General features: G+C 43.6%; 2 protein-coding genes and 1 long non-coding RNA gene across 3 annotated transcripts in view; 2 read left to right on the top strand and 1 right to left on the bottom strand.

Annotated features, from left to right (window-relative positions):
- The window catches only part of LOC121636058 (sterile alpha motif domain-containing protein 14-like), a 5846-nt gene extending 1070 nt beyond the window's left edge, over window positions 1–4776 (top strand). The window contains exons 2-8 of the mRNA XM_041979392.1: window positions 1897–2054; window positions 2147–2263; window positions 2375–2574; window positions 3617–3677; window positions 3783–3902; window positions 3991–4146; window positions 4289–4776. Coding sequence (XP_041835326.1) covers window positions 1897–2054; window positions 2147–2263; window positions 2375–2574; window positions 3617–3677; window positions 3783–3902; window positions 3991–4146; window positions 4289–4444 — 968 coding nt within the window. The 3' untranslated portion in view covers window positions 4445–4776. The remainder of the gene's footprint in view (window positions 1–1896; window positions 2055–2146; window positions 2264–2374; window positions 2575–3616; window positions 3678–3782; window positions 3903–3990; window positions 4147–4288) is intronic.
- Window positions 4777–17536: 12760 nt separating this feature from the next.
- On the top strand, window positions 17537–45357 carry LOC121636059 (protein NLRC3-like). The gene is made up of 11 exons (XM_041979394.1): window positions 17537–17594; window positions 26500–26599; window positions 28808–28860; window positions 30653–30937; window positions 31285–31323; window positions 32662–34441; window positions 34541–34705; window positions 43077–43247; window positions 44299–44354; window positions 45059–45109; window positions 45317–45357. The coding sequence occupies exons 3-11, from the start codon at window positions 28815–28817 to the stop codon at window positions 45355–45357; spliced, it is 2634 nt and encodes an 877-aa protein (XP_041835328.1). The 5' UTR covers window positions 17537–17594; window positions 26500–26599; window positions 28808–28814.
- A 22767-nt stretch (window positions 45358–68124) lies between these two features.
- Window positions 68125–71967, bottom strand: LOC121636062. Its single transcript, XR_006009604.1, has 3 exons — window positions 70657–71967; window positions 68594–68768; window positions 68125–68436 (listed from the first exon to the last, which is right to left on the bottom strand). It is a non-coding gene; the product is annotated as an uncharacterized LOC121636062 (long non-coding RNA).
- Between the last annotated feature and the right edge of the window lie 122 nt (window positions 71968–72089).

A 72089-nucleotide genomic window follows, 5' to 3' on the forward strand; every position in this document is an offset into this window, starting at 1 on the left:
GCAGCTCGGGTTTGCAGACTAACGAAACCTTTGCTGACGGACTGAACGAGCGAGCTGCTGTTCGTGTTAATGACAGACGGAATAAGGAAAGCTTCCATCTGTTCTCACTGACTAGGCATCTTCATCCAACCACCAGGAGGAAGGGACGGTTATGCTGCTGTAAGAGGGACCAAGCTTGCCTGAGAACCTGCCTGCTTATAGATCAGGAATCTGGTCCTGATTCTTCCCAGAAACCGTCTGGAACCTTCAACCATCTGCTTTTTTCCCCCAGACCAAGAAATGACACAAAATGTAAAAGCGATTCAATAAAACTGTAAAAAGAGTCGTCATTGCAGTAAAAACGTCATTAGTTCTCATTTTCAAGTCTCCATTGGAGCTTTTTAGAGTTAAAATCGGCTTGTTCTCAAAACAAAGGGAGTCCACCAGGTCGCTGGTCAGACCAGGACCTGGACTGGACTTCCTGGAACTGATGATTATGTCATTTTGTTCTCTAGAAAGAATTCCATGTTTTTATTTTGGATTTCTGTCAACAGCTCATCGCTTTCTCTTTCTGTTCATATCATCCATGTTTTCTTCGTCCAGAGGGAGATGCTTTCCTCCACCTCCTCCCTTTCTTCACCTGATGTGTCTCCGTCCTACCAAGTCTCCCCCGAGCCCTCCCCCACCACCTATCTATCTTTATCCATCTATCTCTCCATCTCTTGTAGTTAATGTCACTCCATCATCTCTCTGTTCTTCATCACTCTATCATCTGTTTCCTTGGATTTTGTTTTTCTATCAGTCACCTGATTTAAATGTTTTATTAAAAAACCAAACAACTGTTACAGCTGATCTCCTTCTCCTCTTCCTCCTCCCTCCTCCTGGGAAATAAACCCGACACTTCGTATGGGGGAGAACAGACAGGAAGTCTTTATATCCTACAGTTTGTTCACATCCAGTCACAGATAATGAAGATGCTGACAGAGGAGCTAACAATCATAGTTAAAACATAAATATGTTAAACTTTAAAAGATGAAAAACAATGTGGTAAAATATAAAAAAAAATATGTGATTGGTAAATATTGATTAATGATTGACTGAAGGATGGCTGCATCAGCATCATGTGGACAGGTGGGGACAGGTATACATTCTGGGGACAAGTCTACACTGTGGGGACATATTCACACTGTGGGGACAGATCTACACTGTGGGGACAGGTCTATGACGTGGGGACAGGTCTATGATGTGGGGGGAGGTCTATGCTGTGGCAACAGGTCTACACTGTGGGGAAATGTCTATACTTTGGCAACAGGTCTACACTGTGGGGACATGTCTATACTTTGGCAACAGGTCTACACTGTGGGGACATGTCTATACTTTGGCAACAGGTCTACACTGTGGGGGCATGTTTATACTGTGGAGACAGGTCCACACTTTGGGGACAGGTCTACATTGTGGGGACAGGTCTACGTTGTGGGGACAGGTCTACACTGTGGGGACAGGTCTATACTGTGGGGACAGCTCTACGTTATGGGGGCATGTCTATACTGTGGGGACAGGTCTACACCGTGCGGACAGGTCTATACTGTGGCAACAGGTCTACACTGTGGGGATAAGTCTACATTGTGTGGACATTTCTATACTGTGGGGACATGTGTAGACTGTGGGGACAGGTCTACACTGTGTAGACATGTGTACGTTGTAGACATGTCCCCCGAGACAGAGTCCACTTTTCTGGCAGCAGATTTACATAATGCACCTGTCTCTCATGTGTTAAAATGCTGGGATAGGCTCCAGCTTACCCGCGACCTGTAATGGACTAAGCAGAGAATGAATCATCAGAAAAACTTGACCCTTTCAGCTCCTTCAGTAAACCACCGAACCAGAACTGAAACTGACTCCTGAATGTTGTTCTAGACCTGAACGAAGCTATCCCAGAGACCGAGCTGCTGGACAACAGTATCCAGAAAGGCCGAGCGCAGCTGTCCGTCAAAGCACACAGGCACCGCCCCTCCAGGTCCCGTTACCATGACAGTATGAGCTCCACGGAGGGTGATGATGGTCTGGACAGGAAGGTAGAGTTCAGCCTATTAAGGATGAAGCTTCATTTAATATCAGATCAATAATATGTGATCGATTCAGTGATCATCACTTTGTGTGACATCAGGACAGTCCATTACAGTCCACCCGTGCACCTCTCCACCTGGCCACGCATGGCTCCTCACCCTCACCTGATTTGCTGTTGTCCTCTCGAAGCCCAGCCTTCTCCTTTGACACATCACTGGTGAGACCAATCAGACTACAGAAGAGATTTTAAATGTGTTGACTAATTCATAACAGAAAAGAACATGAACAACATAAATAATCTTCATCCTGCTTCATCTCATTCTGTCAGGGGCGGCACTCTCCAGAGGACGAAGACTCGTCATTGGCTGCTCCGCCACAGGGGCGGTACCATCAGCTGACCAATGCAACGTCACAAGAGGCTCTGGTGACCCCCAGCAGCTCACCATCTAAATCCTGCCCCTCCTCCGACTGCTCACCTGCCTATATGAGGAGGAACAGGAGGCCCGACAGTGAAGGTACACACACCTGGCAACACACCTGGAGACACACCTACACACACAGAAACATACCGACACACACCTGGAGACACACCTACACACACACGGAAACATACCGACACACACCTGGAGACACACCTACACACACGGAAACATACCGACACACACCTGGAGACACACCTACACACACGGAAACATACCGACACACACCTGGAGACACACCTACACACACGGAAACATACCGACACACACCTGGAGACACACCTAGAAAAGACATTGATGAAGACATTAATAAACCAGTAAAAGAAGCTTAAAATCATCCTGAAACGCTCGGGGAGTAGATGCAGCGGTTTTAGACCTGGTGTGATGTGGTCCTCTGGTCCTCGTCAGGACTCTGCTGAGTTGTGACGTAGCTGCAGGTCAGAGACCAGAGAGCAGGCGTTACAGTCATCTCTTCTACTAGAAGTAAAAGCATCAGCATCCAGCACTGAGCTGCCAGAGACCCAGCAAATCCCATTCCCAGGTAGGAGCAAGCCCCTCATCATCATCGTCATCATCCTCACTCATTCACGCATCAGCTGTTCCGTCATCTTCTACCTTTTCTCCTCCTTCTTCCTCCTTGTGTACTGCTTCTTCTTCCTCTTCAGCTCTGGTTCTGCTTCTGTGTTTGAGGAGCTGAACCCGGAAAAGTTTCGATCCTAAAACCTGCTTTCTTCTTCTACTTCTTCTACTGCTTTCTACTTCTGGTACTGGTTGTTCTTCATCATGACCTTCATCATCACCTACTTCCTCCTCTGTTACTTCTTGCTCTGCTTCTTCTTCTGCTGCCACTTCTTCACTTTTAAACTCCTTCCTGGACAGCAGGGGCTCCGGTAGCAGAGCGGGGTGTCTGATGATGACATGGATGGAGGGAGGGTGGGATGGATGGGAATGAGAAAAATTTGGGGCCTAGAATTGAGCCCTGAGGGGCACCATACTTCACACAATGAAAAAAAAAACAGAGCTTTTACTTTTACATTCAGGCCAGTTAAATGTGGCATCACGTAAAGCATCTGTAACTAATGCCCGTCCAGGATCATCATCACGTGTCTGAGTTGTGATGAAGAACCAGAACCAGGTTCAGGTCTGACCGCAGTGAGAAATGTTTTTAGAAATAAACCAGCACCTCCTCCAAACTCTGGTCTGCTCTGCACACCAGAGGAAAACTAAAAGAGGAATCTTTGTCTCTTCCTCGTGCAGGAGTCGGCTCTCAGTGAGGAGTTTTCGCCTCCTCACACCTCCTACTCCACCTCCCCTCCTGGTGAATCCTCCTCCAGATCCTCCCATCCATACCACACCCTGTCCCAGTCCTCCGACGAGGTAAAGCACAGAAAGACCAGAAATGTCTGTTTGAAATGATGGTCCTGCAGGACTCACCGCTGCTCCTCTTCCTCCTCTTCCTTCTCAGCCCTGTGACGAGCCGTCCTCAGCGATGTCCTCCTGGACCACCCAGCAGGTCTGTCAGTGGCTCAGAGGACTCAACATGGAGCAGTACGTCCCAGAATTCAGCGCTAAGGACATCGATGGAGAGCAGCTGCTGCAAATGGACGGCAGCAAGCTGAAGGTGAGGATGAGGAGGATGGAAGGTCTTCGTCTCTGTAGACACAGGAAGTGTATTTAGCTGCTCTGACTTCTGCACTTGAAGCTGTTTGGTTTCAGGTCCGGATGTGAGACGGAAGTCTCAGCTGTCCTCTGGTCCTCTGCAGGGTCTGGGCGTGTTTAGTTCTTCTGATCGCAGCGCGCTGAAACGTCGCATTAGAGACGTCCAAACTGCAGCGGAGAAGGAGAGGAAAGCTCTGGAAAAGCTGGAGAAACAGAAAGCGAAGCAGCGAAGGAAAGACCAGGAGCAGTGCAGGAGCTAAGTCCCACCACCAGGGGGAGGCAGAGGACCAGGACAGCAGGGAGGGCTCAGCACTATAAACTATACTTCATTCATATGTCCAGCCTGGAAAATTCCTGGATGTAAACAGTTAAATGAGACGAGAAGACGAAGACTTGAAAAGTTATTAAAGATTGGAAACGTCTTAGGCTGCATCTTTATTTAGAGTTGATGGCTATGGAGGCCTTGAAGGGACAAATTTGGAACATGATGTTTCTGTTTCATCATCATTCAGCAAACGAGTTGAACATAAATATTAAAAGTTGCTTCTTTAATTTGATGTGAAGTCAGTGTGAAAACAGGAAATCCCAACCACAGGTCTGAACCGTGGTGGTGTGTGTTACCTGTGTGTGACACTGGTGGTGGTCCTGCAGCATCCTCTACATCTCCGGCTGGAAGAATCTGCACAAATGAGGAGGATGAAGGGGGTTTTGGTCGATTCGGTTCACCTACATGCCCAGAATCAGCTTCTCTCACCGAGTTAATGTCAAATTATGATTCTTTTTACAGCACAAGTAATAACTTTGTTGTTTATGTGTTAAAGAGTCACTTTCTGACGGAGAGGGAAGTCTGGGTTTCCCTGCTTAGGCAGCTGCCCGTCCACCCGACTCTGGATAAGCGTAAGGAAATGAATGGACGATGATTAAGATGATGATGATGACAAAGATAACAATGATGATGATGATGGTGATAATGATGATGGTGATAATGATGATAATGATGGTGATGATGATGATGATGCATACAATGATGATGATAATGTTGACGATGGTGATGACGGGGGTGATACTAGATGATGAATATTTTTTTTGAGGCAAAAAGTTACTCTGTCAAGGAATGAGGAGTCCGGTGCTGAAGTGAAAAATGATTACAAGTTTATTGAACACAGGATTAAAATACAAAGAATAGAATGAATAGGAAGAATAGAAAGAACAGAATTGCAATTCCTGAGAGACTGCTCAGAGGTCTGACAGCACAGAGATCTGAACAGAATCTGATAAGAAACACACATGCAGCATCTTTTAAGCAGAATGATCACGTCACAGCACATCATGAAATACAAACAAAGAGATTGTCTGTTCCTCACACAGGATTAGACACTTCAGCAAACCTAATGAGCTTTTTCAGTTTATTGAGCACGTAAACAACCCCAGTGACATTAAGGCAGGATGCCCGGCTGGGTCATCCTGAGGCGCCTGGCTGGTATCAGATAAGTCACACAGATCAGGGCGAACTGTCCTAAAGAATGCATCCACATTTACGATAGCAACAGGCTACTCAGTATTAAACTTAATTACCAAGAACTTAAACAAGCTGTTTACCCTGAGAGGGATCAGTAGACACAATATAGTAAAGGGAATAATATGAAATTTCCACAACAATTCCCCTCTTTTGATCATAATGAAACCCATTTCATATTGATCACACCAGAAAAGAAAATTTCATAAGATTAAAGCATAAAAGAAAAAACACCAAAAATGCGTCAAACAAGGATAACCACTGAAGCAGAGATGCACAGTGGATAAAAATGAGAACACCACAATCAGCTAGTGAACCCAAAACTCTTACGGTGTCATCAACCCGCTAATGAACACACAAAAATAAAGAAAAAAAAACAATTGAAACAAAAAAACACTGGGAAGACAGAGGAAACAAAAAAAAAAAATAAAAAACAGAAAACCCATAAAAGATAAAAGTAATAAAAGTAATGTATTTGTAGTAAAAAAAACCCATTAATGATTATATTCAACAATCAAATCAACTCCCCATTTCCCAATATACATTCAAACAAAACATCAGAAGTTGAAAATCACGAGGATTCGAGAAACTCCATCATAACTCTGAATGGGGAAAAAAAACCAACCTCAATTCAACACATGTGATTTCCAGCAAAAACCAACAAAAAAAAAACACATCAGAATACATATGAATGAGATGAAGAGCAAACTAAGATGACTAAACAGAGAACTATCCACACAATCTAAACTTCATCATCACTAGAAAAATCAAGCAGAAGACCAGTATCATCATAACAGATCCGGGGAGGGTAAGCGGGAGGAGAAGCCAGGAGATCTAACGGGGTGTTAGAAAAATCGCCCTGAGCACTAACAAACATCTGGAGGGAATGACCAGGAAATGCAGATGTTATCATAACCTTGAGGCACCGGGGGACGAAAGTCACCACAAGCCAGCAGGTAATCAGAACAGCAAAAGTAGGGCCTAAGACTGCGAGCAAGATATGCCACCAGCCCCCTGACTGAAACCAAGACCATAATTTAGAAGAAAAATCAGAGGTATCCTGAGCCTCCATCCCAGATAACAGATCTCTAAGGTGACATGAACAGAAGACAGATTAGTAGACATATCAGGAATGAATGTACAACACTCGTCCCCTATAACCTTGCAGGTCCCCCCCTTTCAGCTAAGAGAAAGTCCAGAGCCATCCTATTCTGCAGGGTCCCTGACCCGGAGGGCCTTTAACTCAGGTCCTTCAGCAGCAGACTGTTACACCCACGGTGTAAGAAAGAGGCTCCGCCGATCCTTCATCCCAACTGCCGTCAGACTCTACAACAATCTGTAACCCCTGAACCAGGCTGTCATGTTGTAGTCTGTTTACACTGTTTACACAGTCATTTATACCGTCACCTTATTCTGTTATTGTTTTTTTTATGTTTATTGTGTTATATTGAACTCTTAAGTTTATCTATTTATTCTTTCCTTTTTTTCTTTCACTTTTTAAATGCTGCCGTAATAAGTGAATTTCCCGTCCGTGGGATCAATAAAGTTTATCTAATCTAATGTAATCTAACACGTCGAACCCCTTAGTTTTAGAAAAGTGAGACTTTCTAACTCTACAGCTAATGCGTCCATTTGAAAAGCATTGTTAACTGTACCATAGTGTGGAAAAAAAAACACCCCCAAGCACTGAGTTAGTGATGGAGATACGAGCCCTTGTAGTCATATGAGGAGGAGTGAGAACCCCTGAAAGATCTGACAACACACGGAGGTGAGGGATGAGATAAGATAGATAGCGTCTACCACACCAATTTCTAGGCAGATACAAAAAGGACTTTGAACTGCAAACCCAACCCACATTAGTTGGACAACTATAACCCTCAGGAGATGGAGATAGAAGAGATAGAAGATGGAGATAGAAGAGATAGAAGATGGAGATAGAAGAGATAGAAGATGGAGATAGAAGAGTTAAATAGGGACAAACCAGGACAACTTAACATTACTCTCTCCTGCACACAATGTAAAATTAGGATCCTTACAGGGAGGTCTATCCAGCAGTAAAAAAAAAAAAAAAAAAAAAAAAAAACCCACATGAAGCGAGGATGGTGTGATTACAGGTACTGCTTACACCTAAAAGCATAGACACATCAAAACATGGCATCTCAAAACACAACGGGGCGGCCACTGCATGTACAGAACTAGAAGGCATCACAGACTTAGAAATCAGGTGATCAGTCTTGCTGGAGAAGTCTCTGTGAAACCTAATAGACTGAAATGAAAAATCATGCATCCATGGACAAAACTTCAGAAGCAAAGAAGCATTGAGAAAATGTGTACTGTTAGATTTACCCACTGATCTGGCAGCCAGGAAGGATAGCACCAGCCGCTCTCCAGTCTCCAGTCGGTGTGGCATGAGGGATCAGAGAACACACGTAACATGTGCTATTAATCACTTTGGTTTTGGTCTGCTTAGCAAGTGCATACCACAAGTTGTCATGTTCGTCATGATGATTGATGACATGGCGTCGCCGTCTGTGTAACTCAGGAACTGAAAACGTACCAGGTGAAGGTGAGGGCTGGAACAGGTGAAACTCCTGCTGTCAGGGCAGACAGCACGTACAGTAGCAAAAACAGTGCTGCTAAAACAAACAGAGGCAGACACCAACCTCTGCACTGAAACACCACCAAATGTGCAGGTGGGAGACGGTGTTGACGCATCCAGGGCTCCATTCCTTTTTCCCACAGGGAAAATGAACAGCACACCTTAAGGCAGGAAAAGGAGTGCAAGCAGCAAACAGGCAGATCAGTGGTGGGCTCAGGTCAGAAGGAGCCAGGAAAATCCAGTTGTGTTGCTAGGCTCACCCGCTCTGTCCGGGGCCACGACGTCCAGTTGCTAGGCTCACCCGCTCTGTCCAGGGCCACGACGTCCAGTTGCTAGGCTTCTTCTCAGGCTAAGGGCCAGGTGTTACAGCTGCACCCTCGGGGGGGGCACTGGACGTGTCCCTGGACTCCGATGGAATGGGCACCAGCCTGGAAGGGGTCCACAGAACCGCTGGGACCCACAGTGCATCCTTTTCAGGTTCTTAGTCAGGACCCAGTCTCCGGGACGGATCGAATGGCACACGGTTTCAGCAGGACGTGGAAACACGTCACGAACAAACTACAATCCAGCCATTCTGCATCAGTGTGTGAAACCCATTGCAGCTGGTTGTGGGAGAGCTGCTGATCCTGTGAAGCCTCAGAAAGCACAAGGAAATGGTTTCACAATAAAACAACACTAAATCCTCACCAATGACGATTCCAGGTTGGGCCGGCTCAGTTCCAAGACCAGGAGGCCTGCTAGAGAGAACCTGAAATGGACTGAGGTTCAACCTTGTCCGGTTACACATCCTCCTGCAGGTCAGGAGGAGGTAGAGAGCCGTCAGCATGCAAAGCAGAGGATGTGAAGGGAGGGGAACAGAGAGCAGAGGAGAGAGGGAGCGAGGAGGAGAAGAAGGGAGACATCAAGCGAGAGACGGCGGAGTGAGACAGACAGGAGTAACGGTGCCTGCTAAGCTCAGCAACCCGAGACACGTCCAAAACCAGCTTACCCTCCGGTTTTTAGAACGGTGACTGCGTCGCCATAGCAACCAGCATTAGGAGAGAAAGATGTGGACAAAACAAACTTTCTAAAACACATCAACATTCCCTCAAACCACAGGACAGTGTCATGCATGCACATAACCAACATAAACACATCAGATATTTTTCATTACAACATCTGCTTGTTCCTGTAATCAAGAAAAAACAAGTTATTATGAAATGACCAGACTATACGACTGGCTCCTGAAGGCCACTTCTCCGGTATCACCCCTGTGAAAGCCGCCATCATCAGCAGTATGATAAGATGAACTAAAACAGCACATGCACCCGTATCCATGGTGATAATATCCTTCCTGTAAAAGTTTATCCCAGAATGTCATAAGTGTCAAAATCATGTTTGATTTTTCAAAACGTACACACACATCTTCAACAGCGATTTAGTATAGACGTCTTTTCCTGTAGATAGATCCACATCATCAGTCCTGCTTATCAGGAAAATAAAGGTGTTTCTGGTTAATAACATCAGAGTAGCAGCATTATGAAACACTGCAACCATCCCTGTGTGGAAGCAGAGCAGCATCCTGGAGAAAATCCTGCTGGAAGGAAAAGGTCGAGTAAAGTCCGTCAGTTCGTTCAGGTCAGTCAGAACTTTGTCAGTTACGTCACTCGTTCTGCAGAAAAGCCAAATCAAAGCAGGTAGATTTTCCCTGCATGTAGGAGGATCCATAAAGGCCAATATCACATAGTTTTGGAAAGACATGAAGTCTGCTGGAGTTTTCTTAATCAATTTATTAAACTCCGAGATGATAAGGACATTAAATCAAGTTAAATTGCTTTTAATTATGTGTCCATCATCAGCCAAGTTTTTGCTCGAGCAGCTTTTTGCTTTTGTTCTTTTACAATTTCTTTATTTTATTTTCCAAGAGAATCAGTTTTAAAACATCCATGGATATCAGATTATTATGAAATAGTTTGTATTTTCTCCAGGTACATCTCTGTATTAGTTCTTACAGTGCACCTTCCCATGTTATTTCAAACAGCAACAACAACCCAAAAAAACTATTTTATCCATATTAACGTAGGTTTGTGGAGCTAGTTTTTCAAGTTTTCCTTCTTTTACTTTAACTAATTTCCATCTGGTTATTTGGTGACCGTTAAAAGAGGAGCTCCTTAACTTTACTTTAAAATTATTTTTTTTTATTCCCATTTATTAATCAACATTTTCTCAAAGTGCCCGGGATTCATTTATTTGTTTTTAGACAGATTTCAGATCTTTAGTTTGCTTGGTTGAAATATAGATCAGGCCTTCAGTGTTTATTCTGTAAAGTAAAAATAGCACGTATTTTCAATTTTTTTTATAGATGTTTGAGACTATGATCTCAAAGAGCCATGTTATCCATTTTAACTTAGCAATGAGCCATGATAGAGCAATACCAAAGAAAATGATTCCAGTATATGTGGATGTGGCTGCTAATAACCCCTAAATGCAGCATGTTATGGTTCACACATGAGACCACGGGTCAAAGTTATTATGCAGCCTTTTGAAGAGCAAAATGGAAGCTGTTTCTGGTTTATTATAAATTATAGGTACCAAGATGTTCAAAACCTTAACTTAACCCAACTGTGAGCAAAAATAAAATAATCGGGACCCAGAGACACACAAGCAGTTTTGGTGCGAATTACGCACACACTTAAAGTTGACAGGAAATCAGGGAAGTTGCAGTTCGCATCACCACACAGAACCAAGCAGGAAAACTGCTGTTCGGTATTTGGGGGCCTTTACACCTCTGGCAGAAAAAGGTTTTACTCACTCTCACTGCTTCAGCTGTAGGACTGAGAGAAACCATCTTATCAGATCCTGGGTCAGCGGTTAGACGGGGTAAAGGGGGGTGTCCTTCAAGCTGGATTCGCAGCAGAAGAAAAACATCACTGCAGGTTCAAGAGGGATATAATTCCAGTCTTCGGTCTTCTCACACACACTCAACAACACGCTGACGTCATCAGTCACATCCATCACCCTGCAGCCACACAGACTCAGAGTCACACACATTTTCACCAGCCGGCTCACATTCATGCATTACCCCTGTTTCACTCACATAGCTGTAGGGAGGAGCATGCGGGATGGGGAAGCAGGAAGCATCCCTTCTGTTCTTCTGTCAGACTGAGCACAGCTGCAGCCACGTGCTCAGTCCACTTTACAGATGACACCTTTAAAGTTTCTGGAGAATAATTAAACCATTGTGTTTCAAATCTCTCATCGGGTTCCCGTGAGATGTTAGCAATGCACACACAGTTCTGAGCAGGGCTGGAGACAGAGGGGGAAGGATTTTTACCTCAGTCAGCTGCTGCAGAAAAAATTTGGCTCGGGAACTCCCAACAATAGCACACAGGATTTCCCAGGGGGTGTGTCCATGCTGTGATGACGGAGTCAGGGTTGGCCATAACTTTCACTCCATCAGGAGAAGATGTGAGACAAATGTTTAACCGACACATCAAATCTCGACCCAAAAAGGTTGACCGGACCAACTTCAGACAGCAGAAATAATGTCTAAATTTACACCCCAAGAGTAAATTACACCCAAGGGGTGCGGTCAACCATTTCTTTCACGGTGGTCCCAGACGCAGAGATTGAATGCACAAAATTACCAGACATCTTAAGTGGCACAGGAAACTCAGAAACCCTCAACTGATCTAGTTGCACCAGAGTCTACCATGAATTCAACGGTCTTACCCGACACCTCGACTTATAGGTTTGGGAAAATCTTGTAGGCCTCAGCCGTTAAATGCGTATTTTCGCTGCTATACGTCCCAGTCTTCGTCGGTATGCATCTGCTTTCGAGCACAGAGATGGCATGGTTAATTTTGTCAAAGTCAGAGGAAACAGCAAGCGTCTCTTCATTGCAACAGAGCGAGGGAAAAACTGCACGTGTTCATCAGTGTTGTGACCTTCAGCGGGTGTGTGTGGTGTGTGTGTGTGTGGGGGAGCTGGGTGTGTGTGTTGTGTTATCTGTAGTTTGTTTTACATTGGGTGTCTGTGTGCTTGCAGCAGCGCAGGAGGAAAAGGAGAGGAGAGCTTTCATTTACTGGGTCAAAACTTTGTGTGTGTAAGTTACGTCACCCAGAGATGTGGAGCGTCCCCCGTGATCCATCATTGGCTGCCATACCCCCCCTTTCAATCTGAAGGGGCATGTTGCCGGCCCCCGTTTTGCAGGCGACGCGGACACTCAGCCTTCCAGTGTCCCAGCTGTCCGCAGATATGACATGCGTCATGATGGCAGCCACGTCCTCGAGAACCACGCCCACGTCCACGTGGGAAGTCACGCCGCCTGGCCCCGTTTGGGTTTGGACCAGACAGAGCTGAATACATTGTCATAGCAGCCAGGTGCAGCTCTTTGTCCCCCCTCAGCAGCTCCAGCAGCAGAAAAGAGGAAACTCATCAGCAAACTTTGGCCCAGAGGTCAAAGGGGCAACTGGGTCGCGATCTTCAGCGACCTCGGTCTCCGTCCATGTTCGGAAGACCAGAATGGGTCCCAGTCGGACCAGCCACTGAGTGAGTGGTGGAATCAGAGTTCAGGCCATCTTTCCTCAGGGTCACAAGGGAGGTTCTGCTGCTTTTGTGAGGGGCTTTGGACTTTTTCTTTTCCTCTGTGGTCTGTGGATCGGGCTGTGGTTCGGCCTTGGGCAGGTGGCGGGACTGGGGGTAGGCAATCCAAGTCCGGATCCGGAGACGCTCCCAGCATCGTCAGGTCTGGGCACAGGAATGAGGTGTTCTGGCCGTTCGGGCCCGATGATGGACATGCAGGTAGAGAGGATACAATGAGTTAGTTTTCAGCTGAGAAAAGTGAGACACAGCAACAGAGGTTGTCGTCCGCTTATCATGGCTGTTGTCAGGTCGGTGCAGGTCAGTCTGTGGAGGGTCAGTAAGTTTTGGAAGAACTCTGGTGTTCTGTTTTCTCTGCCGAAGCTCACATTTTGCGAGCCAGTTTGTTAAAGCCGCCTGATGTTTTCTAAGCGGTCCCAATCTGAGACCTTCACCCGTTTCTGTGACTTTAATTTGTCCCTCATCCTATCTAAACCTTCTTTAGTTATTTTTAATGCCGCCAGGCTCAAAGAGCCTTCGGCTGGAAAAATACCATTCTGGATCTACTCCGCACACATTTCCACACACCTTCCCATACTTACGTTCCATGAACTCAAAGAGTTCACCGCGGGGCGTCGCCGGTGTTTTGGAGCTTACATTACCCATGTTTACACTTAAGCACGGGGAGGAATATTCCCACACCTTAGACTACAGACGTCTCTGTAGAATACGGAATAACGGCTAATCCGTCCGCCCTATCTCACTGCTTTCCGGCGAGAGACCCACTCACACCCTTGTGAAGGGATTTTAACCTGCCCAGATCTCCTAATGAGACCTTCAGGCCCGCTTCTAGTCTACGGAGCTCCCAAAATCCCTTGTGAAGGGATTTTAACCTGCCCAGATCTCCTAATGAGACTTCCAGGCCTGCTCCTAGTAAGCGGAGCTCCCAAAACCCCCGGCTGCCCGTCTTCCTACTTTTCTAAAAAGGGAGAAATGTGTGTGTGCGTGAGAGCAACCTAAAATCCTAGAGTAATTTCTCACTCACCAGACTTCCTTGACAGGTTGGAAGATGTTCGAGGTCCTGGCGGGCCAGTAAGGAGATCCACGAGGAGTCCCCCAGAAAACAAAAGCTGAGACGTACTCAGGTTGATCAGACACCCGTCGTAAAACCCGAAACTGACCACGCAGGAGCACTTCTGACACCAGGTTGTTGAGGCAAAAAGTTACTCTGTCAAGGATGAGGAGTCCGGTGCTGAAGTGAAAAATGATTACAAGTTTATTGAACACAGGATTAAAATACAAAGAATAGAATGAATAGGAAGAATAGACAGAATAGAATTGCAATTCCTGAGAGACTGCTCAGAGGTCTGACAGCACAGAGATCTGAACAGAATCTGATAAGAAACACACATGCAGCATCTTTTAAGCAGAATGATCACGTCACAGCACATCATGAAATACAAACAAAGAGATTGTCTGTTCCTCACACAGGATTAGACACTTCAGCAAACCTAATGAGCTTTTTCAGTTTATTGAGCACGTAAACAACCCCAGTGCCCGGCTGGGTCATCCTGAGGCGCCTGGCTGGTATCAGATAAGTCACACAGGTCAGAGCGAACTGTTCTAAAGAATGCATCCACATTTATGATAGCAACAGGCTACTCAGTATTAAACTTTATTACCAAGAACTTAAACAAGCTGTTTACTCTGAGAGGGATCAGTAGACATAATATAGTAAAAGGGAATAATATGAAATTTCCACAACAGATTGGAAACGTCTTAGGCTGCATCTTTATTTATAGTTGATGGCTATGGAGGCCTTGAAGGGACAAATTTGGAACATGATGTTTCTGTTTCATCATCATTCAGCAAACGAGTTGAACATAAATATTAAAAGTTGCTTCTTTAATTTGATGTGAAGTCAGTGTGAAAACAGGAAATCCCAACCACAGGTCTGAACCGTGATGGTGTGTGTTACCTGTGTGTGACACTGGTGGTGGTCCTGCAGCATCCTCTACATCTCCGGCTGGAAGAATCTGCACAAATGAGGAGGATGAAGGGGGTTTTGGTCGATTCGGTTCACCTACATGCCCAGAATCAGCTTCTCTCACCGAGTTAATGTCAAATTATGATTCTTTTTACAGCACAAGTAATAACTTTGTTGTTTATGTGTTAAAGAGTCACTTTCTGACGGAGAGGGAAGTCTGGGTTTCCCTGCTTAGGCAGCTGCCCGTCCACCCGACTCTGGATAAGCGTAAGGAAATGAATGGACGATGATTAAGATGATGATGATGACAAAGATAACAATGATGATGATGATGATGATGGTGATAATGATGATGGTGATAATGATGATAATGATGGTGATGATGATGATGATGCATACAATGATGATAATGTTGACGATGGTGATGACGGGGGTGATACTAGATGATGAATATAATGATGAAGATGATGACACAACGATGATGATGATTGTGATAATGATGAAGATGATGATAATGTTGATGATGATGATGATTATAATGATGAAGACAATGATGATGATAATGATGAAGATAATGATGAGGATAACAGCGATAATGATGATGATGATGATGATGACGACGATGGTGATAAAGATGATGATGATAAAGATGATGACGATGATGATGATGACGATGATGATTATAATGATGATGTTAATGATGGTGATGATGATGATTATAAGGATGAAGATGATGAAGATGGTGATAATGATGATAATGATGAAGACGATGATTATGACGATGACGATAACAATCATGATGATGATGATAATAATGATGATGAATATAATGATGATGATAATGATGAAGTAAATGATGATGATGATGATTATAATGATGAAGACAATGATGATGATGATAATTATGAAGTTGATGATGAGGATAACAGCCATGATGATGATGACAATGACGATGACGATAACAACGATCATGATGATGATAATAATGATGATGAATATAATGATGATGATAATGATGAAGTAAATGATGATGATGATGATGATGATTATAATGATGAAGACAATGATAATGATGATAATGATGAAGGTGATGATGATGATGATGAATACAATGATGATAATAATGTTGAAGATGATGATGACTATGGTAATAATGATGATGATGGTGATGATGATGATGATGCATACAATGATGATGATAATGTTGATGATGATGATGACGGGGGTGATACTGATGATGAATATAATGATGATGATGATGACACAACGATGATGACAATTGTCATAATGATGAAGATGATGATAATGTTGATGATGATGATTATAATGATGAAGACGATGATGATAATGATGAAGATGATGATGAGGATAACAGCGATAATGATGATGATGATGACGGCGATGGTGATGACGATGATGATGATGAAGATGAAGATGATGATAATATTGATGATGATGATGACAATGATGATTATAATGATGATGTTAATGATGGTGATGATGATGATTATAAGGATGAAGATGATGAAGGTGATGATAATGATGATAATGATGAAGATGATGATGATGATAATGTTGAAGATGATGATGATGAGGGTGATAATGATGGTGATGATGATAAAGATGATAATGACGATAATAACAACCATGATGATGTTGATGATGATGGTGATAATGTTGAAGATGATGATGACGAGGGTGATAATGATGGTGATGATGATAAAGATGATTATGACGAGGGTGGTAATGATGGTGATGATGATAAAGATGATAATGACGAGGGTGATAATGATGGTGATGATGATAAAGATGATAATGACGATAATAACAACAACGATGATGTTGATGATGATGATGATGATAATGTTGAAGATGATGATGATGATGATGGTGATAATGATGATGATGATGACGAGGGTGATAATGATGGTGATAATGATGATGATGATGATGATTATGACGAGGGTGATAATGATGGTGATGATGATGATGACGAGGGTGATAATGATGGTGATGATGATGATGATGATGATGACGAGGGTGATAATGATGGTGATGATGATGATAAAGATGATTATGACGAGGGTGATAAGGAAAATCAGGCAGAAACAGACAGAAATTAGACAGATAACAGGTTAAAAAACAGGCAAAAATCAGATAGAAATCAAGAAAATTTAGGCAGAAAACAGGCAGACATTAGACAGAAAACAGGTAAAAACAAAGAAAAAAAAACAGGCAGAAATCAGATAGAAACCAGGCAGAAACCAGGCAGAATACAGGAAGAAAACAGGTGTGGTGTGATCCGTGGAGGATCTGACCGAATGGTGTGTTCACCACAAAGAATCGCTCTTAGAGCCAGCTCGTTCATGAACTCACTGCTGAGGTGTGTCAGTCCTAAACTGGGTCTGGTCTGACGCTGGGTCTGGTCTGAAGCTGGGTCTGGTTTGAAACTGGTCTGACGCTGGGTCTGGTTTGAAACTGGTCTGAAGCTGGGTCTGGTCTGAAGCTGGGTCTGGTTTGAAACTGGTCTGAAGCTGGGTGTAACCCAGGTGCCAAACTGCTAAATATTTGGGTTCTCACTCTCACTCCACTATGACTCTTTGTATTTGGTGTTCCCACGAGTGTGTGTGGGTCATGTGATTACTTGTGGTCACATGGGCCGCGCTCAGCCAATCGTCACACTTTATTATCCGGCAGCCAAACACTGCACGGGAGATGCGAGGGACACGTGGGGGAGAGTTGCTGCAGGTTGGTGCTCAATTACTTTTATTCGCCTTCCACTTTTTTTTTTTTTTTTAAACTTTATTTCAAAGTGAGTTGAATACAATCAGAACAGAATAAATGTTCAACAGGCTGGCAGACAACGTCAAATACAAATGCAACAGACGGGAAAACAGACGGAAGTCCTCGCTTTCCACATAATGACAACCTGTGAAACTAAATGTACGGACTGATATTTCATAGGCGCTAACTACCCATATTCATGGAAAGCCGCGTTGGCTAGCTCAGAAACTGCGGGATTAGTGAGTAACTCTGTTAGCGCTAGCTTAGCCTAGCCCAGGGCTACTCAATTCGGTCCTACGAGGGCCGCAATCCAGCAGGTTTTCCATGTATCCCTGCACCAACACACCTGAGTCAAATTAGGTGGCTCTAACAGCCAATCAGATTCTACACAATGACTCATTAATTTGACTCAGGTGTGTTGGTGCAGGAATACATGGAAAAGCTGCTGGATTGCGGCCCTTCTATTAGTTTGTATGGGATAGCTTAGCCTAGCAGCCCTTATTAGTTAGTTCCTCAATATATAGAGAAGGAGGAACTGGTGTTACATCAGAGTAACATCCCTCTAACCAAATTTAACATTAATCCAGGAGTTGCTTTGATTACTGACAAGTATTGTTTATGTGGACATTGAACTTTAAATTTCTTTTTGAAGTTTAAGTAATCTAAAATTTCACCATTCAAGTCCAATAAATGAGTAAAACTCCAGACTCCCTTTTCCTCCCAGTCTCTATAGTATAAGGTTTTCCTTTTGTGTAGAATGAATTTGTTGTTCCAAATGATCATATTATGTGGGGTGAAGTTGTGTTTGTACAGCATTTTCCAATATAATAATACTTGTACATGATATTCTGAAAGTTTAAACGGCCGTTTCAGAGGATCAAAATCACATTTCAAGAGAAATTTAATTCCACCAACTTTTTTAAACAAAGTGCAGGGAAACTAAACCACAGACTTTCCTGTTGTTCCAGATGAAATTATAGTGTATTTGATTGGTCCTTTTTATGGTTTTATTTGATATATTTAAAGTAGATGCTGGCTAGATTAATCTTGAGATTCCCTCCATTTTAGTTAACAAGATCCTTCCAAAGACTGAAATATTTCTTTGAAGCCAACTATTAAGGATTCTTTGATTTTTCTCTATCACAGGTTGAATATTTGTCTTCTCTCTGTCTCTAACCTCTTTATTAATATTAATCCCCAAATATTTTACTTCGTTTTTTACAGGTATATTATAAATGAAGGGAGAAGTATTTCCATGTATGGCTAAGATCGGACATTTTTTCATATTCAGTTTTAATCCCGACGCTCCAGAAGAAAAGGAAATAGTTTTTAATGCTTCGGGGATGTGATCAGCATTCTTTAAGAACAGCTGTATCATCCGCTAGCTGTGTGATGATCAGAGGGGAGCCGAGGACGTTCAGTGGTCTTACTTTATTATTCTTCTTTATGTAGAGAGATAACATCTCTGTTCCCAACATGAAGAGAAGAGGGCTGATTGGATCTCCTTGTCCAATGCCTCTTTTAATATCAAGTCTTCTTGTAGTCCCTGATTGTAGTAATATAGTACTTGTTATATCCTTGTACAACATTGAGATAATATTGGTAAATTTATTCCCAAAGCCAAAACTTTCTAGTGACTGTAAAATAAAGTGATGTTCTATCGTGTGAAAAGCTTTAAAAAGTCTAGAAACAGGATAATACCATCATCTTCTATTAAGTGACTATAATCTAACACATCTAAAGCAATGCGGATGTTGTTATGTATTGATCTGTTTAGTAAGAAACCAGATTGAGTTTCACTTATGATTGTATGTATTAGGGCTGAACGATTTTGAAAAATAATCTAATTGCGATTTCATTTGCAATTACTTTTCAACGTCCTCGTATGTACTTTTCAACAAACACAATAAATCAATCTGTACTATAATAAACAACCAGATTTATTGTAAATAAATAGTTTTTTCTTATACATTAGGCTAATGTTAAGATAAAGATACATGACATAGGAATGAATATGAAAGACTATCTACTTTAATTACAGTTGTAAACTTACAAGACTGCAAGTCAAATTATTAAGGTAGTATTCACCATGGCAAATTAACAAAATTCTGCCAAGTAAGTGTGGTGTAAACATAAGTGTAAGTTAGTAATAGTCACAGAAACTAAAGTGCAGCAGATTACAATAATGCAAACAAAGCTGTGGCTTTACCACTTAAACATTTCCAACTTTTATGTTTCATGAAACATGACATGTAAACATGTGAACTAAACTTCTTAAACACTGTCTGACCTTAATTAGTCAGTTTATAAATAATATATATATATATATATATATATATATATATATATATATATATATATATATATATATATATATATATATATATATATATATATATATATTGATTGATTGATTGATTGATTGATTGATTGATTGATTTATATATATATAGATTGATTTATATAAATAAAAATAAAGCTTAGCGATATCCAACATTAACATCACACATACTAAAGTGCAGGAAAACTAAGGAGAACAACTATGTTCTTAAATATGTTCTGGACATGTTTTCTTTTAGATAAATCAAAATCCCAATGAACACAAAATAAATAAGTGTATGTTCTTATTAAACCTTAAGAAAGAAAAAACTTTTTGAACACTAATGAAAATACTATATTCATTCAGTACCAGCAGCAAACAACACACATCAGGGCAAAATGAACGGCACAGTCAGCCAGAAAGATTCTTCTGTGTAGTTCTAAGTAGCTCACAGATTTTTAACGAGGAAAACCAGCATGTCAACTTTTGCTGGTTTCAAAGATGAGCGAGTGCAAGTTATTATTTTCCCCTCAGCACTAAAAAGACGCTCTGAGGGAGCACTCGTGGCAGGGACACAGAGATACTTGCAGGCCATCTTGCACAATCGTGGGAAAGTGATTTTGTGCACTTTCCACCACTCCAAGGGGTCATCTTCTCCATCAATAGCAGGGCTCATGAGGTAACTATTTAACTCTGCCTCAGCAACATCTTCAAGTTGCAAGGGAGAAGCAGGACACGCCACAGTGGTCTTGAAGAAGCTGCCAAGAGACTTCTTCACCTTTTTGTCAGAGGGCTGCACACTTTCAGGCTGGAGTGGTTTCTGTGCGAGACCTCTTCTCCTACCAGATGAAAACAAAAAAAAACAGCAATTAGTAATCAGTTAGATTATGAATAAATAAATATACCGTGCGTTTGTGAAATATTAGATACACAATTATTTCTAACCTGGTTATGTGCACGTCTTGCTGATTCCAGCATTTCAGTCTTGAGTCGGGTCTTAATGGCAGGAATGTTGTCTGTGGTGATAAACTGGGTTTTGAACCTGGGGTCCAGGAAGGATGCAACATCCAAAAGCTCCTGGGTCCTGGGGTCATTGTACTTGTCATTAAGGTATGCCAGGACCTTGGTTTTGATTGACCTAGTCAGGTCAGTGTCCTCTTGATCTTCAGCCAGGACTGATGTGGCCAGAAGGTGAAGAACTGGTCTGAGGTAGGAGATGCTTACATACTTCTCTCCAGAGAGAGCATCTGTAAAGTCCTGGAAAGGATGCAGGGCCTTGTGAACAGACGCCAACACCTCAATATCCTGCCATGTTGGGATGAGGGAGCGGCATATCGGTCACCTGACAATACGTGAGATATGGCTTTGAGCTGCTCTAGCACCCTGGAGATCATCTTTGCCTTGGATCCCCATCTTGTTGGGCATTCAGCCATGAGGCTGTGCTCAGGAAGTTTGAGCTCCTTCTGTGCTTCAGTCATTGCTGCCTTCTTCTTCCAACTGTGGGAGAAGTGTCCCACCAGCCTTTTGCAGAACCCTATTGCTCTTGACACTCTGTCATCTTTCAGCGCGTGTCCTGTAATAAAAAATAATACAAGAACAGTATAATTTATAAAGTTCTGTGATACAATATTATCAATTTAAACACACTCACATTCCTCCCTCCAACTCTTCTATTCATTATTCATTTTTTTAAAATTTCTTGTACACTGTACTGGTCTAAGTACCATAACTTATCTATTAATTTATCTATCAATCACTCACACACACACACACACCGCCTCTCTCTGCTCACACACAATCACACACACGCGCGCATTCAGTATATAAGTCACAATACTAATTTACGTACCGATGGCAAGATGTAGTCGGTGTCCAAAACACTGGAGTCTTGTCCATTCATTTAGCTGTGCTGCCATCACCATATTCGATGCGTTGTCCGTCGTTATGGATACGTGGTTTTCTTCCTGTAGATCCCAGCTAGCAAGCCCATCTCTCAGGCCGGCTGCAATGTTTTCCCCCGTGTGGTCGTCCGGGAAGTAGGATGCTTGAAGGCAACAAGCTCTGAGATTTAAGTCTTCGTCAATGTAATGCACTGTTAGACTCTGGTATGGCTCCGCTGTGCGGCTTGACCACAGATCAGTTGAAAACTCCACTGTTTTCAGTTCCGCTGCAACTTTCTGTCTGCATTTCTTATATAGCTCAGGTATAGCAACCTGGCTAAAATGTGTGTGTGACGGTGTGTACCTCTCATCCATTGTGTTGACCAAAGCTGTAAACCCAGGCTTGGTCACAGTGCTGATGGGCATCATGTCTTTAGCTATGAACTCCGTTATTGCCAGAGTTATTTCCGCGTGCCGCTTTGAATTATGTTCGTAAGGAGTAACACTTTCAAACAATTCGGTCAGTGATCCCTGTCGGCTTGTACTTTGCTTACTTGAAGTAGCACTGGTCGATGGCTTTTTAGTCATGCAACTATCGTACACGGCTTTGTGATGGTTTTTCAAGTGTTGATAAAGGTTCGTAGTGTTACCTCTTGAGGTAGCAACAGTAGCAAGACAGGTTCTGCATAATACCTGACGTTGCGCAGCATCTTCTTTTTTAAACCCAAAATAATTCCACACAACTGACGTACTTTCCTCTTTGGTACTAAACTTTGTGCAGTGTCCGTTTCTGTCGAGCCTGAGGCCATTGCGCAACAGGTTGCAGCGTTGACTTCTCTCCGCTCGCAAGTCACGTGACCAGATCTCGCGACTATTCAAATCGCAGCCTTTGCAGTTAGAAAATCTCATTTTGTCTTATCGCAATATTATCGCAAATGCAATTTATCGTTCAGCCCTAGTATGTATTCCACTTTTTAATCTTGTAGCCAAGGCCTGTGTGAGAATTTTATTATCTAAATTTAGTAAAGTGGTTGCTCTTAAATGGTTAATAATTGTTTTATCTTTATTTGGCTTTGGTATTCAGATGATCAAACCTTGTTTCATTGCTGTTCTTAATGTTTTATTCTGTAAACATCCTAGCAGTACGTTGTAGACTAATTCCCTTAAATCTGACCAGAAGAAGTGATAAAACTTTGCTTCAGTGTCCCGGTGATTTTCCAGGCGCCATTTTCTTTGCTGCTGTATCCAGCTCCTCTATTTTAAGTTCAGCATCACAAATCATTTTCAAATCTTGATCAATTTGTCTAATAAATGGTTTGACCATCTTAAAAAATCGGAGTTGGCTTTGGAAAACTCTGAAGTGTACAGTTTATGGTAATATGTAAATAGTTGATTAGAAATATCTTTGGGGTTAGTAATTGTTTTATTTCCTGAATTTAGAACAGGAATTCATTTCTTTCTTGTCTTATTTTTTCTAAACGACTAAAATATGAACTATTTTTCTCTTCTTCTTCAATCCATTTAGCTCTGGAGCGAATAAATGCACCTCTGGCTTTTTTCTGATAAATTTCATCTAATTTAGACTGTAGTTCTATAAGTTTACTCTTATCAGCTTCTGTTGATCGGATATTTTTACAGCGTATATTGATGTCATGAATTAATTGTCTTTCTTTTTCCTTAAGTTCTCTACATTTCTCTCTGCCATAACTAACAGAATACTCTCTAACCTTGTATTTAAAAAAATCCCATTTATTCCCATAGCAGGGTATTTCCTTATTTTCTTTATTATTTGATAAGATTTTTTTAATCATTTGACAATATTGTTCGTCTTTCAGACAACTTTCGTTAAATTTCCAGCACTTTTGCTGAGTACTTTTATCTGATTCCTGATTCAGAGTGATACTTACAACACAGGGATCAGTAGTCTGTTGTAGTAGTAGTAGTAGTAGTAGTAGTAGTAGTAGTAGTAGTAGTAGTAGTAGTAGTAGAGATATTAGCTTGTGAGACATACTTTAAGATTTCTTGGGTCACTAACCAAAAATCAGTTCTGGACATACAGCTTCCATTAATCCACGAGAACTGACTTTCTGTCGGGTTCGCCTGCCTCCAAACATCAATCAAAGAGGTACTTTCACAGAGATTTGTAATATTTTGATTATATTGATGATTTGAATACTTTGTAGGGAATCTGTCGGACCATTCATCAGGAACACAGTTGAAATCTCCTCCCAACATAATCAGTTGTGAATTTTGATCTTAGTTTCCTTATAAGATCCGAAATTTTTTCCAATAGAATTTTGTTCTTATAATCCCCATTATAACCATAAATATTTATAATAATCAATGAACCTCCATCTACGTTCAACACTGCAGCAATCCAGTGACCTTCTGAATCCCGTATAACTTCTATGATATTACCTGGGCAATTGTTTAAACAAATGGCCACACCTGCTGACTTATTTGTGCCATGGCTGAATAAAATGGTAACCCCCCCCCCCCCCCCCCCCCCCCCCCTATTGATTTCGCCAGAAATTTGTACCTTCTTCACTAGAATGAGTTTCTTGTAGAAGTACACATTGTGCTCTTTTCCCCTTACAAAACAAAAATATTGCTTTTCTCTTAATACTGTCCTTAAGCCCCCTGGTATTTAAAGAAATAAAAGAAATAGAATGTTTTAAATGATTCATACAAATAAATCTTGCAGATGAATAACTGAAAATTAACAATAACCTGCTTAGTAACTAATTATACCCTTGCTCAAGTGGAAAAGGATATATAAGTATTTGTAATGGCCCCACTAACCAAACCTTTAGTGTCTCATTGATGCTTTAATCTGCTGTAGATCTCTTGTGTCTTACTAAGCAAAAATCTGCACGTCTTCAATGAAGCCGAATGGACCTGGGAAGTAAGCCCTCTTCTTCTGCTCCCGAGCCGCTTTAATCTTTGGCCACAGTCTTTCTCTCATAGCTCTGTCCTCTTTAGACAAATCCTCTGCAAATCTGACATCAGCTTGTTTGCAAACATCACAATCTTTAGACAGCCTCCATATTTCGTTTCTGCCTCGTACGATTGCGTTCCTTTTTTCCCAGGCGATGGATGGAGTCCACCATATCATCCATATTCCATGGCACCCCTGGAGCGATCTTTGTGAGAAGTGAAATCACTACAGCCCTGGTATCTTCATTTTCTTTTTCTCTTAGGCCTTTCACCTGGAGATTAAATCTTCTTTTGTATCTATCTCGCTCCAGGCATCTTTCCTTTAGCTCTTTGACCTCTCCGTTTAGTGTGTCCACTTGTTGCTCTAAATCAGTTGTTTTTTTCTGATACTCAATAACTTCTTTTCGTAGTACAACGAGCTGGCCCGAATTTTCCTCCATTTTTTTGTTAAGTTCTTCCATTTTCCTTTCTTGAACGTCAAATCTGTCTGCTAGCTTATTGACGGCTTCTAGGATTTTCTTGCTGGTCTCATTTTCGTCCTGGACATCTTCCACAGGTCAATCCTTTTTCGTATTAGTGGTTTTGTCCGGCGTAGATGGTGGCGCGCCACGTTTGTTCGTGCTGGATTCCTTGTTTCTTGCAAGCGTGTAGTTGTGATCACGTTCGTCCATAAATGAAGGACAAAATAACTTTTTTGTGTCCATCTAAAAACGTTATCTTTGTTCAGAGATGTATTTCTTCATTAAAATTGACACTTACATGCAGTCTTATATAACTTTGTGGGAGCCAAACGAAGAGCACCGTAGAGAGTTGCTGTTCAGATCGCCATCTTGCCACCCTCCGCCGCTCCTATTCGTTTGTAGGGGATAGCTTAGCCTATTAGTTTGTATGGGATAGCTTAGCCTAGCCGGTCCTATTAGTTTGTATGGGATAGCTTAGCCTAGCCTGTCCTATTAGTTTGTATGGGATAGCTTAGCCTATTAGTTTGTATGGGATAGCTTAGCCTAGCCGGTCCTATTAGTTTGTATGGGATAGCTTAGCCTAGCCGCTTCTATTAGTTTGTATGGGATAGCTTAGCCTAGCCGCTTCTATTAGTTTGTATGGGATAGCTTAGCCTAGCCGGTCCTATTAGTTTGTATGGGATAGCTTAGCCTAGCCGCTTCTATTAGTTTGTATGGGATAGCTTAGCCTAGCCGGTCCTATTAGTTTGTATGGGATAGCTCAGCCTAGCCGCTTCTATTAGTTTGTATGGGATAGCTTAGCTTAGCTGGTCCCATTAGTTTGTATGGGCTGGTTAGCCTCGTGTTTTAAGCTTGTTCTCTCACAACATCCATGGTTAAATGAAACCAAATGAAACTGAATCATTGTTTAATCATTGTTTAAACTGTCTTTTGTAACACTGACTTTTTTATGTGTTTTGTGGCATTTGTAAAGGGCCAAACTTTATATTCCATTGGTGCTATTAATCCAATGCATTTTGATGCACTTGTGGGTTAGCATTTGGGTTATTGTTAAACCTTCAATCATCTATGATATATTTATCCATTATATTAATATTAATATAGCAAATATTTATTCATGATTATTGGATAAACAAAACTAAATTATTACTAGAATACTGTACAATATTGAGCTCTAGATTACTTAATATTTATAATACAAACCGTGTTATTTATTTTGAATACTGAATTGTGAATTTTCCTGTCCTGTTCCCTGTTTCTGCACGGGCCAGGTTTTTGGATGGCGAGCTAAGACTAGGCCTCGAGCCTGAAGACCATCAGTGTAACCTGAGGAACTGAATCTGAGAGACTCAACCTGCGTTAAGTGGACTGGTAGGAGGCTCTTGCAGCCATTTTGAGAACCTTGCTCTTACTGTCCCACCAGCTACATACACATCTACATACCCTAACACTGTGGACTGTTTTCCTTTTTTTGTGGACTCAATTCGTATAGACTGCGATTGGGACAGGATCAATGATCCTATGGACAGTAGAAGGTTATTGGCATTGTTGCTGGTTTTTGATATTGTTGCTTGTTTTTTTTCTGCAGCACTAAACTAAATGACTTATAGTGTGAATTGTTCACTGTGAATGGCCATTCGAACTCACTGGTTCTGTATGTTGTCTGTTGTTGTTTCCACAATACAAGGTACCAAACCACACCAAGAAACTACAGTGTCCGTCTACTCTCTCCATGAGCTGAGCCAGTCTTCTGACCTAGCCCAAACCTTAAACCCTGTTATAATGTTACCTTAGTCAGTACTTTCATATCTCACTTATAGTAACGTACATGCTACATGGGTCAGATCTGAAGCTGGTTCTGGTCTGAAGCTGGGTCAGGTCTGAAGCTGGGTCAGGTCTGAAGCTGGGTCTGGTCTGAAGCTGGGTCTGGTCTGAAGCTGGTTCTGGTCTGAAGCTGGGTAAGGTCCCAAGCTGGGTCAGGTCCCAAGCTGTTTCTGGTCCGAAGCTGGAAATGGTCTGAAGCTGGTTCTGGTCTAAAGCTGGGTCAGGTCTGAAGCTGGGTCTGGTCTGAAGCTGGTTCTGGTCTGAAACTGGGTCTCCTACCAGTTCCTTCTGATTGTGGTGTGATGGGAGCATCGTGGTCTCTGGTTCTGGTTCTGGTTTTTCTGGTCTTGTGTGGAAGGTTTTGTGTGCTGTGGTTTCTGCTTCCTGTCATTACTGAACCTGGACTGGTTCTATTCGCGTCCTGGTCCTCGTTTTGTGTCCTCAGTGGATCTAAAGCCGTTGGGTTCTGCTTGCTGGATGGTCGTGTTTCCTCTCAGTGTCCTTTGTCCCAGTTGTGTTCTCTTATTAAAACCAGTTCTTACTGGTCCGCCTGCATCTGGTCCACATTCCACCCGATCAATGCTGTAAAATTCTCTTTATCAGTGTTGCTGCAGCATTAAACTGATTGTAGAGGAAAGTAAACAAGTGAATAATTTACGTATTTATGGAAATAAGTTTAAAATATTTCCAACAAAAACATTAATATTAGTACTGTAATAGTAACTATATTAAAACTTTACACTGACTCTAGATGTGTGGAAATGTCTGAAATGAAATGACTAATAGTGATGCCTGCCAGCCCCTGATGGCTGGAGTCCAACATAAGGTGCAGGTCCCATCTTTTCTGAAGGAAACACGAACAAAAGGCGCTTTAAGACATATTAGAGATAATACTGGTTGTTGTACGAATACAGGGATGGTTCCTTATCATGTTAGAGCCGCAGTTCTTTGAGAATGATTGACAGGAACCATATGAACCCTTTAAAGACGTCTGGGATGCCGGACCGTGGAACGTAGAACGAAGCCACACATGTGGGCGGAGCATTTACAGCTCTGCCTGTAAATCTGCTCCCACGTAGAGCAGAAGCAAGGATCCCAGGCTGCAGGAGCCTTCCTGGGCTGCATGTCCTGGATTACTGGAGAACAGTTCAGAGCCGGCTCCCAGCACCCTCCTAGCGGTCTCTGCATGACCCAGGATGTTGGCCCCGCCCCGAACATGTAGAGGTAGAAATAAGACAGAGATCAGGCTGTTCAGGTTTTAAACACACACTGAGCATGGATGAAGACATGTTCGGAGACGGCCTGCTGACGTTACTTCTGATCTGTAAATAGAGAACGGCTGATTCTCTGCATGTTGGGGGACTTTAACCACATTAGACCTGGTCCTGCTGAAAAGCTACAAGACCAGTGATATTTAAATCTGGACTGGATTATTCTACAGAACACGGTTATGTAGGGAGGCTGTAGATCCCCTCTGGTCCACTTTGTGTTCTTCAGGAACTTTCTCAGATCTGGAGTCCAGATGTTGAGACAGAAAAGTGGAGAAAAATTTAGAGAGAACCTTCGTGTCAGGATGGATTCTCTTTTAAAAGTCACAGATAAGCCGGTGTCACCATGGAAACCTCATTCATAGAGACAACAGACCACCTCAGACCACAGCAGAACCTGTCCAGAACACTGGACCCTAAACCAGGACCAGAGAGAACTGGGAATGAGTCCAGAAGTGATGTGACTCTGATTCATGATGTTTTTCAGAGGCGAGATGGAGACGTCAGCAGAAGACCAGACGGATCCAGGACCTTCAGCAGGTAGGACTCAGACCACATGAAGCCCAAACTGACCAATCACAGCCCTCGTTGTTACCGTGTGTTGGAGGAAGTCCTCCTCAGTGGAGCTCCCTGTCATAGACTGTAGCTACAACGTAAACCCTCAATGCAACGTCATCATGGCTGAGCAGGAGGCGGGGTCACCTGTCAGTCACATGTCTGATAGGACGCTGTCCTCCACCAAGTCTTCTGACAGCCAGATCAACTCCTTTCCTTCTCCAAGTCTGCAGACGAGGGCCCACTTTGCATGGATTACAGATCTTTATTGTCCCTGTTACAGAACAATGACTAAGTTTAGCAGCAGGTTCAGAATGTAAACTACGTCTCTATAAAAAGGTCATATATATGTCCCAGGGCAGCCATGGCTACACATGTAGCTTACCACATCTCCTTCAGTCTGTCCCACTCGGACTCAAGGCCCCCCGCCTCACCCGGGACATGGTTGAAGCTCTGCCGGAGATGGGAGGTGAAACTCTTTCTGACGGGACTCCGCCAGACGTTCCCAGCAGACCCTCACAACACGCTTGGGTCTGCCAGGCCTGCTGGAGAAGGAGTCCTATCGGGCCTTTTTGGCCTGAGGGACTCCAGAGCCACCATGAAACCAAAGCTGTCAGGGCAGAATGTGAAGTCCCGTTGTTGTCCAACTATGAATATTGAAATCCTCCAGCAGAAGTGTGTTTGGTGGCAGGGAACATAATGTGGAAACAAAGTCAGGAAATCAGCATTATATTTAGGTTGTTGGTACATAGCAGTCAGGATAGAGGGACCAACACCATGAACTTTCAGTACAGTACATTCACATTATGAACGAGAACCTGTGGGGGTCCCCTGTGTGTCTGGCTGTAAAGTATCTCAGGACCACCCCCCATGCCCTGAGGGAAGAGCATGGCAGATGAAGACAAAGCCATATGGGGTGGACAGGTTTGGTGTAATCACTGGTCTCACATCAGGCAGAGAAAATCAAAGCCGAGATCATTAACCAGATCACAGATGAGCTGAACCTTAGTGACGACTGAGCGGACATGAAGTAGCCTGTAGAAACAGTCGTAGAGGGGGTTGCACAGCTGATGGGGGGAAAGACGGCACCTTCGACTGGTGACAGCTGGGATGGAGAAGGAAGGAGGGCGGACTGTGGAGGCCTGAGACAGCGAGGTGCAGCAGGGTGTTCAACCAGCATCAAAAGTACAAGACCGGGTCCAGACTGCTGTTACTCTCCCGGACTGCTGATTTTATGCACTTCTTAGAGCCTTGCCCCCTCATTTTCTGCATCAGTCCCAGATAACGTTACACCATTACTTTACTGAACTATTAAACTGTCTTAAAAAACGCTGACTCATCATTTAGTGATGCTGAGTCAGTCCCCATCTTCTTCTTCTAATGCAAACCAAGCAGAATTTAAACAAAGCAGATTTTATTGGATTACAGGCAGTCAGGCCCTCACTTCCACAAACAAAATGCAAAAGCTGAAATCATTACAGCAATAACGCCTCCAAACATCTCAAACAAACGTGGTCGCCCTGTTTCAGGTGTCTGCGACTGAAGCGTGGGTAAGGGTGCCCAGCTGTCTAAATCAGCTGTACTGGTGAATGAAAGGATAAATGAGTCCTGTTTCTGTCACAGTCAACTGAATAAATGATGCAGATGTGCACATGCTGTACCAGCAAATGGTCCTGATTCAGACATTCTTTTTAAATTCCAGAAACCAGAAATGTTCAATGCTTTTACTGAAAGGACCAAAGTCTGACTTTCACTTGTTCTCTTCTCCTTCCTGTAGAAAGTAAAGTTTTCAAGATTCGCTGTGATTTTGTGAAGAGGGTTTCAGAGGAAATCATTAAACAACTCATAGATCACTTGGAAGGAGATAAAGTTTTAAATGCTAGTGAGAGAAAGGATATACTTGAGAGGAACCCAACCACAGAAGAAAAGGCCCGCGCCCTCATCGACTCTGTGAAACCTAAAGGTAATGAAGCCTGCCAGAAGATGATAGAACATCTCCAAACCTGTGACATTTATCTTTCCTGTGAGCTGGGTTTGTCCTCTGATCCATCTGCTCAGAAAGGTAAGGCCATATCTTTCTGTAATCATTTCTTTCTTTGTTCTTTTTGCTTGAACTGTTGCAGTGTCGTGGTTTTTATATTCAGCTGTATTTAAAGATGAGTTTATTTAGCTAACAAATGAATAATTTACATGCTTTACATAAGGAAGAGTCATTTACAGATCAGAATCTTTACCATGTTGGACCAAATATTAGATCAGGTGCTGCTGGAACCTCAGAAGAAGTCAAAGGTTCCAGCAGCCCCGGCATCTGTCTCAAGTCAGTTTGTGCTTTAGGGACAGAAGCTTAAAAGTCAAAGATTTCTCACAATTAGAAAACATTCATTCTCTGAACCGCTTAATCCATTACAGGTCACGGGGACGCTGGAGCTTACCCAAGTATTTTAACAGGTGAGAGGCAGGTACACCTGGACAGGTAACCAGTCCATCACAGATAGGGACAAACAACCATTCACACACATTCCTCCTAGCTGAGGCTCGAACCAGCAACCTTCTTGCTGTGAGGCTGCAGTGCTAACCACCACACCACCATGCAGCCCCATTAGAAAACATTAAAAAGATGTCAGATCATACTGTCGACAAGATACTTATACTTATCTGATGACTCCATCAATCAGGTAATGATCAGAGTTTTGCTCTCTGTCATTTGGAGCAGCGGTGGCTTAGGTAGGAGAGCGTGTCATCCAATAATTGGAAGGTTTGTTGTTTGATACACACCCCCTACTCTATATGTCATTGTATTCTTGGGCTAAACACTTTACCTTCCTATACTTTTTATCATAGCGGGTGTATAAATGTGGCTACACATGTAGCTTACCATGTTTCCGTCTGTCTGTCCCAGGGCAGCCACGGCTACACATGTAGCTTACCACGTTTCCATCTGTCTGTCCCAGGACAGCAGTAGCTACACATGTAGCTTACCACGTTTCCGTCCGTCCGTCCCATGACAGCAGTGGCTACACATGTAGCTTACCACGTTTCCGTCTGTCTGTCCCAGGGCAGCCACGGCTACACATGTAGCTTACCACGTTTCCGTCTGTCTGTCCCAGGGCAGCCGCGGCTACACATGTAGCTTACCACGTTTCCGTCTGTCTGTCCCAGGACAGCAGTGGCTACACATGTAGCTTACCACGTTTCTGTCTGTCTGTCCCAGGACAGCAGTGGCTACACATGTAGCTTACCACGTTTCTGTCTGTCTGTCCCAGGACAGCAGTGGCTACACATGTAGCTTACCACGTTTCTGTCTGTCTGTCCCAGGACAGCAGTGGCTACACATGTAGCTTACCACGTTTCCGTCTGTCTGTCCCAGGACAGCAGTGGCTACACATGCATCTTCCATCTCCAAGTATGAGTGAGGAGTGAATGATGGTTGTCTCTATAAATCTCTTAGGAGACCAGTCCAACCAGAACAGAATGACAGATTACAGGGTGATAACTCAGAACAGCATTTGTATTTATCAGGATTTTCTTTTCCTGTTCAGAGGACAAATGAACCTAAAAGGGAGATTGAAAGCACTCACTGATGACGCAGACTTTTAGATTTTCATATTAGTCTAAAAATACAGATTTACAATCAGAAATAGAAGTTCTCCTTCACTCATTACTGTAACTGAGACAAAAACTGTATTTGACAGCTTTTGTATAGAAAACAGCTGATCTGACAGTTAAGATGTTTTATTATTAAACTGCTCAGTAACAGAAAAAAATGAAATGTGGTTTGTTTTTCAGGAGCTCTTCAGAAGTGTCAGTCTGAACTCAAATCTGCTCTGAAGAAGAGTTTTGAGTGTTTCTATGAAGGGATTGCTAAAGCAGGAAACCCAACCCTTCTGAACCAGATCTACACAGAGCTCTACATCACAGAGGGAGGGACTGCAGAGGTCAATGATGAACATGAGATCAGACAGATTGAAACAGCATCCAGGAAACCACACAGACCAGAAACAACCATCAGACAAGAAGACATCTTTAAACTCCCACCTGGAAGAGATGCACCAATCAGAACAGTGATGACAAAGGGAGTGGCTGGCATTGGGAAAACTGTCTTAACACAGAAGTTCACTCTGGACTGGGCTGAAGACAAAGCCAACCAGGACATCCAGTTCTTGTTTCCACTTACTTTCAGAGAGCTGAATGTGCTGAAAGAGGAAACATTCAGCTTGGTGGAACTTGTTCATCACTTCTTTACTGAAACCAAAGAAGCAGGAATCTGCAGCTTTGAAAAGCTCCAGGTTGTCTTCATCTTGGACGGTCTGGATGAGAGTCGACCTCCTCTGGACTTTAAAAAAGCTACAATCCTAACTGACCCTAAGAAGTCCACCTCAGTGGATGTGCTGCTGACTAACCTCATCAGGGGGAAACTGCTTCCCTCTGCTCGCCTCTGGATAACCACACGACCTGCAGCAGCCAATCAGATCCCTCCTGACTGTGTTGGCATGGTGACAGAGGTCAGAGGGTTCACTGACCCACAGAAGGAGGAGTACTTCAGGAAGAGGTTCAGAGATGAGGAGCAGGCCAGCAGGATCATCTCCTACATGAAGAATTTACGAAGCCTCCACATCATGTGCCACATCCCAGTCTTCTGCTGGATCACTGCTACAGTTCTGGAGGATGTGCTGGAAACCAGAGAGGGAGGAGAGCTGCCCAAGACCCTGACAGAGATGTACATCTACTTCCTGGTGGTCCAGACCAAAGTCAAGAAGGTCAAGTATGATGGAGGAGCTGAGACAGATCCACACTGGAGTCGAGAGAGTAGGAAGATGATTGAGTCTCTGGGAAAACTGGCTTTTGATCAGCTGCAGAAAGGAAACCTGATCTTCTATGAATCAGACCTGACAGAGTGTGGCATCGATATCACAGCAGCCTCAGTTTACTCAGGAGTGTTCACACAGATCTTTAAAGAGGAGAGAGGACTGTACCAGGAGAAGGTGTTCAGCTTCGTCCATCTGAGTGTTCAGGAGTTTCTGGCTGCTCTTCATGTCCGTCTGACCTTCATCAACTCTGGAATCAACCTGATGGAAGATGAACATGAAAATGTTTATTTAAATAAACCAGATCTACGTCTCCATCAGAGAGCTGTGGACAAGGCCTTACAGAGTCCAAATGGACACCTGGACTTGTTCCTCCGCTTCCTCTTGGGTCTTTCACTGCAGACCAATCAGAGTCTCCTACGAGGCCTGATGACACAGACAGGAGGTTGCTCACAGACCAATCAGGAAACAGTCCAGTACATCAAGAAGATCAGTGAGAAAGTGTCTGCAGAGAGAAGCATCAATCTGTTCCACTGTCTGAATGAACTGAATGATCGTTCTCTAGAGGAGGAGATCCATCAGTTCCTGAGATCAGGACGTCTCTCCACAGATTTTCTTTCTCCTGCTCAGTGGTCAGCTCTGGCCTTCATCTTACTGTCATTAGAAGAAGATCTGGAGGTGTTTGACCTGCAGAAATACTTTCCTTCAGAGAAGGTTCTTCTGAGGCTGCTGCCAGTGGTCAAAGCCTCCAGCAAAGCTCTGTAAGTACATATATAGCAGGATGTGGAGAAATATACTGCTGCTGGTATAAGGGTACATCATGGGACAGATTATAACTTGTCTTATTATTTCCTCTTCAGACTGAGCAGCTGTTCCCTCTCAGATGAAGGATGTTTAGCTCTGGTCTCAGCTCTCAGCTCTCCGTCCTCCAGACTGAAGGAACTGGACCTGAGCATTGAGGACTCGGGACTGAAGAAGCTTTGTGATGGACTGCAGAGTCCAGACTGCAGACTGGAAACTCTCAGGTCAGGTTTCTCTGCTGCTCTCACATGTTCTACTGTTTCAGCGTCATACCGTCTCTGATGCAGTAACCTGCAACACTTCCAGAAATATTTTATCATCAGTTTTAGTCCACTTAACCTAAAGATGTGCGCTACTTTTCCACTTCCACACCACTAACAGCCCCCACACCGCCCCTCAGGCAGGTGTACAGTCTTACTGCTGAGGGGACCAAAGCCTCCCTCAGTTTGTCTGGAACAACAAGTTTACAGAAATGCAGCAAAACAACAACTTGTACAGTTTTCCTCCTCATTCTACCTTTTCAGTGAGAATAATCCAGTCTGTTCTGGGCTTGAACAAGGACATTGAAATGTGGCTGAATGTCTGAGGAGGCCATGTGACTGTTACGTCCTCCCCGCTAGGGATACAAGGAAAACGCAGCAAAAGAAAATAAAGAAATAAAGATCCAATGTAAAAAGGAAAACAAGTATTTATTCTACACAAAATCCAAATCAAAATCCGGTCACAAAACACACCGGGAGCCTTAAAGGTAACAGAAAAGATCCTATGAAAAGAAAAACCCGCAAAATATGTACAATTACAAATCTAACGAAAAGTGTCCTTCATCGGGTATTTAGCTATTACAATTACACAAATCAAAATCAACCAGGAACCCTGGGATGCACAAAATGAGAAAACAAGAAATAAACTTAACTGAGAGAGTCTTTTCACACTTTATAAACAAACCAGAATGCTCAGCTTCCAAATCCACCATCTACCAATTTAACTTTCAATTCCACACAGACCAAAGCCACCCTTGGCGCACTGGTGTTACCCAACCACACAGCCACGCTGTTAGGTAGACAATGACCAGCTTTTATGGGCAAGTGGTCCCTCTGGGCGGTCCTCTGGGGAGTGTCGCCGTCCAATCCGGTCGCTGGAGGGAGGGAACTTTGCGGACGTCTTCAGCCAATGCTGGGAGTGCTGCCACACAGCAGTTTAACACTCTCTGCAGGTTCTGCAGCTTCGGCCCAAAGGCCTGGGGTCGTAACACCCCCACACTTAAATGTTGGCTCGCGGTGCTTTCCACGTTCCAACCTCAACATATACACACACACATCTATTAGTCACACATGGCAATAGGTTACACAGGCATTATACATCACTGTATACACGGGACAGGGCATCTGCACAGACATTTTCCACTCCTTTTTTATGCTTAATGTCAAGTTGGTATTCCTGGACTGCCAGTGCCCATCGCATTAACCTTTGATTGTGGTTGTACATCCTATTAAGGAACACTAGTGGGTTGTGGTCCGTATAAACTAGCACAGGCACCGGGGAGGATCCCACGTATACCTTGAAGTGTTGGAGTGCAAGCAGCAATGACAACGTTTCCTTTTCGACGGTGGGGTAATGCCGCTGGTGTCCCGAAAATTTCCTGGAGAAATACCTGACGGGGTGATCAGTCCCATCGTCACCAGTCTGCAGGAGGACGGCGCCAGCCCCCACAGCACTAGCGTCAATCTCTAGTTTGAAAGGCTTACTCATGTTGGGTGCTGTCAAAACTGGTGCATGTTTGAGAAGCGCTTTAGCACTCTCAAATGCATGCTGGCATTCTGGGGTCCACCGGTACTCACGTTTCGGGCTTACTAGCTCAGTTAACGGGCTTACAACAGTCGCGTAGTTTTTACGAAAGTTTCTATAATATCCTGCCATCCCTAGGAATCGTCGCAACACTTTCCTATTTGCAGGGACTGGGTAGTTTTCTACCACAGTTATCTTAGCGTCAAGAGGGCGCACTTTCCCTCTGCCTACCTGTCTTCCCAAATATGTTACCGTAGCCTGGCCAAACTCACATTTTGCGTGGTTCAATGTAAGCGAGGCCTCACCCAGGCGAGTAAACACGGTCTCCAGCGCAAAAATGTGGGCAGGCCACGTATCCGTATATATCACGATGTCATCTAAATATGCGGTACAATAGGGCAAGTCAGCGAATAAAGTGTTCACTAGGCGCTGGAAGGTGGCCGGAGCGTTGCACATTCCAAACGCCATAACGGTATATTGCAAGAACTGATCCGGGGTCACAAAAGCTGAAATAGTCGATGCTCGTTCAGACAATGGCACCTGCCAGTACCCTTTTAACAGGTCCAGCTTAGTTACGAACGTAGCAGATCCAACACTATCCACACAATCGTCTACTCTAGGCAACGGATAAGCATCAGTAACAGTCACGGCGTTTACCTTCCTGTAATCCGTAATGAAACGGGGTGAGCCATCGGGTTAAGTCTCCACCAAGCAGGGAGAACTCCAGGGACTTTTACTGGGTTTAGCAAAACCGTTTGTCAGTAAATAATCTGTTTCCTGTTTCATTAATGCACGCTTACTTGGATTACAATGATACGGATGTTGCTTGATGGGTGTATTGGTGACAACCTCAATGTCATGAGTTATTACATTCGTGCGTGATGGAACGTCGTTAAATAGCCGGTGATGCCGTGAAATCAATGAACTTAAATCGGCCCTACACTCAGGGTCGAGATGACTGATTGTCTCTGGGAAGGAAACCAGCATCTCGGAATTGGCCAATCGTGGCGTCAATTTCGCCTCAATCTTCTCACACAACGTTCTGTCGGAGGGGAAGGTTTCAGCCACAGTAACCCCCACACTTTGAGGAACGGTATCGGTCTGAGTCGTGGGCTCTCCCACCGAAGGTGGAGCATGATCCTTCCGGGTCATGTAAGCCTTCAGCATATTTATGTGGCACACTCTGGTTTTACGGCGGCGCTCAGGGGTTTCGATCACATAATTGGTTTCACTTAAACGGTGTTTCACAACGTACGGACCTGAAAATCTAGCATTCAATGCCGTGCCTGTCACGGGAAGTAAAGCCAACACTTTATCTCCTTCACGAAACACCCGGAGACGTGCCTTTTTGTCATATCGGCGCTTCATGGCCGCTTGAGATGACGTCAGCGCTACTAAAGCAAATTCGCGAGTTTGTTTGAGTCGTTCACGGAACGAAGCCACGTACTCCGAGACATTTTGTTTTGGTGACATCTGTGTTTCTAGTAGCTTGTCTTTCAAAACTTTAAGGGGACCCCGTAACTCATGCCCGAATACGAGCTCGGTTGGACTAAAACCAAGCGATTCCTGTGGAGCCTCGCGAGCTGCGAATAGTAAAAAAGGGATTCCCTCATCCCAATGACGTCCTTCCTGTTCGCAGTATTTTTTTAACATTGACTTTAACGTCTGATGCCACTGTTCTAGGGCCCCCTGGCTTTCAGGATGGTACGCAGACGAAGTCACGTGTTTAATGTTTAGTTCACAAAGCACTTGTTTAAATACTCTCGACATGAAGTTACTCCCTTGGTCAGATTGGATCACCCGAGGTAATCCAAAAGTGGAGAAGAACTTCAACAACGACTTAAGCACAGAACGAGTGGTTATCCGGCGCAATGGAATTGCTTCCGGGTAACGAGTCGCGACACACATCAAAGTGAGCAGAAACACATTTCCCCCACGAGTTCGAGGCAACGGGCCAACACAATCTATTATTAGATGTTCAAAGGGTTCCGACACTACCGGAACTGGATGCAAAGGTGCACGCGGAATTTTCTGATTAGGTTTTCCCACTATTTGGCACACATGACAGCTACGTATGTGAGCAGCAACATCTCCTTTTAATCCAGGCCAGTAAAAATGTTTTAGCACTCGGCTGTAAGTTTTTCGTATGCCTAGATGTCCCGACCAATGATCATCATGAGCTAGCGCTAAAATTTGGGGACGGTAGAGCTCCGGAACAACGATCTGGGTCTCCACATTCCAGTCAGCTCCAGGAATTGTCACCGGACACCAACGTCTCATAAGTACTCCATCCTGTATGTAAAACTTACAACTGCCTGTGGTCAAGCTGTCAGCACTCACCACCTCTTGGTAACAACGTTGTAGCGTGGGATCCCCCTCCTGCGCCATACGCAATCGGTCACGTGATACCGGAAGAGTGGGGCCAGCCCGGGGCAGCGGAGTTTCCCGAGCTTTTATGTCGGGGACCTCCACCCCCTTAGCGGTCTCCCCCTCCTCCGCCTCACTCGGCATTGCAGACTCTAAAAAGGAAGACAAGAGAAAGCTGTCAGAGAGGTTTACGGTTTTGTCTTCAGACTCTTTTTTCCGAGCCTGGGCCCGAGTAACCACGCCCACAGAGGTTAACTTATCTTTTTCTGGTTTGTCCAGGACTTCCAGGGCAGGAACCACTTTCCCCCCTGCGATGTCGTTTCCCAGCAGGACAGTCACATTTGCGATGGGCAGTGCAGCACAAACAGCCATAGGGAATACACCTGAAACTAAGTCAGTTTTTAAGCACACATAATGAACTGGATGGGGTGCATAACCCATCTCCACGCCTCGTAAGATCACACTATAGCCCGCATACGACTTCTCCGTAAAGGGAAGCGTATCGGCCAGAATGAGTGTCTGAGAGGCACCTGTGTCCCGCAGAATACAGACCTGTTTCTGGTCAGCGTCAGACACGTTCACTGACACAGTTCCCACCATAGAAAAAGGTTTAAAGCAAGGATCCACTCCGCAATCCATAGCGTTAGTGGTTTCCAGCTTGGTTACAAGGCCCACTTCCTTATTTGGAAGGGAGGCTGACTCCTTTTGTTTTAGCTGCGGACACTGAGCAATTAAGTGTCCCGGCTTACGGCAACAGAAACAAACTCTTTCAGATGAGGGCTTGTTTCTCATGCGATTAGAAGCCTCAAATACAGTCGGTTTCACTGCCGGCTGAAATACCGTTCTGTGTGTAAGAACGTATTCGTCTGCTAGTACGGCAGCCCCAGATAACGTGTTCACCCTTTGTTCATTTAAATGTACCACAATGTTATCAGGGAGTTGCCTTTTAAATTCTTCCAACAACATCAATTCTTTTAACGTTTCAAGAGAGTTCACACCGCATGAAGCACACCAGCGGTCAAACAAGTTGCTTTTCTCTCTTGCAAACTCAACATAGGTGTGGCGTTGGTCTTTTCGGAATCCTCTAAATTTTTGTCTGTATGCCTCAGGAACTAATTCGTATGCTTTTAGGATGGTGGCCTTCACAATATCATACCGCTGACTATCCAGCAGCGGAAGAGCGGCAACCACCTCCTGAGCTTTTCCAGAAAGTTTACATTGTACGAGGAGTGCCCACACATCTTGCGGCCAGTGCAACGCTAAAGCGATGCGCTCAAAAGCAGAAAAATAGCAGTCCACATCAGATTCTCTGAAGTTAGGCACAAACTGGATGCACTTAGAAATATCAATATCAGAGTGAGAGGTAACAAGCTGGGGACCGGCTGAGGTACCAGCGCGGGGCGTCGCAGGAAAACCTGCTTGAGCTTCTAGCTCCACGCGGCGCAGACGGACAGCCTTGTCAGCCTCGATTTCCAGTCGTCTGATCTCGAGCTGCAGCTGCCGTTGCTGGGCCTTTTCCTGGGCCTCCAGATGCAGCCTGGCTATTTTTATTTTCACCCGGGCTTCTACCGGGGAGGCTCCAGAGCTACCTTCGGGGGTAAACGGTTCAAACCGGGGAAGAGTAACGGGTGTCTCGGGCCTGTCATCTCCCACTGACCCTTCATCAGAGACATCCGACTCAGGCGGATTCTCCGGCTCAGCCTTCTGGAGCCCCTCCTCCACAGGCAGGCCTTTCACACAAGCCAGCTCTGTCTGCACACCCACAGCCTTCAGCACCTATCTCTCCACCAGAACAGCCACCACTGCTGCCCTCATCTCTGCCTTTTTCAGAGTACGGGTCAGAGGAATCTCATAAAAGTCTGCTATCACGGCCAAGTCATCCTTTCGGCAAGCGTTTACCTGCTCCAGAGAGGGGTTCTCCTTAAACACCTCCAGGTCGAAACGAGCCATCATCTCGCAAGCCACTCCTAGTACAATGTAACGATTCACAATTCAGTGAAAAGAGTCTCTCCACACACCTGCTATCAATAATCTCCCGGACGAGCCCCCACTTTGTTACATCCTCCCCGCTAGGGGTACAAGGAAAACGCAGCAAAAGAAAATAAAGAAATAAAGATCCAATGTAAAAAGGAAAACAAGTATTTGTTCTACACAAAATCCAAATCAAAATCCGGTCACAAAACACACCTGGAGCCTTAAAGGTAACAGAAAAGATCCTATGAAAAGAAAAACCCGCAAAATATGTACAATTACAAATCTAACGAAAAGTGTCCTTCTTCAGGTATTTAGCTATTACAATTACACAAATCAAAATCAACCAGGAACCCTGGGATGCACAAAATGAGAAAACAAGAAATAAACTTAACTGAGACAGTCTTTTCACACTTTATAAACAAACCAGAATGCTCAGCTTCCAAATCCACCATCTACCAATTTAACTTTCAATTCCACACAGACCAAAGCCACCCTTGGCGCACTGGTGTTACCCAACCACACAGCCGCGCTGTTAGGTAGACAATGACCAGCTTTTATGGGCAAGTGGTCCCTCTGGGCGGTCCTCTGGGGAGTGTCGCCGTCCAATCCGGTCGCTGGAGGGAGGGAACTTTGCGGACGTCTTCAGCCAATGCTGGGAGTGCTGCCACACAGCAGTTTAACACTGTCTGCAGGTTCTGCAGCTTCGGCCCAAAGGCCTGGGGTCGTAACAGTGACGGACAGCTGAGAGGTGGTCATCAGTGATGGAGGATCTGTGTTTGAGTTTGTTAACTTCACTGAGAATGTTCACATACATAAGTAGATTCAAAGAGGACTAGAATCCTCTGAGCATGCCTCCTCTGGTGTGGAAAGTTCTCTTCTAGAGCAGCATTAACAACGTGGTTCATCTTTAACTGTCTTACACAACACTTCCTGATGTATAACACAATGCAAAAAGTCAGTTTCTGTCACTTTATCCTGCTTTCTCTTTAAAAGACCAACATTTTCCCCACTCAGATGTGGACAACCATCTGTTGTCCCACCTGCCAGGTTGTCCCATTTCAGTCCTAACTTGTCTAACATGCATTTACCTCTGTGAATAATCCATAACCAGTGGTCGTCCCTTTCATCGGCTGCATGGCTGCCAGCTTTTCTGTGACTTGATAGTCTGCAGTTATTCCACGTAAGAAGAAGAGAAGCTGGGCGGAGTCACGCACATGGCAGCTCTCATCCAAAGCCAGAGACAAACAAAGTCTGCAGCTCTGTTCTTCAGCTGAAGCTTTAAGTTTCAGCATGTCCTCAACCCTTTCCTCGTCACAGTGCGTCGGGAGAGCGAGACGTTCTCACACTCGTCCTTTTCCTCCGGACATATCAGTGCAGCAGAGTCCAATAAGCACTCCTTAATAAACTCTGTCAGAAAATGCTTCACTTTTTCTGCTGATTTAGTGAGAAATGACATAACTTGTCCCAACGGCTGCTTCTCTGTGGTGTGAAGTTTGGTAAAAAGTCCTTGTTGGGTTGCAGGTTTGCTCTTTTTCAGACAGATTGTTGTATTTATCTTCATGTTTGGTCGTGTGGTGTAATTGTAATCTTTTAACACAGCGACCTGTGTACCACAAATCCAGCACACAGCTTTACCTTTAACTTCCGTGAAGACGTTCTTGTTGGTCCTGTTAAAAACACGACATTCATTATCAACTTTTCCTTTTTTAGCGTGAGTTGACATTTTATGAGTAACCTGGTTAGCATCACCTTCACTCAAAGCTCACATCACGCACAAACGTCAATACGGAAGTAACGCTTTTCAAAGTAAAAGCAGCACAGTTGTATTGAACACACAACGTAGATATTTCTATAATCTATGTTGTAATTTAGGATTGACGTCACGCGGGCCGGACAGGGAGGCATCAAAGGGCCTGATGTGGCCCGCGGGCCGTAATATGCCCAGGTCTGATCAAACAGACTGAAGGAAACCCGACTATAAATCAGCTGCAACAGTCCAAACAGGTTCTCATGGCTTTCCAGAGTCCAGATGCATAAAACTGTCGTTTTATGTGTAAAGCGATGTGAACCCACATCAACAGAAACATGTTTCAATTCCTGAAGTCCTGCGTACGTAGCGCTCCCTTTAATAAATCTATGATGAAATGTTACTGCTGCTCTTCAGACGTCTGCTCTGATTTCCAGCCATGAGCGGCAGCAGATGCTCCACAAACAAGTCACAGATAAATCCTTGTTTCACACACAGCTACTCATGCAGGAGAACGGAAGAAACCATGAAGAAGCAGCATCTCACCAAACGTTAGGATCTCCTCAGTGACGTAGAAATTTGTGTTGTTTGATGTCTCAGTTCTGGAATCAGAAACAGAACCAGAACAAAGTCAGAGATCATCTCTGTAAGTTCAGAACAAAGAACCCAGCAGAGAAAAAAAAGCTTCTTACAACGACTCATTATGTCCATCGTCTCTCCAGGCTGACTGTCTCCAACCTCTCAGAGAGAAGCTGTGAACTTCTGTCCTCGGCTCTCAGCTCCTGGTCCTTCCGTCTGGAAGAGCTGCAGCTGAGAAACTGCAGCCTGGAGAAAACAGTAGTGAAGCTGCTGTGTGCTCTACAGAGTCCATCATGTGACCTGCAAACTCTCAGGTGAGGTTGGTTCGATGCAGAACAGCGTGGGATGAGTTTATATCACAGCAGCCACCAGGTAGAAACGATACTGGCAGGAATAGAACAGATTCAGGTGTGAGCAGAACATGGATCTATTATTAAAAACCAGCAGCGATTAAAAGGAACAAACACTGAAGTTTATTTTACTAAAAACTATTTTACATTTAATATCAATAGAAAAAAGTTCAATTATCCGGCCGATCGCTCTACTGACTGATACATCCAGCTGTTCTTCCTCTCTGGTGTCTTCCTCTGACACAGCGTTGATAGCATCTCCACCTGCTGCCCTCCTCCACCTTTCTGACCTGGTGATGACCACGCCGTCCCCACCACATAAAACCTGTTCTAGTTTTCCAACGTGGTCCATCAGGATCTCAGTCCCACATTCTGGATAAATCCTCTTCTTCCCTCTTTTCCCCTCCTGAGCCATCATTCAAATTATGTGTATATGGATTACAGGAGACTGGTCTAGGATCTGGGTTCAGGTCTAGGAACTGGGTCAGGTCTAGGATCTAGGGTCAGGTCTAGGATGTGGGTTCAGGTCTAGGATGTGGGTTCAGGTCTAGGATGTGGGTTCAGGTCTAGGATCTGGGGTCAGGTCTAGTATCTGGGTTCAGGTCTAGGATCTGGGGGTCAGGTCTAGTATCTGGGTTCAGGTCTAGGATCTGGGGTCAGGTCTAGGATCTGGGTTCAGGTCTAGGATCTGGGGTCAGGTCTAGGATTTGGGTATCTGGGGTCAGGTCTAGTATCTGGGTTCAGGTCTAGGATCTGGGTTCAGGTCTAGGATCTGGGTTCAGGTCTAGGATCTGGGGTCAGGTCTAGGATGTGGGGTCAGGTCTAGGGTGTGGGTTCAGGTCTAGATAAGGAGGTTATAAAGCTGGTTCTCTCTACAGTCTTTCAGTCTACATCCAGGATGAGGGGCGACTCTATGATGTCATTGTTTTCTCTTTGGGATTAATAAAGTTTTTCTGATTCTGATCTGATTCATTTTATATCTCTCGAGTCTTTTTCTCCTAAACTGTGTCTCCAGGCTGAGTGCGTGTGGTCTCTCAGAGAGAAGCTGTGGACCTCTGTCCTCCGTCCTCAGCTCCCAGTCCTCCAGTCTGACAGAACTGGACCTGAGCAACAACGACCTGCAGGACTCAGGACTGAAGAAGCTTTGTGGTGGACTGAAGAGTCCAGACTGCAAACTGGAAGCTCTCAGGTCAGGATTCATCAAACTGTTTAAAATGAGTTTTTATTAGAGGTGGACTGGCTGATGCTGATTTTAGAGCTCAGGTTCTCATTTCTAAGCTGGCGTAGGTACAAATACCGGCGTGTTATAATAGCCAATTATATCACCTCCTGGGATTTATAAAAACAAACATGGCGGGAGAATGTCCCCGCCTTCACGGCTACTCTGACTCTGGTATTACACAGAATCTGGAGAAACGGGAAACTGCAACACCACCGGTCCAGAATAAACCCAAAGAGATGATGTGAGACGTTTGCTCAGTCACATGACTTTTACATCACGTTAGATATTAAAGCTGTTTACAAAATGAACCAAGAGGCACTTTTAATACACTTCCACCACTGCATGCTTACATATAAATGAATAATAAACCTGCTGTCATCAAAGTATTTTCATTCTCTAAACGTCCATGTGTGGCTCAACATGTGGCTCATCGGCCTGGGTCCACAGTAACTAAGGCTTCATCTGTAGGATCTGCTCCGTATCCGTTGTTGGAAACGAGGCTTCAGGCGGCGAATGGAAGCACCGGAACCGCTCTATGTTCTGGTGTCTGCAGACGTCTTCCTGAAGAAGTCGTCCCAGCATGCAGCAGCCAGTAAAAGAACAGGTGGAAAGTAGCTTCAGTTCCCAGCAGAGCGGGACCCGACTGGAGGCTGGAGGTCTAGAAGTGATGCAACACTTAGTAAATGCAAAGAAAAGTTTTTATTTCTCCACAAAGCTTTTTAGTGGTGTCCCAGTTTCCCTCCAGACTTCATCTCCTGCAGCTCCTTGTCCACCTGGTCAATAGCGGTGATGGTTCCCTCTGCACCTGCAGGACTTCCTCTGAGGACACGGCTGGAGTCTCTGAATCAATGATCTGAAACAAAGAGAAGATGAAGGGACGCCTACCAGCTGGTCCAGGCAGACATCTCCAGCTGTGCCGGTCAGCTGATTTCCTAGGACAGGTGTGAAGATCCTGCATTATTTTCCACAGGGAATCCTAGGAAGCAGTGAGGAGAGCAGCCTGCTCTGTTACTACAGATAGGAAATGACTGGTGGATTATAGTCGTTCCATAGACGTACATGCAGAGCTTGGATCAGAGCACCGATCCTCCCCATATTTCCTTTTTTTCTTTCATTTTCAAGGTTTATTTCAAACATGTCGAGATTTTCACTTGAACAAAAACCACATGAGTGTTTGACAGGAAGCAATGCAACCCTGTCCTGTCTGAGGAGGAGGAGGAAGCGTGGGCTCATTAATCCACATCTTCCCTGTCTCAGCAGTCTGCTGATCATCATTATCCACTTCCTGTTTGTCTCCTCCAGAGATGTTCAGACATAGAAACCTTTATACTTACATGTTACCTCCTGTAACGTGGACGTGTTGTGTGGAAAGAGAAATGAGTTCAGTAGGTCTAGTAAAGGTCGACAAACCCACAGCTACACTGGTACTGGAGGTTCCACAGTGTGTGTTGCTTTAATAAAGGACATTGGTCAACCATCTAAAGCCCGGCTGGACGGCTACTGTCTCATCAAACATAAAACACGTCCGTCACAACGAGGGTGAAGAGAAAAAGAGAAGAGCTCCCAAAAATGTCCGTCTGCAGCCCTAGCGTGTGCAAGACCATCCGTTCTCTCCCAAAAGCATCTTGATGACATCATCATTAGTAGACGAGCAGAAGCACCCTTAAAGGGCCATTCCACAGTTACAACTGTTACACTCCTACAAACAAACAACTAATGAAAGCGTCCCACACCATGAGAAACCCGTATGATTCTGTCCTGGAGGGAAGTGATGCTTCAACCCAGCATGTCTGTTTCCCTCTGCAGGTCCAGCGCTCAGAAAAGATGATCCTTCTCTTCTTTTTCCTTTCAGCAGCTTTTCTTCTGATCACGGCGACAGATCAGCAATAAAACACGTTTCATTTCCTCCTTTTACTCATGACTGCCTCCGTTTCATTACAGCTCTGCTCTGCTGTCATCATGTTTCATTGTGCTTCACATTGTATTTCTATTCAGAGGTTAAAGTAGTTTCCTCACATGGAAAGTCGGCTAGATATCAGGTGTTATTGAAGAGAACTTGGATCAGAACGGCGTCTGCAGAGCAGGGGGTCCTGGAGGTCTACAATCCTGCAGCTTTCAACGCACTAGAGCATGTGTAGAAATGTCCATCATGTGCAGCAGCTTCGGTGTTACAGCTCTTCTGTCATACGTGTTCTTTCTGCAGCCTGTCAGGATGTCTGATCACAGAGGAAGGCTGTGCTTCTCTGGCCTCAGCTCTGACCTCCAACCCCTCCCATCTGAGAGAGCTGGACCTGAGATACAACCATCCAGGAGACTCAGGAGTGAAGCTGCTGATGGCTGCACTGAAGGATCCACACAGACTCAGGTATGGAGAGGCTGCTGCAGCCACACAATGTCTGATAGAGGAGGAAGATCTGCAGACATTTTCTCTGTCCTTCACTCAGTCCTGCTTCATGCTGGATATGAGTGTTATATGAACCATCACACATGTAGGAGCCTTTTTCCTTTGCTCACAGCAGATATGTGAGTAGGAGAGTCTCCAAGGAGAACATCTGCAGGAACAACAGTGATAACTGTCTGTTGCTAAGAGTTTCTTCAGTCTGGAAACATCTCTGCAGGTTAAAGGGACATTCTGTCATAGAATGATGATGGAGATGGCAGTGTGTGTGTGTTGTGATGAAGATGATGATGTTACATCAGGTTTCCTGGTTAACGTGAAAGGACTCAGTATGTTCACAGCTGATGTTGAGGAAAGATGAGACAGACTTTCCTGAATCCTGTCACATCCTGTATTTCAGCAGCTGCAGCTCCATGTCTGACCACCAGAGGCAGTCTAATCTCTCCTCTTCACTCAGGACTTTAGAGCTTTGATGATCCCATGCTGCTGATTCAGTAATTACTAATTCAATCATCCATCAGATGATCAATCAGCTTCAATAACAGTGTAGATGTTGGAGTCAGTAGAAGCTGGTGATGTGGCTGCACTTCAAACTGGAAATGAATCAGCAGACTGGATCAGATGTGGAAGAAGTGTGGTGAGTTGATGCTGCTGATCCCTCTGATTTGTTCCTGCTTTAGAAAGAAATGTGTTTGTGTCCACACAGCAGCAGGATCTGCAGGAATAATGTGAGGGAACAAATCCTCAGTGTGAAGATGAAGCAGCTGTTAGTGGTCAGTAGGAAACAAGCCGTCACAGCTCCAAACACACACATCATGGCCTCAGACAGAGTCTCTGACAGTCATTTAGCTTCATGTGCAGGAAAAGAACCACTTTAACATTTCCCAGCTGAGTCACAACAAAGAATCTGAGCCAATCTGCTCTGCAGAGGAGATTATTGTCAGAAGCTGATCAATAAGACTTCAGGGCAGAGAGAAGATGCAGCTCTTGGTTAGATCAGGAGTTTCTGCAGAGTTCTTCATCTGTGAAGAGATGAAAAGGAGAAGATGGTTGAAAGAAGAAACTGGGACTTCCACAAAGCAGTTTTCTTGGTGTGGGTGTGGACCAATCAGCTTCCTGATTCTGCTCCTTCTAGTCTGGAGATGCTCCAATCAGGTGGACGTGTCCAGATGTTGGACTGTTCCTTTCTCAGTGTAGAACAAAGTGTGTATGAGAGCCATGTAATGTCCATGTTAGCATGCTCTGACCCCCTCCTCCTTTCAGGGTGGAGCCTGCTGGAGAACCATGGTTGAGACCAGGAGGTCTGAGGAAGTGTAAGTGTATTTTTCATTGGATTCATCACATTCAACCATCTTCACACTGTCCCATCACTCATTCATCAGTCAGCATCAAAGTGTCAATAGATCAATAACTGCAGCTGGATTGGGTTTGTTCTCTCCATCAGATTCCTGTCCACTCACCATCAACATGGACACAGTGGACAGAAGACTCAAACTGTCTGACAACAACAGGAAGGTGACATATGTGGAGAAGCTTCAGTCATATCCTGATCATCCAGACAGATTTTTCTATCCTCAGCTGCTGTGTGAAAATGTTCTGACTGGTCGCTGCTACTGGGAGGTCGAGTGGAGAGGAGACATTTTAATGTCAGTGAGTTACAGAGAAATCAGCAGGAGAGGAAACAACAGAGACTGTAGGTTTGGAGACAATGATCAGTCCTGGAGTCTGAGATGCTCTGATGATGAAGGTTACTGTGTCTGGCACAATAACAGAATCACACACATCTCCTCCTCCTCCTCCTCCTCCTCCTCTGTCTCTAACAGAGTAGCAGTGTATGTGGACTGTCCTGTTGGCTCTCTGTCCTTCTACAGCGTCTCCTCTGACTCACTGATCCACCTCCATACCTTCATCACCACATTCACTCATCCTCTCTATGCTGGAGTTGGGTTCTTGTCTGGTTCCTGGTCTGGTACCTGGGTGTGTCTGTGTTGAGTGTAAAGAGTGTGATGGTAGCAGAGAAACTCTGACTGGTGAACAGATAGTTCAGTCTGTACATGTCTGTTTCTTTCACTCAGAAACATCTTTTCAGATTCATGGATTCAATCAGTTTGTGTGTGAAACTCTTCTAAATGATTCCTTGGAAACTTCTTCCTCTTCCAGTCCTTTAAAGATGGAAGCTGTGCTTCTTCCAGGATCCACATGTTGTTTCCAGTCAAAGCTTAACACTGAATATCAGGATGTTGTGTTCACTTCATGTCAGCTGCAGTTAGTTCCACTTCATGATGCTGGAAATGAAAATCCTCCCAGTGTTTCACTCCCTTTGTCTCTGTTTGGACTTTCGGACGTTTTCTTGATGAATTATTGATTTTTACGTCATAAAATGGACTTTTTTCTGCTAATTCTCCATTTCTTTGTATCCATTCGTCTCCAGATGTTTGGCTTTCCATGTGAAATGTGGAATGAAGTTTTCTTTTTGGTTTTAATCTCTTTAAACTGGTTGTGGGCTTTAATCTGATGGTTTTCATGTGTTAGTAGTTTATAATGTAACCTGATGTTTTCTCTTTATCTCACGGATGTAAACGTGATAATTTAATCAGTCTGACAGAATAAAAACATTTGATCTGAATCTGTTCAGCTGTCTGCTTTTAATTTAAAGAATATTTCCAGAATGCAGAATGTCCTTGGACAGGTCTCTGCTGGAGTCTGGCTCTTGGACGGTGTGGACAGGTGTCTTTTATCCAGAGGACCAGTTCAGACAGGTGCAGTAACACAGGTGAGGAGAGGAGGAAAGAAGCTTCTTACAGAGGAAGGAACAGGTGTGGGAGGAGCAGATTTCCTGCTGCTTTGTAGGAGCCAAATATTTATTTCACACAAGAAGGTAGAAAGAAATAGTTTAAAAAGCGTAGAAGTGGTTTCCTGGATGTTTCCACGTTGGCTCTAACAGGTGAGGAGCACCTACGATGGACATTCCAGACCTCTTCGTCTTCACTGGGATGAGGGAAGCTGCAGCAGGGAAAGTGATGCTGCTGCTGGTTCCAGCCTGTTAGGGTGGCTTCTAGTGTTAGATTCTTATGGAAAACTTCAATCGGATCTCCTTCTGGCCCACTTCCTCTGCACCTGTGGAGAGGCTGGTGTAACCTCAGGGCCGTAAACAAGTGGTGTCCACAGAAAGTCCACAAACTCCGCTCCCAGCCCAGTAAAACCAGTCCTATGTCCACCAAACACAGTTGAGACATGAACCCATTAAAGACCAGGTGCACACAGTCCGAAGCAGCATGAAACACAGACGAGGTCTCCTCTCTAGGCGCAGTCCTGCTGACTGGAGAGATGCTGAGAGGTGAGATCTATTTATGACCACTAGCTCTCGTTCCTGTGTCCCTGGATGCCAACTTCCCTCCTTTTCCTGTTTTAATCAGGAATTTATACAGAATTAAAACTGCCGCTGCTGCGTCTGTGGACGACTGGAGGCCTGCGGTTACCACGGAGACCGAAGCTCTGAACGTACAAGCTGTTTATTTATGCTGAGTCACTGCTGGACAACGGAGGGAGGAGGGAGGGAGGGAGGAAGGGTCCCTACAACCCTGGTCCAAACAAGTCATACGAGAAAGAGAGAGAGTTTGAGTTTTAAAAGGCCCTTTAGGCTTTACATAGCAAAGGAAAAAAAGATTTACATATACGACAAAAAAAAACACAACAAACAAAACAACAAAAAAAAAGGGGGAAAAGATCAAAAATTGAAAACCAAACCATTTTCCACAACTGAAACCAGAACGTTCTGCAGACCCCAGAATTGCACAAATTCCTCCAACCTGTTTGTGAGTTTAAAGAAATGAAATTCCAGCCTGAGCCGAGCTGCCAGTAACCTGGAGAAAACCAGGAGAACCTCCTCTGACCCTTGACCTTTGATCCTGTTCCTTCTGGTCTTCCAGATGGCTAACTTAGCCTCCCCGAAAACGAAATTTAACAGGAAGTGAACAGATTTTTTACATTCCAAGTACCGAGGACCAAAACCAAAATAAGTGAAAGAGAACTGTTCTCCAAACCTTTGAACCAAACCCCTCAAAAGCTCAAACAGACCCATCAGCAATGAACACTGAACAAAAAGATGGTGAACCGTTTCTAACTGGAAACAAAAGGGACACCCAGGCCCTGTGTTCGGATCAAGGTGTGCCAGGTAGGTGTTGGTGGCGGTGGCCCTGTGTTCGGATCAAGGTGTGCCAGGTAGCTGTTGGTGGCTGTGGCCCTGTGTTCGGATCAAGGTGTGCCAGGTAGCTGTTGGTGGCGGTGGCCCTGTGTTCGGATCAAGGTGTGCCAGGTAGGTGTTGGTGGCGATGGCCCTGTGTCCCGATCAAGGTGTGCCAGGTAGCTGTTGGTGGCTGTGGCCCTGTGTTCGGATCAAGGTGTGCCAGGTAGGTGTTGGTGGCGGTGGCCCTGTGTTCGGATCAAGGTGTGCCAGGTAGCTGTTGGTGGCTGTGGCCCTGTGTTCGGATCAAGGTGTGCCAGGTAGCTGTTGGTGGCGGTGGCCCTGTGTTCGGATCAAGGTGTGCCAGGTAGGTGTTGGTGGCGGTGGCCCTGTGTCCCGATCAAGGTGTGCCAGGTAGCTGTTGGTGGCTGTGGCCCTGTGTTCGGATCAAGGTGTGCCAGGTAAGTGTTGGTGGCGGTGGCCCTGTGTTCGGATCAAGGTGTGCCAGGTAGCTGTTGGTGGCGGTGGCCCTGTGTTCGGATCAAGGTGTGCCAGGTAGCTGTTGGTGGCGGTGGCCCTGTGTTCGGATCAAGGTGTGCCAAGTAGGTGTTGGTGGCGGTGGCCCTGTGTTCGGATCAAGGTGTGCAGGTAGCTGTTGGTGGCGGTGGCCCTGTGTTCGGATCAAGGTGTGCCAGGTAGCTGTTGGTGGCGGTGGCTCTGTGTTCGGATCAAGGTGTGCCAGGTAGGTGTTGGTGGCGGTGGCCCTGTGTTCGGATCAAGGTGTGCCAGGTAGCTGTTGGTGGCGGTGGCCCTGTGTTCGGATCAAGGTGTGCCAGGTAGCTGTTGGTGGCGGTGGCCCTGTGTTCGGATCAAGGTGTGCCAGGTAGGTGTTGGTGGCGGTGGCCCTGTGTTCGGATCAAGGTGTGCCAGGTAGCTGTTGGTGGCGGTGGCCCTGTGTTCGGATCAAGGTGTGCCAGGTAGGTGTTGGTGGCGGTGGCCCTGTGTTCGGATCAAGGTGTGCCAGGTAGGTGTTGGTGGCGGTGGCCCTGTGTTTGGATCAAGGTGTGCCAGGTAGGTGTTGGTGGCGGTGGCCCTGTGTTTGGATCAAGGTGTGCCAGGTAGCTGTTGGTGGCGGTGGCCCTGTGTTTGGATCAAGGTTAGACAGGTAGGTGATGGTGGCGGTGGCCCTGTGTTTGGATCAAGGTGTGCAAGGTAGCTGTTGGTGGTGATGGCCCCATGCACAACCCTCCACTGAAGGTCACAAGACCGTTTATCAATGGGGTGTTTGTACAAAGACCGCCAGCAGGCTTTAGGGGACGCCCCAGAACCAAAAAACTCAGTCCACCTCCATACCAACAGCCGCCAGAGAGCGTAGGTTTGAAACCCTCATGCTGATGAGGCAGAGGGCCCTCTTTCCCAGCCCTTCAAACTCACCCAGCTCTGGAGTCTGAAAAGTCAGTAAAATGTCTTGGTTCTCCTGCCACTGCTCTATGGCAGGAGAAGCTACCAGAGAGGGAAAACATACTCGTATTCTGTTCTATTCTATTCTATTCTACAGTCATTTAGCAGACGCTTTTATCCAAAGCGACTTAGATCTGAGAGGAAGAACAACACAAGCATGAATTCAAACAAGATGGACGTCGTCATTAAGTGGTCGTCAGACTGCTGGAGTCCAGGTGGACCAGGACCAGGTGGACCAGGATCAGGTGGACCAGGTGCTGTCATGTAGAGCTAGAGGCAGTGTATATAATTTTTTTTTATTTAAGTTTTTGTAAGTCATTTTGTTTAAATACACCATAATTTCATCAAACATCATCTTGGACATAAGTCCAGCAGCTTCTTCAGTACCTGGTTGAACCAAAGATCTGGACAAATCTTTCTACCTCATTCTGAGTAGAAGAGTTAAGCTAAGTGTGGAAATGCTCCTTCACCTGTAATAGAAACATGACCAAGAGTCTGGTGTGAGTAAAAGCATCTAAAATGTATTCCAGGAGAAATATAGAATACAGAGTTACTTGCAAGCATGAGAGCCGTCTGTTGACCTGCAGGGAAGCCGAGAACTCCGGCTGGTCACATCAGAACAAAGCAGTTTTCTTCAGCTGGTCCCCAGCTGGAGGTCAAACAGCAGAATAATAAATGAGGAACAGAAGACTGAGTGGAGCCACGTTCTTCCAGTTCTCAGACAAAGCCCACATACCACAACAAGCTGATGTCCCAAACAACTGCTGCTATCTAGCAGCTGGAAAAGCAGCAGTGGGAGGCGGTATAAAGGGAAGATGATACTGATGAAGCATATGGAACTTTTCTAAAAACCTCCCAAAGATGTGTTGTGGAAATTTCATATATTCCCTTTAATATTGTGTTATACTGATCACTCTCGAGGTAAACAGATTGTTTAAGTTCTTGGTAACAGAGATTTATGCTGAGTAGCCTGTTGCTATCGTAAGTTGATGCATTTCCTTAGAACAGTTCGCTCTGACCTGTGTGACTTATCCGATACCAGCCAGATACCTTCAGGATGACCCAGCAGGGCATCCTGCCTTAATGTCACCGGGGTTGTTTATGTGCTCAATAAATGCAAAAGCTCACTAGGTTTGCTGAAGTGTCTAATCCTGTGTGAGGAACAGACAATCTCCTTGTTTTTATCTTACAAGATATATGATGTGCTGTGATGTGATCATTCTGCTTAAAAGATGCTGCCTGTGTGTTTCTTATCAGATTCTCTTCAGATCTCTGTGCTGTCAGACCTCTGAACAGTCTCTCGAATTGCAATTCTACTCTATTATTTCTATTTTAATTCTGTGTTCAATAAACCTGTAATCATTTTTCACTTCAGAACCAGACTCCTCATCCTTGACAGTAACTTTTTGCCTCTACAGATTATACCATAAATACTGTCCCATTAGGAAATATACAGGAGGAAAGAAATGCTTACACACACCTTGGTTCATGAAGGGGCTGAAAAATGCCTGTAAAAAAACATCTATATAAAAGATTAATAAAGCACCGAACAGAAGAAACAGGAAATAAATCTAAAAATAAACTGAATGTAGTGACTATGGCATTTAGCCACTCAGTTGGGTGAGGGGAGAGATCCGTTTGTAACGCGCTTCAATAAACAATCCAAAGGCCGCTGTCCAAGTTGGGTGAAGTTCCCGTTTATTTTCCAAGTTGTTATAGTATGCGTTGATAATGGGTAACGTTTATGATCAAAATAAAAAGGTGCCAATAACAAAATACGAAAGCGGTAAAAACTGTGACATTCTCCCACACCCAAACCAATTAGAAAAACCCACATCACCTGTGGCTGTCATTTAATACACCTGATGCGCCTCTTTACTGCCACCCAGTGTGATAATACAAACCAAAAAACACAAGTGACACAAAAACAACAAATGGCTCCTACACTCCGGCCCCTAATTGTGAAGGTGGGAACAATTACAAACAACCATAAGTTAAAGGAGCCATAAAGTCCAGTCTTCTTTAATTCCTCCTTACAGCAGATGTTATTCATTGTTGGATCATGACCTTATAGGGATTCTTGCAGAAGAAAGAGCTTGGATATAGGTCGTTCCAAGTGTCCAGTTTTTGTCTTTAATTGTACGGAACATACAAATCCAGCTTTGTCCGGGTATGTTTTGGTGACCCTCCCCATGATCCATGAGGAGCAGTGTGATCCATGACCATCACGATGTCTCCAGCGCTGAAACTTCTTTGAGGCTTGGTCCATTTTTGCCGTTCTTGTAACATTGGCAGGTATTCTCTTATCCACCTTTTCCAAAAAATATTAGCAAGATACTGAACTTGTCTCCAGCGTCTTTTGATGTAAAGGTCATGCTCATGAAAGACTCCAGGTGGAAGAACAGGCTTTCCTTTGAGCAAAAGAATGTGGTTTGGTGTGAGGGCTTCCAAGTCATTAACATCACCAGAAACTTTAGTAATGGGACGATCGTTAAGAATTTGCTCTACTTCACACATGATGGTATGAAGGTTTTCATCATCCAACGTTTGCTGCTGCAAAACGGAAAATAAGACCTTTCTGACCATTCTGATCATTCTTTCCCAGACTCCTCCATGATGGGATGCAGCAGGGGGATTAAACGTCCAATCAATACCCTTTTGAGCAAGAGTATGCTGAATCTTATTGTGATCAACAGCAGCCCAGGCATGTTTCAACTCCCTCTCTGCTCCAACAAAATTTGTCCCATTGTCTGACCTTATATGACTCACTTGACCTCTGCGACATACAAATCTTCTAATGGCGTTGATGCAAGAGTCAGTAGTCAGAGAATGAGCAATCTCCTGGTGAACAGCTCTGCTAGCCATGCAGGTGAATATTACGCCATACCTTTTAATCTTAGAACGCCCTCTTTTGACCTCAATGGGCCCAAAGTAGTCCACCCCCACATTGGTGAAAGGAGGCAAGTCTGGCAGGACTCTTTCCAGTGGCATGTCAGCCATTTTTTGTTCACTTGGCTGTCCTCTGTGGCGTCGACAGATCACACATTTAGATATTATTTTTCTACAAGCAGAGTTAGCATTTGTAATCCAATACTTTCTTCGCAATGTTGAGAGCATGTGGTTTCTACCTGCATGTCCAACTTGTTGATGTACATGTTGCAAGATGAGATTGGATACATGTTGACCTTTGGAAAGTATTAAAGGATGTTTCTGTTCTTCAGGTAATGCTACCCTGCTAAGTCTCCCACCAACTCGCAACAAACCATCCTTTAGCACAGGATCCAGTCTGTAAATATCACTGCCTTTTCTTGCACTTGATCCTCCACTTTCCAACAGTGATATTTCATCCTTGTAAGTAGTACGTTGACTGAAGCGTATAACAGCCAATTCTGCTTTTGAGAGGTCTCCAACCGTTAGAGATGAACAGCTAAATGCACATTTAGACTTCTTCACCTCTCTTTCCACCATTTCTGATTGTATGGGTGAGCCTGTGGCAGTTAAAGAAGCAACAACTTCTTTCCTCCTTTTGCTCAAATCCAAAAGGATACCCCAAAGCTTGAGAATCCAGCCAACCGAGATAATGAGCTTAGGCCACGAGCAAAAATAGTTCACAAGCTTTGCAGTGGCATTATCAAACTCAGAGATGACAACATTAACCATGACGTCCTGTTTGACTTCAGAACCTTCTGTGGAAATGGGTTGCAGAACAAAATTCTTGGGCCAATCCTCCTTTGGCTTCTGAAGGAAATCTGGGCCTGTGATCCACCTGCTAGATGCCAAGAGACTTTCAACAGTCAAACCTCTGGAGGCGTCGTCAGCGGGATTGTTTTGTGAGCTGATGTATCTCCATTGCATAACCTCTGTAGCCTCTCTTATAGATGCCACTCTATTTGCAACAAAGGTATGAAATCGTTTGCTCTCATTATTGATGTATTTCAACACTGTCTGGCTGTCGATCCGAAAACATGACTTGTCCAGCTTGAGAGCTAATTCTTTCTTCAGCAGATTGTTTACTTTAACAGCTAGCACAGCTGCAGTAAGTTCAAGGTGTGGAATGGTTGTCTGCTTCAAAGGAGCAACTCTTGCTTTCCCCATCATAAAAGATGTATTTTCTGATCCTTGTCCTCCAACCTCAGGTAAGACACTGTGCCATAACCCTGATTGCTGGCATCAGCAAAGTGATGCAGCTGTGCCTGTAGAGGTCTTCTGAGATCCTTGGGTTTAATACAGCGATCAACCTTAAGACTCTCTACTTGCTTCAAATCCTGCAGCCATTTGTTCCACTGCTGTAGAAATGTCTGCGGTACCGGATCATCCCAGGACATCTTCTGCTGGCACATCTCCTGCAACATCATTTTCGGTATTAAAAGGAATGGTGAGAGAAATCCTAATGGGTCGTAAATGGAACTGACAATAGAAAGAATGCCACGTCTTGTGTATGGTTGTTTTTCTATCTTTGGCTTGAAAATGAACTTGTCGCTTTCAGCACACCAATGTAGGCCAAGAGCCGATTCCACAGGTAAATTATTCTGTTCCAGATAAAGCCGTCTAGTTGTTGTAGATCGGATTTCCTCTGGGATAGACAGCAACACAGCACGACTATTGCTTGTCCACTTTGACAGCTGAAATCCTCCTCTTGAGCATAAGTCAGTTAAGGTTACAACCAACTGTATTGCTTCTTCTTCTGTGGCCAAAGATTTCAGACAATCATCCACATAAAAGTTATTATGAACGGTGTCAATGACTTCTGTTTTGAAAACTGTTTTGTCAGTTGCTGTTCTTTTCAGTGCATAATTGGCACAACTAGGTGATGAAACTGTTCCAAAAATATGCACTTTCATCCTATGCTCCACTGGATCCTTTGATGTGTCACCCAGTGGCCACCACAAGAAATGAAGAAAATCCACATGCTTTACTGACACCTTCACTTGATGGAACATTGCTTTTACATCAGTCATCAATGCAATGTTCTCCTGTCTGAATCTAGTCAGTACACCAAAGAGAGAATTGGTTAAGTCAGGGCCTTGTAAAAGTTTAGAATTCAGAGAAATTCCCTTAAATCCTGCTCCACAATCAAAGACCACTCTCAGGGTTTTCTTTTTTGGGTGGTATACGCCATGATGAGGGAGATACCACACTTTACCAACTGGGCGTGCCATTTCACTTTGTGGTACTACTTCTGCATAATCACATTCAACCATTTCAGAGATAAACTTGGTGTACTCCTCTTTATAACTTTTATCCCTGTCAAATTTCCGCTTTAGACTCTGAATGCGTTGCTCAGCTATGCACCGGTTATTTGGCATAGAGATGTCATCCACCTTAAAAGGCAAGTCCATGCAATAATGACCCTCCTGTATGCAAGTAGATGTCTCTATGATATCCATGAACCTCTTATCCTCCTGTGACATCTGCTTCTCTTCCAGCGACTTCTCATTAAAGTCTTGATTGTACTGAGAAACCAACAACTCCTCCAGTTTGATGATGGATATCCTATTGGCATAAACAGTTGAACAGCTTGTCTGACAACCAGAATTGCCCCTCAAAGGACCATTAATAACCCACGCCAATAGGGTTCTCACGGCGTATGGTCCATCATTTCTGCTGTTGATGATTTCCCATGGCTCCATAAGTTTTGAAGCATTTGTCCCAATCAACAATTCCACTTCAGCATCCAAATCTGGGATTTTAATGCCTTTCAGATATTCCCATTTGTCGATCTCTTGCTGAGAAGGAATGTTACGTCTGGACACAGGAATCCTTTCTTGTGCAAAAGTTTCTGGCAGATCAAAAAATTCGTTGCCATCCAATGCTGACACTTCAAGCTCCTTAAGGATCTGACTTTCAGCAACCTTTTCTTGACCCATGGTACGTAACAGAATGTTGGTTTTAACACCTTGAAGATTTAAGTCTTTCATGACTCGACTGGTACAGAAAGTTGCGGTGCTACCAGGGTCCAGGAAAGCGTGAGTCTTCAACACCTTACTGCCTTTTTTAGATTTCAGTTGTACTGGTAAAATTGAAAGGGTAGAGTCATTATCTCCGGCCCCAGTACAACCCCATGTCTGAAGGTTGACAAGAGCACTGTTGATTTGTGTTTCTTGATCATTTACTTTCTCTTTGTTATGGATGTGCAAAAGAGTGGGATGTTTTAGAGTGCATTTATCACAAGTTAAACGCCTTTTACAGTCTTTACTCATATGACCAGCCCTTAAGCATCCAAAACAGATTCCCTTCAGTCTCAGAAATTCAAATTTCTCTCTTTGAGGAATGTCGTTCAACTTCATACATCTTAATAAAGAATGTGGGTTTTCACATTAAAGACAAACTTCTGTGGGCAACTCTTTGGGTGTTGCTGACGGCATAGATTCTTTAAGCCCTGTAGACTTGGAGACGATGTGTTTTGAGGTTTCAGCGTTTATAGCAAAGCTGGCACGTTTGATGTTACTCTTTGCTGGCACTCTGAACCTATTAACAGTCTTTGCTCCAACACTTGATTTTACATCTGAAATATCTCCAAACAGTGGATGAGTCAGAATCCTGACTTGGTTTTCCAGAAAGTTCACCAAATCTATGAATGTAACTCTTGAGCCTCGCCGTTCTTGGATTTCACAAGCTATAGACCACCATTTTTCTCTTAGCTTGTATGGCCACTTCATTATAATTTGCTTCATATTTGATGGGACATTCATTTCCTCCATATACTGTATGTCTGCCATAGCATTGCAACATCCTTTCAAGAATAAGGAAAATTCCTGTAGCCCCTGAACATCTTCAGCTTTAATGACAGGCCAGCCCAATACTTTGTCCATATAAGCTGTTGCCAGTTTATATTCATTTCCAAAGTGTTCCCTCAAAAGACCTTTTGCTCTTTCATACCCTTGTCTAGGTGTCATATGCAGACAGCTTCTTACTAGCGCTCTCGGCTGCCCCCTGGTATATTGTTCAAGGAAATATAAACAGTCCTGATAACTGCTTGTTTTCCCCTCCACACAGTGTTCAAAAGCTCTAATAAAGGAAATAAACTGCAATGGATCTCCATCAAATGGTGATATTTCTCTTTGCGGTAAAGCATTTGACATGAAGTGTTGTACAAGTGTTGTATTTATTTCATTTTGCTTTTGCATGAGTTCACACATCACATCCTGAGTTGCTGTATTTTGCGCTGATGAAATGTTTTGAATATAAAGTTGTCCATGATCCCCCTTTGCAGCAACCGAGTCGGAGAGTTTGGCTTTAGAAGCTGTAAATGCATCTGAAGAATTAGACCTTTGAGTCATTTCTTGGTTCCGAACACCATCCAGTACCTGTGTGACTCCATAGGACTGATGTTTCTCCTTTGAAAATATCTCAGTGTTGAATTTTGGTCTGACGTCCAGTGTATATGAGAAAGATGGCACCTTTGAAACTTGTTCCATAGCTGAAGGTCTTTCCTTTGGCACATATTCATTCACGTTAGGTATTAATTCATGTCTTTGTTCCTTTAAACCTTTAGTTATGTAAGAGTTCATACCATCTGAACAGGCCTTGTCACCAACATCACTGCCCTCCAGCACAGATAATCTTGCAGCAGCAATTGCAATTTGTGTATCTATCTCCATTTGCTCCTTTATTTTCCTCAGTTTCTCTCTTTCCAATCTGAGCTTCTCCTCCTGAGCCTCCAGTTCATGTTTTTGTTTCAGAGCAGCAGTTTGCTCCAACAGCGCAGCTTTCTCAGCTTTTCCCTTTAAACGTGCCGAGGAAATACTAGACACTGATGTACCAGAATGGCTTCTCTTGCTTGACCTTTTGCTTGACACATTAGACACACTGTCACCAGGATTAATCTCATCATTATCATCTATTACAGGCTCAACATTTGGACTTTCACCATCGTCATCATACAAAAACCCTTGTTTCTTTAGCCAGGTATTTGTTTCTTTCATAAAATCATCATTACCAGTCCTTTTCAATTGAAACCAAGCATCTTGCTTTCTTTGCTCTTCTTCAGGAAGAGGAAATTCAGTAAGCAGTGTAGTGTGAACTTCAGCAGCACTTTGACACAAACTTTTGAACCTTTTTAAATCTTGTTGCACAGCATGGACCTTTTTATCTGAAATCAGCAGTGTGTTGATTTTAGATTTTAATTTGCTTGCCTGTTTAAAACAACAACTCCTTTCTTTTTGAAGCCTTTCAATTACTATTGAGATTCCTTTCAGAGTTGGTTTTCTAAGCCTTTTTTCAATGACTTCACATTGTTCCTCTTTAGGTTCTGATTCAGCATTAACATCTTGCATGTTTTAGCTCGTTTTATCAGCATCACATTGAATTTCATTCATTTTCCACAAAACGTCAGCATGAATGCAGCATAAACGACAGAGTTCAAGCACAGCCCGTGCATTTCACCATAAAATCCACACCATAATTCCTTGATTTGCGTGCATCAATTAATCGACACAAGCGCTGGGCCTTGAATGCAACAAAAGCAGCCGACTGTCACACACACCGCCCATAGTTCAACCTCCACATGCCTTTTCATTACAACCCGGGTACCTTTACTCCTGTCGAAATGATGATGGCGATGAATTGATTCCTCCAAAAGATATCCGTCTTTCCAGAGACGAAGACTTTATTCCAAACAATCCAGGTAAGATCCGCGATCCACATCCGCAACTCCAGGTGAGATCAGCGTCATAAATCCAAAACTCCCAGTAAGCGTCGTTTTGCTTTCTGTCCATGAAGCAAAGTTTTTACTTTTTGTAGTGACTATGGCATTTAGCCACTCAGCTGGGTGAGGGGAGAGATCCGTTTATAACGCGCTTCAATAAACAATCCAAAGGCCGCTGTCGAAGTTGGGTGAAGTTCCCGTTTATTTTCCAAGTTGTTATAGTATACGTTGATGGGTAACGTTTATGATCAAAATAAAAAGGTGCCAATAACAAAATACGAAAGCGGTAAAAACTGACATTCTCCCACACCCAAACTAATTAGAAAAACCCACATCACCTGTGGCTGTCATTTAATACACCTGATGCGCCTCTTTACTGCCACCCAGTGTGATAATACAAACCAAAAAACACAAGTGACACAAAAACAACAAGTGGCTCCTACAGGAGGACAATAAAGTTTTGTTAAATAAACAAGCTTTAATATCTTCCAACCCATATTGTTCAGGTTAAAAAACCAACATAAATTTCCCTCTGGGATTAAAATATGTGACATGTTTAGCAAGTTCTGGAACATTTCTATCAGATCCACATTAAACTGGTATAAACTGGTTTCATTTAAAAAACAGGTTTCTAATTAAAGATCAGGAAAAAATGTCAATCTGCTCCAAATCCATCATGTCTACAAACTGCAGCTACACAGGACAGATGGATGGAAATGCAGACTAATGGGAAATCTCCTTTCCTGGACAGAGTTTACCGTGAGGACGTCTACCCTGTCTCACCTTCAGCAAGAGTGAGGGACACACATGGAGGTTTTCCTCTCCACTGCAGGCTCAGGATGGAGGATTAAATCCAAGAGAACACTTCATGGAATCTGTTGGTTTCCTCAGCTGGACAATTATTTTATTGTTTGTTGCCTTGCCAGCGTCAATTCATGACAAAGTACAACTAAAGCTAAATTGAACTGAACTGAATGAATCCAGTTTCTTTCCAGCTTTATTTAGACTGAGGCTGATGAGATTCCTCTTACTTCCAGAGGTGGAAATCCAACTTTTAGGAAGGTTTGAGCATTTTCCTCCTTGAAACTGAACACGTGACTTCCAAGTACAAATGTAGCTCATGTTGGTTGAATGATTAGAAAAAGCTGTTTTCTTCTGCAACAAATGAGAAGGAATTTCTTTTTTTGATGAGTCATGATTCGTAGAGCAGCTCTACGCTGCCAGTGGGGGTCTGCAGGGTTCATGAGTTTAACCGAACCAGTCTGTATGTACTTATACTTGTGGTTTGTTAGGTATGATTATTATCAGACAAATAATCCCTGTTATTCTGTCTTCATTTCCCAACACCATAAATGTGTAAAACCACAAACACAACTTGAGGGATTTTTACAATTATGTTTAGTTATGTGATTAATAGTGAAATGAAGTAATCGTGACATCTTTTGAGTTCATGTTTGAACCTGTTTGACTAAACCTCTCCATCTTTTTAGCCCAAACTTGTGAGTGTTTGTAACATCAGTCAGAAACTGAATCCTGGAAAAATGTTTCACAAACACAACTTTCACTGTAAAATGAATATTTATCTGTTTTTATTTACATCACAGCTGTGTGTCATTTCTTCACCTACATTCGCTGCTTCCATCAAGGGCTGGTCAACCAGCAGGACGGTAAGACACACACACACACACACACACACACACACACACAGGCCTTCTACCCGAACCAGTAGAAAAACCTGTCATTTCTTTACTAACTATTTTTATATGAGCTGAAATAATAGAAAAGGAACCAGAAATGGGAATAAAAGGCATCATGATGAGAAAATAAACATTCAGATGGAGACTGACTTTAAACCAATCGTATCTTCTCGTCTGGTCTGTAGCTCAGGACGTGTGTGTGAGATCTTTGGTCATTTAGAAATGGATATCAGGTGTAATCTGCCGTGTCCTGCAGACTAAAGAGGAGAGAGAGCATCCAGCTTGTTATCAGTGGACAGGTGAACAGCTGCATCTCTGATGGGATGGCTGCATTAGTGCCGATGGCGTGAGCAGCTTCCACATCTGTGAAGCTCCATCAGTGCTGAGAAGACCTCGTTTAGACATGTCTTAGTGAAACAGTAGTGATAGTCGTCTCTTTTTATGTGTAACACGGGGGGGACGACCCGGATCGTGACCAAGGACGGGACTGCAAGGGTCCTCTGGTTGACCAAACCAATTTCTAAAATAAGGTCTAGAGCTCCCTATTATAAAATGCACAAGTTTGTTCAGGCTACTGATTGACAGAAACGAACAGTAATACAAAAATAATTTCTTTATTCACATTAAATTCTTTAAAACATGCCTTTGAGCAGACGGGACTTACAAACATAAAGAAATCACTGCACACAAAAGAAAATAAAGAAAAACCAAACAATTAATGAATTAGTAAACTAAATGCAAACTTAAACTTATCAAAAGAAAATCCCTCCTTACTCAAACTCCTAAAAGTCTTGCACTAACCCTCCACGCCAAACCATAAATGTGGGGGGAAAGCCAAATAAAACTAAATGCGCATATAAAACGCGGGGCAGGAACGACCACGTCACCCCTACGGCTCAAGCTTAGCCAGCTTAGACGATCTGACAATGCGAGGTATGGCGGGCAACAACTAAGATAACAGAACCTGGCGTCACGTTGAAGACGCTCAAGATGCTGACGAACTAAAGAAATAAGCAGGGACTAAAGAACATAGCATCTAGAGAACACAGCAGCTAAAGAACATAGCAGGACAGGGGCAATCTGTAACACCAAAGAACAGAATTAGTCATCCAACCTGTCCATCATTATACGCGTTCGCATCTGCTGCGCATAACTCTTACCTGCACACAGCTTCCTTCACGCACCCACACGAACACCCCCTCAGCACAGCCTAATGAGGAACAGTTAACATCAGCTTGCTGTCAACAACCACACACACACAGCCTTCAACTGCTAATGTCAATTACCTTCACCAGCCAGACTAGGGGACATCCACGACTCTGACGGCAACCTCCAACAGTTCTGCTTCGAATCAACACTGCCAGAACCCCGCAGCGATGCACTCAGATGCTGCATACAGCCGAAAACCAGAGACCTACAATGCGGCTACCCGCACCTGTTTATAATCCCCTTGATCAGCCAGCGCGGGCAACACGGAGGTGGAAACACGCCCTGCCACGCCCCCACGGCTGCACATAGCGTCGGAAACATCAGTCTCCCTCACTATGCAGAACCACCTGGTTACATATGGAAATGTGATCAGTAAACACGCTATCATGGATCACTCATTGTGGATTTACCAGATAGTTTCTGAATAAACGCTGAGCTTGGCGGGATAAAAATCCCAACCTTTCTGGGACTGGGGTTGTATTCCAGTGAATTTTTTCCACTAGAAGCTTTACTGTCCAGCTGGAAGGTCTTCAGTTCGGTAAACTCTGATTGGCTCCGTCCAATAATCCGACTGTAGGAACTATTGATGAGCGAGCTGCAGATAACAGGATCAGTTATCCATCACATTGATCAGAAGATGCTCTTCACTGTGTGTTTGCAGCGGAGCGGATGTTCTGGGAGGTGATGCAGCTCCGCAGGGAAACGTCCTTCTCCAACCTCGGTACTACAAAGACCAGCCGTGACCCACAGCCCCATCCTCCAATCACAGCGGACTCTTACAGAAGCCCCGCCCACCGCCTCCAGTTCTGGTTTCCAAAAAAAGAGACTGAAAGCGTTCCGTTGATCCGGATCTGGACTGGAATCCTGTTTGATATTTTCTCCTCACCAGTTAAATCCAGTATTTTAAGACATGAAGCTACAAGGCAGATCTTTAACATGAGAAGAAAAATGAAGCTGACGTCTTTAAATAAAACAAGTTCAATTTCTCAAATAATGTTTCAAGAATTATTCAAATTTACTAGAAATTCATTAAAGTAAATTAGTTAAAAACACAAAAGGGTGAATGAAATGAAAGATTGTGTTTTCGTGGAGACGAACATTCAGTGTTTTATAAATAAAGTTGTAATATTTCAGGACTGTTTAAAGGAGGGATGTGTCAACACAGATACACCTGTGACACAATGAGGTGATGATGATGTAACTCATGTACCTCATATACTTCACTACCTGGACTAATAGTTGCTGCTACACACGTCTGTAACATGTTGCATCTGTATATTCCAGCATGTATGTAGTAAGTATGTTCTACTGCACATACCAGTCCAGTGGGGATGACGGGAAGGATCGCTCCCAAAGCCAACACATCATCCCGTTCATTCCCTCTCTCTCTTCTCCTCCAGACTTCAGTCGACCATCTTCAGCTTCTATTTTCCTTTAGTTCTAGTAGCCGACAACACCTGTTCCAGTCTGGCTGCTTCTCTGTACATGGTGTTTATTTAATAGAGACTTTTGTTGTGTTATGTTGGTTTCTTCTAGAAGCCAGTCATGTAGCAGTGTGTCGTCATCAAGCTGCTTCTTCCTTTCAGTAACTAGTAACTGTCTGGAGTAGCTTGTTGTCGTGTCTAAGCTAGCATGTTATGCTACTTCTAGATGATGTTTGGAAAGTTTGCCACACTTTGATGGTGCCAGTAAAATTCCAGCCAGGTGTAGTTTCCGGATGTATAACCCCTACTTGTACCCTCCCAGAACACGAGGAGGGAACACGGCCCCCTCCCCAACCCACCGGAGGAGGATGGTTTTATGATTCAGGTACCAGCAACGGGCAGGATTTGAACTAGACGCTGCACCACTGGCGACTTACGGTTCTCCACCAACCCCACCACGCCACCGAGGACCTTCACACTCACACTTGTTCTCGTGGTGCTTTTGTCTTTTCGTTTTGGCCGTTGGACGTGAAAACTGATGTGGTGAATGAAGAGGTTGGATCCCAGGTCCTCCTGCCTCCAGAGTCTTCTCCTACCAGCCTGAGCTGTTCTTCCAGAGATGTGAAGCTTCACTCTTTACTTTAGACTGGACTCTTAGAGGAGTTAAGAAGCTTTAAATTCATGGAGTTTAAACTGGAATTCATCACCTGCAAGCTGTAAGATTTGAACCTGCAGCTTGTTGAACTTCAGCCAGGTCTCCATGCCCCTGAGCTTTCCTCTCATACAGCTGCAGCCTCTGCAGCTTTTCTAACTCCTTCATTTGGCATCCAAAGGGTTAAAAAGTCTTTCCATCAGAAGGTTTGATCACAGCTCTACTGATAATCCAGGCTTCACCATCAGGGTGAGCCGTTCTCCCAGACACTCTGATAAACTTACATCAGTGTTTCTACAACATTTAGAGGATCTGAACTGGAAGCTTCTGCTAAGAGTTTTCTTTACATTAACATACGTGTACATTTACACGTGTGCAGTAATCCTAACCACCTGAACTGACCCACCTTATAATACGTACAGAAGTCAGATTTATTAAGTAAGAAATATATAAAAGATAAAACTAGTTCTCTCCTGCCTTGGAAATGTTTTAACTCCCCTTGAGGAGCTTTATGGATATAATGTGACAGGACAGCAGAGGTGAGGACCCAAACGCAGACTGATGAGGCAGGAGACAAACCAACGCCATTATCCAGGATTTAATATCAAGGAACAAGGAAACCGATACAGACTGAACACGAAACAACAACAATGATCTGGCACCGAGTCAGAGAAACCAAGGCGTAAATAAACAGAGGACGACTAACAGGGAACAGGTGAAGTGAGGGAGCAATCAGACCAGGTGAACTAACGAGCCGCAAACAAAACACACAACACACACGGGAACCAACAAAACTGGAAACTAAAGTAAACATGACAAAACCAAGAACATCACCTATGACCACGACATATAAGGCTCCTCTGATACTTCAGTATTATTCATTTCTTTTAGTAGTTTTTTGCTGAATAAAGATTTAAAAGCTGGACCTGACACAGGATATGAAAGAAAGGAGCCCTGAGAGGACTTTGTTGTAAAGAGCTGCTGTACAAATAAAGCTGGATTGAATTAAACAGAAGAGAAAAGGAGAGTAAAACGTGGAGAGAGGACAAAGATAGAAACAACAGAAACAACAGAACAACCAGCTGCAACACCGGTAGAGAAACAGAAAACATCCTACGGCCTCTATATGAAAACACAGCAGACAATCATCAGGAGCACCTGCAGAAAGACACACTGAAAACCATGAAAACAGCAGCAGAAAGTGTGTGTGTTCTACTATTCTTACACTTATACTTCACAGTCTGGACGGGGCTCAGCTTACATGCATGTTGTACTTGTATGATGGAGCGTGTTACAAAGAAACTTCTAGAAAAAACTAAACATGTTGCTTTGCGTTGCTCGTTGCTGTTACACACTGGATGATCACACACATGTGGAACTAACAGTTCTGGTCTTTCCTACGTTTCTCAGGCCTCCATCTATTGGTGGTTTTATTGTCATTAGTTTAATTTATTTCAGCCAGTGATGAAAATAAAGAAGCTTTGTTAGGCGTCATTCACACACAAACATGCAGCAGAATGAAAGATGAAATCACAACAAACATCATCATCTGTTCTACAGTTTTTCTTCCTCTAACTTTATACCATAAAACAATAATAATAAATTCTATAAAGTCCTTTGTGCTGAATTCATTTAAGGTAGATTCTCTCCTGGAGCATTAGAAGCACTGCTAGGTATGCGGCATAATGGAGTGAATAAAGAAGATTTATGGTCCTGTTAACAGTTCTTGGCAGAGGTTGGTCACCACCATGCACCTCTGGAGGAACGTCAGTGTGTCTTCAGGTGTCTCGGGTTTGCCAGCTTGAAGACAAAGTCAGTGCAGAAGGCAGAGATGATCCCTTCCTCAACATCGTCTGCTTTCACAACGTTTGGCGCTCTTTTGGTGAAGAAGGACATTTTCCAGTCTTGACCAGTCAGGAGAATAGTTGTGTGTGGAGATAGAAGGTCACGCTACAATCACACGGAACAAACACAACGAACCACATTAGAGCTCATTTTTTAATTCTTTGTAAAGTAAATAAACTATTTAGTGTGTAGTCAAATGTAATTAAATAATAAAAAGTTTATGTTTCCTTTCAACTATTTCTGTTTTAATTACATAATTTCAGTCATACAATCAATAAGAAAAGTTAACTTGCTAACTTTGTTGTGTGTGTTTGGTTCAGTTAAACACCACATGTCTGCATCAGAGTCTCCAAGAGGGATTAAAAGGTTCATGTTCTCCTTATAGACGTATGGGAGAAATATAAAGAGTCAATACCTGCAAGAGAAACAATACATTTAACATCTAAACCAGGTTTTAATGCTGGAAATTCTTGTTTCTGTATTTCAAAGGTTTCAGAAAGCTGAAGACAGCAAGAGGGTGATGTAGAGAAAATGTTGCTTCACTGGTCTGGGCGACATGGTTTAATATGCACCTGTTAACTCCTGGTAACTCTTCAACGAGAGCCTCCTCTCTGGCCTCCAGGTACAGCTGCTATGGCAGAGATTTCTCTGGAGGCAGGTGAAGCACTTTTTGCAGACGCAGTCAAATCTTTGTCACTTCTTTCCCAAAGCTGGATGTTTTCGCTCCACTTCATCACAAACCTGCAGCTGAAGAAATATCAAACTGTCTTCAGTTTTACAATAATTGTAAATTTGTCCTCAACTAATCTGTGGTTCGGTACAGCCGAAGAAGGTTTGTAGAGATGGTTTGTGTAGAAATTGGCCCAGCAGCTTACTATTTAGACTACAATCAGTTTAGAAAATATTTTCTGTAAACCTGAAACAGCTACACGTCAAAGAAAGGCCCAGAAAAATAAATTAAAATTAAATAAATGCTAAAACACTGGCTCTGTAACTGTTGAAGCTTCATTTACAACGTGAAGGACTGAAAGTGAAAAAGTGTCAGCAGGAAGAGAAAGGGAAGGAGCAGAAACAGCTGAGTTCGTGTCCACATGGGGACGAGTTTAAGTGTAGCCATAAAAAATGTCCAGTGTTTGGACATTTTGTCCTCATACAAGCAGCATTTTGGAAGCTTGTTAACACTCATTTTTGGAAGCAGGTCCCAAAGTGAATTAATGTGAAAGATCCATAGTTTTGTTTCTGCGTCTGTAGGAGCCATTTTTAAGTATCTGTATATACCTTGTTTGGCCACCAGGGGGCAGCATTGTACAGTCTTTTGTCAGCGCCTATATAAGCAGGAACCTTCCTGCAGGAGACAGCAGGGCCGGAGTGGGACTCATTTAATGCCTCAGACCGGCCGCTTCAGATCACCACCTATTATTATTAAAATCATGTAATTATAACCTTACATGTTACGTCTACAAGAGCACAATGTTCTGTAAAACCTGGTAATTCAGTATAATTTTCTACAATATTTCTAATCCAGTGTAAGAAAGGGTTGCTTCACAATGTAGATTTATTTCAACATGAGTCCTCATCTCCAACATTATTCTTTACATCCTTTCAACAACATCAGAATCTAGATTCTGTTTCAATAAGTGTTCACAGACATTCAAACCTTAAAAAGAATAAATGGAATATTAAATAAGATTAATAAAACAAAAAGTGTTGAAGTTTATGAAGTTTTAATAAACATGGTTTAGAAGCGATTAGAAAACAATTTTGTTTTTTTCAAAAGAAATGATGAAATCTCCATTAAAATATGAATCAATCTGAATTAAACTACAAGGGAAGTTTATTTGTACTATAACACATTTCACATACGAGACAATTCAAAGTGCACATAAAACATTAAAATCATTACAAATGCTGCAAGAAAGCAGAAAAGACAGAAACAAACAGCAAAAATCACAATAAAATTATAAATTACATTAAAATGATTAAAAGCCAGATAAGTTAAAAGTTAGCTGCAGATTTCATGCATAGGTGCAGGAGAAAAGAAAAGTTTTTAACCTGATTTAAAGTGTCTACGTTTGTGTAGTGATGTGATGTATAAATTTAGTGGCGCTGTCGCTGTATAACGCTGGGAGGTACAGAGAAGAAGTTCTCCAGAGAAAATGTGTGTTCTGAACAGCACGTTAGCTGTACGTTGTGGAGATTCCTGTTATGGAATAAAGTGATGTAGTACTTCAAAACGTGTCAAGTTACTACAGTTTGGTGAAAGTTTAATCTCCACTGGCAGTTTGTTCCACTTGTTTGCAGCATAACAGCTAAATGCTGCTTCTCCATGTTTAGTCTGGACTCTGGTCTGGACTAGTGGACCAGAGTCTACGGATCTCAGAGCTCCGCTAGGTTTATATTCTCTGAATTTATCCCAGATGGATTCTGGGCCTAGACTACAGCGTTCTTTGTCTTTCCCAGGACGAGCTGTTAAAGACCAGCTTCAGCCAGACTGTGTGCTATATCTCTCATCAACCAGCAAGACAAGACTGTGTTGTGTTCAAGGGACAGACTGCATGTGGAACACTCTGCACACAACATGCAAAAACACATGAACAGGAGTTAACAGGTGCATATTAAATGATATGATCCATACCAGTGACATAACCCTGCTGCTGTTTCCAGGTGTGTGAAGCTTTGAACTCCATGTGTTACACACGGGAGAAATTCAGCCATGCTCCGCTTCATGAAAGGCTTTATTCATGCTGATCCCTGGAAGGACGAGGAACAGTATAGATCAGCGGTGGATGCTGTCAGCTGTTCTGCCTGACCGGCTACTTCCTCTAAGAAATTCCAGCTCCGGACCGGTCACCCCCATTAGTAGAGCGCTACTGCCACCTACTGGTGGAAAGCAGCGCAGCTATCCTCTCTAAACCAGCTACAGATTAACTGGAACATAAACATATGTAGACGTCCGAGTACGGATCTCACCTGGAACCACAAGGAACAGTATAGACCTGCGTCCCAATTCAGGCTCTGAACACGTTTTAGATTTTATAACAGAAAACATTTTACATATAAGATGCAACTTAAACAGCTTCAACTGAACAAGGCCGAAGACAACAGATACAAACGTGGAGTTTTTATTTATTTTATTTTACATAGAAAAATGAAATAATGTGCAGTTTCTTCAAAATATCAAGAGTTCTTGTTGCTTTCTGGTTCTTCACATTTTCAGCTGAGCTGGTTTAAGATTTCAGATCCACAATAAAAAGATTAAAAAGGTTTAGATCCAGAACATTTACACTTGTGGACATGAAACCTGCCAAGAATGATTAATAGCTGAATAACAGAGTTTACATCACTGACAATCCTTTCAATATAAAATATAAGATGAAAACATTAATGTGGATGTTGATGTTTAACTGAGCCCAGACGAAGCTTTCCATGTCGGACCAGAACTGTTTGGTGGGAACACGTTGGAAAATATCTGGAAAATTGTCTCTTTGTTAGCTTTGCAGAACACACAGGCATCATCAATATTTATCTGGAATCTTTGAAGTGTTTCCTGAACAGGAAAAATCTGAAGTTAAACCTTAAAAGAAACTTCTTCCAGCTTGTTGTTAATCCAGTAATTATGAAGAAGTTTAGCAGCTTTTTCCCTGTAAAGCAGCCGTGGTAGAGTCCCAGAAGAACTCTGCAGCAGCTGGAAGTGAACCGCACGCTTCATTCCTGATTTATTTGTTGCTCCAACGTTTGTCTGTGAGATCAACATCAGCCATGAAAACGTTGTTAAATTCCGTGTTAATCTCTGGGAATGACGTGTTCTTCAACATGTGACGAGCCTGCAGGAGCTGCATTTAAGACAACAGCCAACTCTTCAGCTGTTCCAGGTAAATGACTTTTTTAAGGAATTCTGAATGTCAGAAGTCCCGTTTTTATCCAACAACTGACCTACAAACAGAATTCCTTTTCCAGACCATGTCGGATTGTTGGGGAAATTTCATATTATTCCCTTTACTATATTGTGTCTACTGATCACTCTCAGGGTAAACAGCTTGTTTAAGTTCTTGGTAATTGAGTTTAATA

This window comes from Melanotaenia boesemani (assembly GCF_017639745.1).
Source record: "Melanotaenia boesemani isolate fMelBoe1 chromosome 2 unlocalized genomic scaffold, fMelBoe1.pri SUPER_2_unloc_3, whole genome shotgun sequence".
NCBI classification, from domain to species: domain Eukaryota; kingdom Metazoa; phylum Chordata; class Actinopteri; order Atheriniformes; family Melanotaeniidae; genus Melanotaenia; species Melanotaenia boesemani.

Excerpts from the sequence above, each read along its gene's own strand:
- LOC121636059 (XM_041979394.1), top strand. The coding sequence starts at position 28,815 with ATGGAGACGTCAGCAGAAGACCAGACGGATCCAGGACCTTCAGCAG. Across the intron at positions 34,442-34,540 it reads AAAGCCTCCAGCAAAGCTCT|ACTGAGCAGCTGTTCCCTCT; the intron begins GTAAGTACATAT and ends TTTCCTCTTCAG. Across the intron at positions 34,706-43,076 it reads TGCAGACTGGAAACTCTCAG|GCTGACTGTCTCCAACCTCT; the intron begins GTCAGGTTTCTC and ends TCGTCTCTCCAG.